At 40.1% G+C, this 63411-nt stretch overlaps 2 protein-coding genes and 1 non-coding gene across 6 annotated transcripts; 2 read left to right on the top strand and 1 right to left on the bottom strand.

Annotated features, from left to right (window-relative positions):
* Positions 1-14918: 14918 nt before the first annotated feature.
* On the bottom strand, positions 14919-15037 carry LOC131721263 (5S ribosomal RNA). Its single transcript, XR_009319917.1, has one exon. It is a non-coding gene; the product is annotated as a 5S ribosomal RNA (ribosomal RNA).
* Positions 15038-16085: 1048 nt separating this feature from the next.
* On the top strand, positions 16086-27512 carry LOC131721143 (zinc finger protein ZFP2-like). Of its 4 annotated transcripts, none has more exons than XM_059014355.1 (4): positions 16086-16202; positions 18636-18899; positions 20582-21083; positions 25542-27512. In XM_059014355.1, the coding sequence occupies exons 2-4, from the start codon at positions 18678-18680 to the stop codon at positions 26576-26578; spliced, it is 1761 nt and encodes a 586-aa protein (XP_058870338.1). In that variant the 5' UTR covers positions 16086-16202; positions 18636-18677; the 3' UTR covers positions 26579-27512. The 4 variants fall into 4 exon arrangements, with proteins under 4 accessions (XP_058870338.1, XP_058870339.1, XP_058870336.1 ...); XM_059014356.1 differs by lacking the exon at positions 16086-16202 and adding an exon at positions 16450-16570; XM_059014353.1 differs by lacking the exon at positions 16086-16202 and adding an exon at positions 16462-17592.
* Positions 27513-35156: 7644 nt separating this feature from the next.
* LOC131721147 (zinc finger protein with KRAB and SCAN domains 3-like) lies at positions 35157-52435 on the top strand. Its single transcript, XM_059014366.1, has 3 exons — positions 35157-35926; positions 49924-50244; positions 51204-52435. The coding sequence occupies exons 1-3, from the start codon at positions 35656-35658 to the stop codon at positions 51881-51883; spliced, it is 1272 nt and encodes a 423-aa protein (XP_058870349.1). The 5' UTR covers positions 35157-35655; the 3' UTR covers positions 51884-52435.
* Positions 52436-63411: the final 10976 nt, after the last annotated feature.

Here is a 63411-nt window from a genome sequence, read left to right as displayed (position 1 = left end):
GTCAGTACCTCTGTGTGTCTGTCAGTACCTGTGTGTGTGTGTGTGTGTGTCAGTACCTTTGTGTGTGTGTGTGTCAGTGCCTCTGTGTGTGTGTGTGTGTCAGTACCTGTGTGTGTGTGTGTGTGTCAGTACCTCTGTGTGTGTGTGTGTGTGTCAGTACCTGTGTGTGTGTGTGTGTCAGTACCTCTGTGTGTGTGTGTGTGTGTGTGTCAGTACCTGTGTGTGTGTGTGTGTGTGTGTCAGTACCTGTGAGTGTGTGTGTGTGTGTCAGTACCTGTGCGTGTCAGTACCTGTGTGTGTCTGTGTCAGTACCTGTGTGTGTGTGTGTCAGTACCTGTGTGTGTGTGTGTCAGTACCTGTGTGTGTGTGCATGTGTGACAGTACCTGTGTGTGTATCAGTGTGCGTGTCACTATCTGTGTGTGTGTGCGTGTCAGTACCTGTGTGTGTGTGTCACTATCTGTGTGTGTGTCTCAGTGTGTGTGTCTGTCTCAGTGTGTGTGTTTGTCAGTATATGTGTGTGCGTGTTTGTCAGTATCTGTGTGTGTGTGTGTGGGGGGGGGGGGTCAGTACCTCTGTGTGTGTGTGTGTGTGTGTGTGCGCGTGCGTGCGTCAGTACCTGTGTGTCTCTACGAGATATATTTTTTGTCTAAAGTCCCCTCCCGCGCTCCCCTCCCGCGCGTATTGTACGGACTAGTGTTAGATGTTTACAATCACATATTTTACATTAATAAAGTCCAGAAGGACGATATTGATGAAAAAACGCCCCCGCACGAGCATTGGTTTGCCCCGCGTTCTGCACTATTATCAGCGATGTGTGTGCAACAGAAGCTGCTGGTATATTACAAAAAACATCAATTAAATTGAGGCTAGGTAGTTGTTAACTTTAGTATGTTTTATTCTTTATTAATTAAATTATATTCATTGAAAAAGGCAAGAGATCCAGATTGTTGTTGTTATTATTATTGTTTTGGTTTAATATAATATAGCAGGATAATGTTCCTATTGAAGTAGACTACAATATATTTTTCATAAAGTTGTCGTTGTTCTTTGTTGAAATTAATGTTCCGCTTTCATATTTTGTTGTGTTCTACTCATTTAATCAAACCAAGTAGTGTTTGAAGTTGCTTGTATCGTTCATGACGTTTTTCAAATCAAGTAAGCTTATTTGTGTATAAAAAACGAGAATAGAGTTGCAGCCAGTGTCATCTTACTTAAAGACGCTCAAGCTGAAATCGTAAAGTAATTTAAAAGTCGGCTACAAACGTGGCAGCGGACTGTCTCTCTGTAACGCGCACGCAAGAACTTGCAGACTTGATGCAACTGTGTTGAGATTTTAAAAAGAAAGCGTTTTATGAGATTTTTAACTATAGGTACCGGCACTATGACTCAAGCTCAGACACAAATGAATCCCTACGCTGTAGTGACGTGGCATGTTGCTTTGAAACCACGCCCACTATAGTGCTTCAGTGGAGGTACAGCCTAGATAATACTTAGAATACCAGATACATATTTAGCATTAAAAAGCAATCCATGTGATTTCTTTACCAGTCGTTCATTATTTTGTGTATCAGCCTCCACACAAAGCCGAGCGCAGTGCGGTATACTGTAATGATGCTGCAGTCAGTCTGCCCGGACTGCACCTGAACCATCTTAAAAACACGAAGCCTCCAATAAGCTCATTTGTAAAAGTTAGTAAAGAATGGCGCTATATAATCTAAGGAAGCTGAATGTGAACTCCTAGCTGGAGCAACGAGAGAGGGAGAGAGGGGGCGGGGCAGAGAAGGAGGCGGAGACGCTGCTAGGCAACCGGCTCCTGAACATTCCACTCCGCTGAGCAGAGACCGTTAGGATTTAAAAATGCCAAAGTTCCGAGCGCCGTTAGTATGGGCTGCCAGAAATGAGGAGAAAATAAATACAGCTTTTTATAAATGTGTGCATTCAGATATCATTTAGAAATCTAGTTACAACATTTAACAGTTAGCTAAATATTTAAATACATCTTAAATCTCTTAACTAGCTTTAACATTTAGCTAAATATTTAAATGGCCGCTAAATCTGGAGTTTGTATGCAAATGAGCTCCGCCCGCTTTGTGCTTTCACACGGTTTGATTGGCTCTTCTAATGTTGAAATTTGCATATTTAAACATTAGAATAAGTGTGTGTGTCAATACTTGTGTGTATCAGTGTCTGTCTGTGTGTGTGTCTGTGTCTGTGTCAGTGTGTGTGTCAGTCTGCTAAGAAATAAATGATGATGATGATGATGATGAAGAGTGTGTGTATGTGTGTCTCCCTGTCTCTGTGTGTGTTTGTGTATCAGTGTCTGTCTGTCTCTGTGTGTGTGTCAGTGTGCGTGTGGGTCAGTGTGTGTGTGTGTGTCTGTGTGTGTGTCTCTGTGTCTGTCTGTTTGTGTGTGTGTGTGTGTGTCAGTGTGTGTGTTTGTCTCAGTGTGCATGTGTGTCTCTGTGTGTGTGTCTGCCTGTCTCTGTGTGTGTCTCAGTGTCTGCCTGTCTCTGTGTGTGTTTGTGTCTCAGTGTCTGTCTGTGTGTGTGTGTGTCTGTGTCTGCATGTGTGTGTGTGTGTGTGTCAGTGTGTGTGTGTGTGTGTATGTGTGACTGCCTGTCTCTGTGTGTGTCTCAGTGTCTGCCTGTGTGTGTGTGTGTGTGTCTGTGTGAGTGTGTGTCTGTGTGTGTGTGTGTTTCTCTCTCACAAATATTACTCTTCAGTAATTCATACATAGACACGCTGTGGTAACTTCAAGAAGCTAAAATGTAAGAGTGTTAATTAAACGAAGCGCCTGAAGCCGCTCGGAACTTTCGCTCCACTTTATCGCTCCACTTGAAATGCTCTTTGTATGACTTGAAGTGACTGAGAAACAAACATACTGAGACTGCGACAGACACACACACACACACTGAGATAGACACACTCACTGAGACACACACACTGAGACACACACACTCACACACACTCGCACACTGAGACACACACACACTGAGACGCACACTGAGACAAACACACACACACACACACTGAGACAAACAGATACTGACACACACACACACAGTTACTGACCCGCACACAGACAGATACTGACACACATACACAGATACTGACACATACAGTTAAATATTTAACTAAATGTTAAGTCTATTTAAGAGAGATTTAAGATGTATTTAAATATTTAGCTAACTGTAACTAGATTTCTAAATGATATCTGAATGCACACATTTATAAAAAGCTGTATTTATTTTCTCCTCATTTCTGGCAGCCCATACTAACGGCGCTCGGAACTTTGGCATTTTTAAATCCTAACGGTCTCTGCTCAGCGGAGTGGAATGTTCAGGAGCCGGTTGCCTAGCAGCGTCTCCGCCTCCTTCTCTGCCCCGCCCCCTCTCTCCCTCTCTCGTTGCTCCAGCTAGGAGTTCACATTCAGCTTCCTTAGATTATATAGCGCCATTCTTTACTAACTTTTACAAATGAGCTTATTGGAGGCTTCGTGTTTTTAAGATGGTTCAGGTGCAGTCCGGGCAGACTGACTGCAGCATCATTACAGTATACCGCACTGCGCTCGGCTTTGTGTGGAGGCTGATACACAAAATAATGAACGACTGTTAAAGAAATCACATGGATTGCTTTTTAATGGTAAATGTGTATCTGGTATTCTAAGTATTATCTACAGTTAATAACTCAGCTATATTCATATTCAGAATGTGATACAGTATTAAGACAGGGTCCAGTATTAGAAATAAATAAACACGCTTTAAGAGAAACAGCAGTGATGTTTATTGCCCATTCCCATCCATTCTCTAGATGTTTCTACATTGTGGTTGCAATCCACAGGGACAAGGGACTCAGCGATGTTAAATAAAAAACTAGAGCCCACAATTAACCAATATAGAAAGGAAGGGGGGAGAAATGTATTGCCTGCGTGCAGCACCTTCCACTTTCCTCTATTAAATTTCATTTGCCATGTGTCTGCCCAGTTGTGAATGCTGTCGAGATCATTTTGAATGACCTTTGCTGCTGCAACAGTGTTTGCCACTCCTCCTATTTTTGTGTCGTCTACAAATTTAACAAGTTTGCTTACTATACCAGAATCTAAATCATTAATGTAGATTAGGAATAGCAGAGGACCCAATACTGATCCCAATGTGCATTATAAATATGGGAGTGTCACAAAGACGGCCGGAGTGGGTGGCGTCAGACCAGAAGCAGGAAATAAACAGACAGAGATTTGGGGTTTGGTGAAGCTGGGCGAATGCTTTCACTCAGCATTTAATAAACCGAACAGAAAATAAAAGGTTTTAACACAAAAACACGGGACACGTCACTTCACGCCAAAAATAAAGAGACAAACAAAACGGACTATACAGTAAACAGACGGACAGACACACAAACAAACACGGTGAGTTTGAAATAAACAAGTATCGTGCTGGTCCTACCAGCACGTAATAGCAATTGATATTTAAACTTTTATTTCCCCTTCTCTCACCCGTTCTCCACTCTCAAACACCCAACCCTGACTGAATGAAACGTGCATCTATATATACTGTTGTGCTGGGATTCAATTACTCATTAATTATTTACTTAAATCCCAGCACGTGAATTAATTCTGTGCAATCCCGTGCTCACATATTACATTTAACCAGCACGTGAAGTGATTTGTGCTCTCCTCGTGCCTAAATACAAATCTACACTTTTTAAATCACACGTGAAACACAGACCCGTTTATATCCCGTGTACCAATCTATACACCAACATTAACACACGCACGCAACATACAACACATAATATACACACAGGGGCGGGGCACATTGCCACATATACCCCCCCCCCCCCTGTGCAAAGCACACATGGCCTCAATGGCCACCTCCCCCCTTAAAAGTCTCGGGCTGGGAAGGGAGGCTTCAGTGGGCCCATGGCTGGCCATGCTGTCAGCACCCCTGCCGATAGTGGCACGGCTGACAGCATGCTGGTCCACGCCTGCAGCAAAATTGCTGCGGGGAATGCTGGTCTCCTGACCTCTCCCCCGATCTCCGGCAGCGAAACTGCTGCAGTGGGAGCAGGTCTCCGGACCTCCCCCACGATCTCCGGCAGCGAAACTGCTGCTGGGGTTGGTGGTCTCCAGACCTCCTCCCCCTTCTTCGTGGCCGACAGCTCCCCTTTCTGGGGCTCCGGCCACCGTACTCCCTGTGGTGGAGGTACGGGAAGCAGAGGCAGCTCCTGCTCCTCTGCTCCTGGAAGTGGCGGAGGCAGAGGCAGCTCCTGCTCCTCTGCTCCTGGAAGTGGCAGAGGCAGCTCCTGCTCCTCTGCTCCTGGAAGTGGCAGAGGCAGCTCCTGCTCCTCTGCTCCTGGCGGTGGTGGTGGCAGAGGCAGAGGCAGCTCCTGCTGCTCTGCTCCTGCCGGTGAAGATGGTGGAGACAGAGGCAGCTCCTGCTGCTCTGCTCCTAGAGGAGGAAGCGGTGGAGGTGGTGGAGGCAGAGGCAGCTCCTGCTGCTCTGCTCTTTGCGGTGGAAGCAGAGGCCATGGGGCTGATGCTGGCCACTTAGAGGGAGGCTGTGGCGGTGCTGGCTCCCTCTGCTGTGGCGGGTGTGCGCCGTGCTCCCTTCAGCAGCATAAATAGAGGCTGCTGGGGACATCAGCATCCTGCCCTTCTCCCCCCAGAAAAATTCAGGGGGTTGAGCCTGTAATTCCTCCCCTTCTGGCTCTTGGGACGGCAGCGATGGCTCCTCCCCCTTTAGCTCTCGGGATGGCAGCAGCAGGTGAACCAACAGGCATGCTTCCTCTGCTGGTGTAGATGGGGACAACAGGCATTGTTCTTCTGCTGGTGGAGGTGGAACCAGCAGGTATTCTCCCTCTGCTGGCAGCATGGGTCCTAGGGCTGTGGAAGCCCCGACTTTCCTCTCTTCGGGCTGTGGACGCACCGACTCCTCCCTTTTGGGCTGTGGACACACCGACTCCTCCCGCTTGGGCTGTGGACGCTCAGGCTCCTCCCGCTTTTGCTGTGGACGCTCAGGCTCCTCCCACTTGGGCTGTGGAGGCAAAACCAGCAGGCATTCTTCCTCTGCTGGTGGCGACGGGGACAGCAGGCATTCTTCCTCTGCTGGTGGACCTGCTACCTGGGCTGCTGTTCCACTTATAACGGCCTCCAGGTAGCTGAGGACCAACCCCACACCTTCCTCCCAGGTGCTTAGGGTGTGTTCCCTTGAATACGCCTCCCATCGCTCTCTGTCCATCAACCACAGGAACCGGACGGCTACTGGTATAGACTGGGCCTCCAGCCCAGCATTTTCCAGGATCCAGTCCCGCACTTTGATGGCGTCTTCTGCCATTTTTTTTTTCTTCTTTTTTTTTTTAATCCAAAAATGCGGTTCCTGCTCTGGCCTGAGTCCTGGAGGCGCTGTAGATCCCACGCAGGACATCACGTTTGCTTGCTTTCGCTCAGCATTTAATAAACAGAACAGAAAATAAAAGGTTTGAACAGACAAACACGGGACACGGCACTTGCGCCAAAATAAATAGACAAACAAAACGTACTAAACACTTAACAAACGGTGCACGGAGAGACAAACAAACACGGTGAGTACAAACACTTATTATTATTATTATTATTATTTATTTCTTAGCAGACGCCCTTATCCAGGGCGACTTACAATCACAAGCAAATACAAATACATTCAAGTGTTACAATATAAGTCATACAGTAGTATGATAGTTCAGGATATGATTAAGTACAAAATACTACAGGTTAAACACTTGGTAGATTACAATATTCTGAGGTACAGGATTAAATGCAGTAAAATAGGGGGCAGATAAGAGCAAAATAAAGCATATTTAAATGAAGGGTGATAGTGTCCCAGGATACAAACAGAGGAGTTCGACAGGTGCTGTTTGAAGAGGTGAGTCTTAAGGAGGCGCCGGAATGTGGTCAGGGACTGGGCAGTCCTGACAACTGTAGGAAGGTCGTTCCACCACTGCGGAGCGAGGGTAGAGAAGGAGCGGGCTCTGGAGGCAGGGGAGCGTAGCGGAGGTAGAGCCAGTCTTCTAGTGCAGGCGGAGCGGAGAGGTCGAGTGGGGGTGTAGGGAGAGATGAGGGTCTGGAGGTAGCTGGGTGCAGTCTGATCAAGGCATCTGTAGGCTAGTACAAGAGTCTTGAACTGGATGCGAGCGGTGATCGGGAGCCAGTGGAGCGAGCGGAGTAGTGGAGTAGCGTGGGCGAAGCGAGGCAGAGAGAACACCAGGCGAGCAGCAGAGTTCTGGATGAGCTGGAGCGGACGGGTGGCGGACGCAGGGAGGCCAGCCAGGAGGGAGTTGCAGTAGTCTAGGCGGGAGAGTACCAGGGCCTGGACCAGGAGCTGGGTAGCATAGTTGGTGAGGAAGGGTCGGATTCTTCGGATGTTGCTCAGGAAGAATCTGCAAGTGCGTGCCAGAGTGGAGATGTGCTGGGAATAAGGGGGCTGATTATTATTTTACTTTACGTTCTCCTTCTCTCTCACCCGTTCTCCACTCTCGAACACCCAACCCCGAGTGAATGCTACGTGTCTCTATATATACTGTTGTGCTGGGATTCAATTATTAATTAATTATTCACTTGAATCCCAGCACGTGAATTAATTCTGTGCAACCCCGTGCTCACATATTACATTTAACCAGCACGTGAAGTGATTTGTGCTCTCCTCGTGCCTAAATACAAATCTACACTTTTTAAATACACGTGAAACACAGACCCGTTTATATCCCCGTGTACCAATGACTATACACCAACATTAACACACGCACGCAACATACAACACATGATATGCACACAGGGGCGGGGCACATTGCCACACTCATGTATTCATTTCTTTATTGATTGATTGATGTGTGTGAAAGGGCTCCATTGCCATGGCAATCCCAGCTCACTAAGAAACACATGGCTGTTTGTGACGAGAATGAAACAAGTCCCTCTTCTAATCCTTTCTGGACTGTGCTGCCTCCGGGCTGTTGAAAAGAATAATTAAAAACCCACACCCGACTGTCATTGCTGATACCGGGTGTTTTTCACTATCCATTGAAGTCTCGCAGTTTTATAATAAAATATTATAATAAAATATTTTATTATAATAAAACCGGTAAGCCGGTTTTATAATACAGTCACATGAATCCCCATTCATAAAAGCCTCGTGCAGAAGGTGACAATCTCCCAAGTTAATTCATTGATTAATTGTTGCTAATCGGGAGATGGTCATCTGTATAAAAGACTGCATCTTTCTGCGCTCATGGAGAGTGTCTAGAACTGGAGTGAGGAGGTAAATCAAAAACAATAATTTGAAAGAAACAATTGCTATACGTGTTGGCTCAAAACCAGCACAATACTTGCTTGTTGTCAGTTTATTTTGGCTAACACACCTTTTTGTTTGTGTAGTCTTGTGTTTGTTTAAATCTTTTATTTTCTATTGTTTAATAAAGCACTGAGCGCCGCTGCGCCTCAGCTTCACCCGCATTCATTGTTTTGGTTTCTGTTTCTGGTCTGACGTCACCCCTGCAAAGCCATCACTTTCACATGCATGCACTCCTTTTCCAGTAGGCTCCATAGTGTGGAACACACCCTGTTTTTCACAGAACAGGACAGGTATAGAAGCCTCTAATAACCTTGCAGTAAAGAGCATAATTTTATTACTCTCTCTTGTGGTCACAGAGTGTAGTGCAGTCTGTGCTGCTAAAGATTCTCTTACCATAAGAGGCTCAGCTGTCTGAATTTACTGTGAATATTTATAAAAGTAAAGAACATGAGAAATTCCTCTAAAAGATGTATTGAACTCAGTGTTTTAAATGACTGAATCAACCCTCCTTTTTTCTTTTATCTAGATTAAAGTTGGAAAATGCTTCCAGTACCTGCAGCAGAAAGACTGCGGGCATCTCATGCAAGGATGTGAGAAGAGAAAAGAGTAGGGATGAAACAGAGGAACAGAGAGCAGCAGAAAGCATGCAAGTGGAGTATAGGGAGGAAGAAAAGGGAAGCAGAAAAGAGCAAAGAAACAATGAGAAAGTATAGGAGAAATCTTTCAAAATGACATGAACCAGAACCACAACTTAATGAGAATCATTTGACAAACTCACCGTCAAAAGTTCTCTTTTCAGCTCAGTCACTAGGGAAGGCAGTAAGTGGAGTAAACCGGGCACTTCCAAAGAGCCCCAGGAAGAAAAGTGTCATGGGAAAGAAACTGGCAACTCAATCTGGTTTGGCTCTGGTAGATAAGCACGCTTCCACACAAAGAGCTGAAGTTGGTGAAACAGAATGTCAGGTTTGTGCATTCTATGAGATTGATTGTGTGTCTCGTCAGCTGCCTGGATGAAAAGACTGCATCACTATCAGAAGGGAGGATGCACAAGAAAAAGAATGCACAAAAAAGTGCTCCTGATGACGGTTCTTGAAGCTCACCGCCTCTTCAAGAATGAATATCCTGATGGAAAAATCAGAACATCAAAAAAAGTTTGCAGCATTGCGCCCTGTGCACGTTCAACCTGTCTGTCTGTCGTTACCATGACAACACAGAGATGCTACTAGATGGTTTGAAAAAGGTTTGTCAAAATATTCCCAATGGAAATCTCCTGGTCATTGGGTCACTTTGCAACTGGCAGAGGAAATGCTGCCTTGGCCAGTGTGACACATGCCAAGACCTTGCTAGTTCTATCAATCAGGTAATACAAGGCAATGATAATGAAGAATCAATTGTACACTACTACCAATAGATGGCTAACAATAAAAAGGAACTGCTTGAGTCAACATTACACGATGCCAAGGAGGAGCTCAAACCCAGCGGACCATTCTGCAGAGCCACAGTTTTATTGCCAAGGTGCAACTTCACTATAAAGCAGCAAGCTGAAATAATGTCAGCTCAGTGGATAACAGAAGGAGGGACTCTGTTTCCAGCAGTTCTCACAGCTCAGTCTGTTAGTGCTTCTTATGCTGTGCTCAGTGATGAACGGCAACATGACACATTTGCAGTTGTTTGCTACAATCGGGCTATTCTTGATGAAGCCTCAACTTCAGCCAACATCTCTAACTTGCACATCTTTTCTGATGGTGCTGCTAGCCAGTTTAAAAACAGATTCATCTTGTCCACCTTTACCATGCTGAGCAATGTACACTGTAGTCTGCATCGAGCTGTTTGGAGCTTTCTTGCCACAGCACACGGCAAAGGGCCAGTTGATGGGGTTGCAGGTAAAGTAAAGCGTGCAGTTTGGAGGCGCATTCTGCAAAAGCATGCTGTTGTCAACACAGCAGAAGAATTTGCTAAGGTGGCAAAAGAAGCATGCTCAAATGTGAGCATCATTTATATTACAAAGCATGTGGTAAAGAAGGCACAAGATGAATGGGCAAACAGGTGGGAACAGAACTGTCCAAAGAAAACCCCAAACACACACAGCATTCACTATGCTAGAACACTTAGCAACACTGAACTTGAGGTCAGCGCAGTAGGTCCATTTGTGGAAGAAATTCAGCCTGACTGGAAAGTGGTCAGTGTGTTTGGCATTGTGGATCAAGCAACAGCTATGACAAAGTATCCATTCAAAACCATTGAACTGGCAGTAAATGAGTACTGCATTGTTATGTATGAAGGCAAGTGTTCCCCTGGCATAGCTGAAGAAACCATACCGGCCCTGCCAGAGGAGCTCCTCAGTGTTTTGCATCCATGCAAAGAGGCTGGAAGTGGCCGACACAAAAGGATGTAACGTGGTACCTTGCTTCACATGCATTTCCCACCTCAGACATGGAAATCTGCATTCATTTTACTTGTTCAATCACACGCTTCAGTTCAGAAACATTACTAGCAAATTCACAGGACCTAAAACCTCAGGTCCCACTGAGATCTGAACTCAGGTCGCTGGATTCAGAGTTCAGAGTGCTAACCAGTACACCATGGAACCGATGGTGATGGGTCTATCACTGCCCCTACTCCAAGGTATCAAAGTCCCTACTGATGACCCTTCGAGCGCCCAGTCTTAACCATGTCTCATTGCACACAACCGTCAACATTTCAACATTTGGTACCGATAAACATCACATGTTGGAAGTCTGTCAGAATCTCAGAGCTGTAAAATGTCATACCTTATTAATTCTGTATTGATGGTACAAACATTTGATGGGAGCAGGTTTGTTGTCAAAAGCAGAGCACTGTTGGTATTTCGTTTTAATTTGGAAGCCTCATGTTTGTGCTTGTGCTGTGTCTGTGTAAATGTGTGCATACGAATGAACTGGAAACAATGTCATGATTTCTTGTTTGAAATGAGCTCGCCAAATAGAGGCAGCTTTATTTTCCACCATGCTGCATTTACGAGTGTACTTATTAACAAACATTTCTATGTTGTGGATAACTATTCAACACTAGCTGGTGTGCTCCTTGCTTTGTTTAACAAAAGCTCTATTTCATAACCCATGATTAGTACTCACTTTAACTTGAGAAAAGCCTTCAGCAGGCCTACGCATTTCTGGTGTAGTACCCTGTCTTATTACTGTGTTATTACATTATAAAAAGGAGGGCTGTTCTGCTGTAATATCCTGTCTTATTACTGTGTTATTACATTATAAAAAGGAGGGCTGTTCTGGCTTTCTCTTTTGGTCAGTGAAAATATTTGCAGTCTGTGTTGTGTTTCAGGTAGGATTGTGTCTGATGGTTTGTTTTACTTTGTTTAAAATGAAGTTGAAGCCTAAAGGAGTTTCATGTTGAGGATCTGTTTCTATCCCTCACTGCCAGGGGTGGAATCAAGGGGAAATGAATCCCAGGTGTGGAGATATTAGCGTCAGAGCCACTTTATTACTCTCTCTATCTCCCTCTTGTGGTCACAGAGTGTAGTGCAGTCTGTGCTGCTTGGCTGTGGAATTGCAACAGAAATCCCTTCCCATGCTGGTGGAATGACATGCTGTAACCTCTATGCTGACACACACTGATGTCAGTCTGCAGGAATATCTGGGGTATGGAACAGACAGCTTACAGCAACTCTCACAGAGGAGAGCAAGGGGAGAATCATTGTGTTTGAAATGCTGGATGCTAAAGGGACATTTTAACATTCTTTAATATTCACTGGCAGGGGTGGAAGTTGCAGATGTTGAGATATTAGAGTCAGTGTTTCCCAGCATGCATCACTGTGAGCAGCTCCTTCCTCCAGACACAGACCACACGGTAGTTTTTAGGTGACTGGGTGTGAGGAGCCTTGTGTTAACAATGGGAGAACTGGGCTGACTGGGGAGGTAACTGCTGCCTATTTCAATTGTCTTATTACTGTGCTATCACATTATGGACAGCAGTGGTGCTCTGGCTCCCTCTTGTGGTCAGTGTGAATGATGGCAGTGTGTGCAGCTTGGCAGGGCACTGATGCCTGTTTCCAGGCTATACAAACACAGAGAGGGATTCAATCAAACACTAAGTTCACAGTTTAATAGAAGAGTGGATTAATTCTATTTGTATCAGTGTTCTAAGCGCTGCACTTCTGTTTCAATAAGTGTCACAGACAGTTCTATGAGATCTGAGCTGTGAACACAGGTGGGACTTGATAGGGTTGGGTGACTCACAGTACAGTTAGATTATCCTTCCTGAAGTTTTATGTTTAGCCTCTCAGTGCTTTCCTGCTCTCTAGGAGGGGCATTAGAAATCTGCCTGTTCACAATGAACTGGCCCATAAGTGTTGAGACATGTGTGCCAGGGAGATGCTGCACACATAAGGAATGAAGGAGACCAGGTGGGTAACAAGGATGACAAGACAATGAAGAATAAACTGACTTTAATAACGCTGATGTGCTGATCCTGAATAAAAAATAAAAATTCATTCAGGGACTTCTGAGTTCCTCATTTAAAAATGTGTCTGAAATTGAGATAACATCATTTTTATTATTATAAGTTATAATCCAAGTTAGAAAAAGAAGACTAAAGCACCCAATCTTCCATCTATTTGAGGTGCACACCATGTTAATATATGGGGCATTCCATACCAACTCAACCAGTGCAGATTTTACTAGAAAAAATCACCTGGGGGGTTTCTGACATGCTGAGTGCAGAAACTATGGTTGTTATTTTTTTTTTTTAATTTCTCCTTCGACCTATGACCTTGGAAGGGTCAACAAAAAATGAGAAATTATGTTGTAATCAAACTGCCATGTTTCTTCAATTTTGCATTGCCTGGAGTTAGATCTAGAGAAACAAGTGACAGGGTTTGCTTCCAGTGGCACCAGCTTGGAGCTGAGGGGTTATCAATGCCCCGTTCACACTAGCACACCCGTACCGGTACGGGAGTGTTTACACTAGCAAATAACCGAGCCGAGCCGGAACCAAGCCGTGAAACTCCAGCCCTGCAACATATCTGAGTCTGGCTCGGGGCCGAAGCAGGCTGTGGGCGGGGATTTGTGTCATTCTGTTTGTTTTTTTTTTTGCTTCTTTTTACATTTATAAACAGTGGTATGTATTTCTTGTTGTTATGCTAATCTTTTAAAAGGTTTGATGTGAGTGCTTGTAACTGCTTTGACACGAGTCCTTGTAAAAGTAAAAAAACAAAATAGCTTAAACGTTTTTTTAGTCAAACGCGGACATCAGGTAATAACAAAGAAATGACGCTAGTTTCCAACAAAGCTGATAATACAAACGACTGTGTTTTCAAGTTTATTTTTTTAATAAAAAAAAGAAAATAAACCGTACCTTTTTTGCCTTAAGTCTGATGGCCATATTCATCTTCAAAAGACTCAGACTGCGACTCTCTTCCAGAAGCATTCTTCTTTTCTTTTTATATTCAATCCTTCGATGCATTTCAGCCGTGTTATTCAGCAGGTAAAACACAAAGATGCAAAAAAACACAACGAAACCATCCTGATCCGCCACAGCAACCGCCATTCTCACTGTCGTTTGTCGTCTTTGAAAACTTGCTGCTCAGCACGTTCATTATTCGTGACGTCATTCGCTCGGTTCTCCCCTCTCTCGTGTAAATGCGAGCCGAACGAGCGGAGACACACCAGGCCGGCTCGGCTCAGGTGTGCAGGTGTAAACGTAGCACAACTTGCTTATGGGACTTGGAGTTTTTTGTTATCATGACATATTTGATTGAATACTGCTCAGTTCTCCCAAGTGATCCAGGCTGATTCAAGTTCAGGATGCTCTCTAATTAAGTATGACCCCATTTTTGGGGGGTTTTGCCTCTGGGCTTCTCGCCCTGGATTGTAAGTCAAGGCGCCTGGGCCTAACTACTGTTCTTAGCTGTTGGCAGGACTTGAAGACGACATTGTAGTTTCTGGAAAAATTAGCAATAAACAAATTTCATTTTGACATTTTCTTTTACAAAGCATTTCAGCTATTGAATGACACCTCTCCATGCGTCTGACATTTTCATATTGTTTAATCCTGTCCAATACAAAGTGGACTATTCAAAGTAGTGTCCGATACATTCAACAAAACTTTTAAGGTTCCAAGTCAGGTCTACATCAACAATTATACAATTCTTAAGACAATTTGTTAATTCGTAATATTTTACCTCATGGTTTGACTTTTATCTTTCAAAATTTGAGTTAACAAAAACAAAGACCATTTCAATGTGTTAAAATATTTTTCCTTAATTGCAACCGTATAGTAAAACCACATACATTTCTTTATTACTATATAGGCTGATATACTGATAATACATTGAATCTCAATGTCTTTGAAATCACGTAATTCCACAACAATGTCTATTTATTAAACCGAAAAATAATGTATTTTTTAATGTTTTAACAAACTCGAACACACACACATGGGAAAAGGGCAGGATGGATTGAGTTCATATCATTTACTTATGTTAAAAGTTTCATGTTAAATGTTAAAATAAAATGTAAAAAATATTTCTAGTTGGAGCAAGTGTGAGAATATTATTCGAAATATGTGGGAAACAGCGCCCCCTTTCGAGCTGTAGGTAGAAAAGCTTACAGCACCTGGTATTCCCAGGCGGTCTCCCATCCAAGTACTAACCAGGCCCGACCTTGCTTAGCTTCCGAGATCAGACGAGATCGGGCGTTCTCAAGGTGGTATGGCCGTAAGCGGAAAGCTGTGGTGGTTTAGTATGTTTCATAGTAACTAATACCGGAATACTGCTACACGAGGAAAAAAAACAAAAACATTGCTTAAAATGAATGAATGAATACATAAATATCGACATAAATGTATTTATTCCCATACGTATTAATTTATTCATTCCAATATTTACATATTACTTTATTTATTTCGATAATTGCGGGTGGTCGGACAAACTTCATACAAGATTCTCGTCTGTATTGTTCTTTCAGTAGCCTAAATACCAAATTTAAACGACACCAAAACTGACCACGGGGTAAGAACAAATAAAAAAGAAAAACGCATGTGCAGGGCCATAAAACGACACACACACACACACGCACGCACGCAGGCACACACAGACAAACACACACACGCACACACGCACGCACGCACGCACACACGCACCCTCCAAAGCAAACTTTATACTGAAGTGAAAATAAACACGTAAAGAAACAGAAATGAGATCAAATTCAAATAAATCTGAATCATTCCTTGTGTCGTGACCCTGCCTTCTGACGACCCCCCACAAATCCACACACCGTTATTAAAACAGCCGATCTCAGTTGTATTGTGTAATGAATGATAAAGGGTTAGAGATGTCATTGGACTCCGCTGACGAGGGGCAGCAGTAGGTTTAGTGGTCATTTGTTTATGCTCGACAGATGATTCGGCCAGGAGGGACACAGACCTGCACTTGCTCAGGGCAGACATATTTTACACTCAATTCTGTATCGCCAACACTTCATTGGCATGAAAAACTTGACTAAACCATCTTTGGAAACACTAGTATTAAAATATTTTATATGTGAATCTTGCAAAATTAAAAAAAATATTAAATATCGGTAGTTCGATACAGCCTCTTTTCTTCTGTACAATATTTTATATAATTCTATGCATTTCAGTGGGTAGTTCTAACCGCAAGTCAGACACACCTGAATTCTTCCCGGTCTTTCCCCACCATATTTTTTGTCAAATAATCTGGCCAATCAAATGTTCCATTAAACATTTTAGACTCGCAAGTAACCAATCAGAAGTAAAGCATTCGTTCTGCCCCCAGAACAAGCTTGGTTTCCAAAAACTCAACTGAACCGGACGCATCATTTTAAAGCGCAAATATTGCGGCGGGTTTGAGTTTTGAAGATTAGTAGCGGGTGAGTTGTTAACCATTTCATAAAATCCTAGATTTATATTGGTCAGATATATAAGAACAAGCAATTAAAGTAGTTGTGTGCTTTCGTAGTATTACTAACCTGCAACTAAGCAAATGTAACAGTCTGGTGATTCAATGAATTGTAGCGCTTATGTAACCCCCATGTTTCCAAATATGGGTATCAGTGAGTCCGTTTCTTTAACACGACCCCCCCTTCTGTGCCCGCAGTAAACACGTGCACAGTCAGTTGCCTGCATGTTTATTTCCAATGTGCAACCGAGTGCCAGAGCTACCGTCCTAGGAATACATCTGAAATTTCTATATGCTGTATCTTCACTGTCCTGCATTGCTATTATATTTTATTAATAGGTAAGCGATTTCTCCTTACTTTGATTTTATTGATTAAAAATAGCAGGATTTGCTGTAATAAAGCTTTAAGTAAAACTTTATTTTTTTTAGCAGTGTGGAGTAGTGGTTAGGGCTCTGGACTCTTGACCGGAGGGTCGTGGGTTCAATCCCAGGTGGGGGACACTGCTGCTGTACCCTTGAGCAAGGTACTTTACCTAGATTGCTCCAGTAAAAACCCAACTGTATAAATGGGTAATTGTATGTAAAATAATGTGATATCTGTATAATGTGAAATAATGTATAATGTGATATGTTGTAACAATTGTAAGTCGCCCTGGATAAGGGCGTCTGCTAAGAAATAAATAATAATAATAATAATAAATAGTGTGGCCGCCATGTGGATGATTCTGTTCAATACAGCTTTGCAAATAAATACATATTTGAAGCGGCTATATTCTAATACTTATAAAAGAATAATATTTTTTTTTTATTTGAGTGATTTCTGTTATTTACAGAGGCAGTTGTATTTCCCATTTTACTCGGTAAATAGAAAAAAAAGAGAATATTGTTTATACATTCGTCCGCCATTTTGACTGAACTGCAGTTAAATATAGTTCAAAACTTGAACGGTTTATAATATGTGTTTAAGATGTTCCAAATATGTATTTGTCATTTATATAGTACATTTGTATTGTATGGTTACTAAAAAAAAAGAATTAAAAAAAAAGCACTTTAAATAAGTTTCCTTTTAATTAATGCACCACGTGTGTATTGTGTTTTACACAGTCAGTTGCCTGCATGTAAATTTCCAATGTGCAAACGAGTGCCAGAGCTACCGTCCCAGGAATACATCTGAAATTTCTATATGCTGTATCTTCACTGTCCTGCATTGCTATTATATTTTATTAATAGTTCGTGGAGACCGGAGATTACGAAGAGTGGAGGACTCGATCCATTGCATCTACCGAGACGGCTTGTATTGCAGCGGGACTGTACAGTTCAGCAGAAGGACTTGTTTTTTTATATATTTAAGGCCTCCGGAGGTACTTTAGTCGTTGTGCACAACTGATAGAAACATTTTGTTTTATTCTATATTTTTATTTCCAATGTTTTTTTTTTTTTTTTTACTGTGAACAATATTGTAACAACTTTAATTGCTACATATATATTACTTTTATAAACATTTTTTTCATAAAGTATATTTGTTGTTGCTGAGTGATTCTTTATAATAAAGTAACCTGGTATAAATATATTAAGGCAACTGTATAACGTAAAGTACGTTTTCTTAAGAAGGGTATACGCAGCATTAGAGAGAGATCTCCAGAATTCACATATTTTCCCTGAACTTAATTCTCAGTGTGACTCATTGTGATAGTCGGTTACACTTACTCGGTGGGAACATTTGTTACAGGGAGATGTTGGAGAGCGGGATTCTGGGAAGAGCTGAGTTCGTGGTTCCAGATGTGTGATTTTCAATAAAGTGTGTTCATTTAGAAGTAATACACAGTGTGAGTCTAACCGTTTGTGGAAACCCCCCAATCTATAACATTACTTGTACGAGAGCAGCCTGTTTCCTGTTTTGTGTGTGAATACATCATGTAGTCAAATGTTTCCGCATTTTCTGAAACATTATCACGTTAGTATAAACTACACGTTGACAATGTAATCCATGTTAAAAAAAAACAAAACTTTATACCGTAAAGACTTTTTTCATTATATATATATATATATATATATATATATATATATATATATATATAATGTGTATGTCAATGGTTAACACGATTTCTGCTTCAGGGTTAAACCGAAAACTCGCCGAATTTGCAGGAGTGTTTTTGAATAGACGCACGCGCAATCAGTAATTTAAATTAAACATCTTCATGTTTTGTGGCGATTTAAAAGGGAAATCCACCTTAAGAGTCAGATCAGAATAATTCTGGTATTTTTAAGTCCACCTTAAATTATGGTGTCTGAAATACAAATCCACTGCACTCGGGCGAGCGCTTTTACTGGGTGTGCCTGTCAGGAGCCCCCACTTAAACCTCTTTGACAGGACTTATAATCTTTCTTTTTTTATTTTTGGCAGCTACCGAGCAAAACCCCATTTGATACTGTGGACAGTGTAAAGATGGAATCAGTCCCGATTAAAGAGGAGCTCCCTAAACTGGAACTGGTCCCCATTAGACTGGAGTTCTCTGGACTGTCTTCCCTCCCCATTAAACAGGAGCTCTGTGAGATGCCATCTGACAGCATCAAGTCGGAGGTGTCTGGGATTAAAGCTGAGTGCAATGAATTGGAGATCTCCCAGACAGAAGAACCCCTTCCTGTGAATGAAGAGGTGCTGGAAATGGTGTGTATTATTAAACTGGAACCCCTCCAGAGACATATGTAGAACTATGTGTACTCTCTCGTGTTCTTATCATCACCCAAGATGATGGACCGAAATCTCACTTGAACTCAGCTGATTGTAGCTCTAGATCTATCTATAGATATATATCTGTAGTTTTGACCGTAAAATAACAGTTAAGTGATCTTTAACAAAGAACCCATGAATGGTGAAAATGTAGTCCCAGCAGTTATGAGATTTTTTTTTAAAGAATTATTTATGGGTTGGTTATGTGTGTCAGACTGACTATAAGATAGATCTGTCAAAAGTTCTATACCAATAAATCTCTAGGCAAACGTATTCGACTGCATTGCTGTGTATACAAGCTGTATAGGTGTTTTGTTCTAAGTGCTTTCAATGTATTTCACGCTACTAATGTGAAACCATTTTTCTTTTCATTTGTGATCAGCAGGGATGCCCTCACAACATGTCTCAAAACACAGGGGGGGTTGAGCCCCCTTTTAAAATGCTGACTTTGCCCGAGGGGGGCTGAGGTCTTACGGCCCCCACATACTCGACGCTGGTGGGCAGTTGCTATTCGTTCGTCACATGAATTTTTTTTTTTTTATAATTCACCATAATCCTAACAATCCTAACCGAAACTTCAAAGCACAGGCAACCTCCAAAACCCTTATTTTATTTTATCCCCACAGGATGAATGAAGTACATCCAGTACTTTCCCAGGCTTCTTGTAGAGTGTAGGTGTAGCGGTTGATCAAACACAACAGGGTGATGATGTGCACATTGCAGAAGTGTCACTGGTGCTTACTTTAAAACATTTACAACTCGTTCAGTTGGTGGGGTTCATAGATGTTCTTTGCATTTTTCACAAAATGTAAAAAATACAAATTCTCTGCCAAAATGTAAATTCTGCATTTTTCCACAGTATTCCACTATAAACAGATTTCTAGGATTAACACCTACTTTGAGCATTCGATCAAATCAATCCCTTTCTTAAATACGTTGATCTACGCAAAGTTTGACATGATTAAAGCCTCATTTAGTAATTTAACAATGACTTCTTTTATTCTATCGACCCTCATTTTTGTACACTGCAGTTTGTTTGTTTTGAACTTCAGCTTCCTGCTGCATATGGGTTGGAACCTATTTCAAAACACAAAAAAATGGGTTTTATAGGACTGTACCATTAACGTCCATTACAAATATAATAGGGTGTTACATACTGTTCTATGTAAAATGCAGTGTTTCTTGTGCTTCAGCACCGGTGTCCTGGGGAAAAAGTAGACCGGGGGGGGGGAAGTGGATTGTGGTCTAGAATTTAAAAGGGAGGTTCCATTGTTTCTAAGGTTTACGCATAGATCACTGTACTACTACTACAACTACTACTACATCTAGGGAATTAGTAGGGTGTTAAATACTGTTCGTTGTAAAATGCAGTGTCTGTTGTGGCATTGCAGTTTACACTGAGAAACATCTGCTTCAGAACCGGTACTGTGCCGCCATTGAACCACCTCGAGAGACGTGTGTCTCTGCATTTTACCAGCATTTCCTGAAAGTGATTCCGCATCAGTGCTGCCACAGACACAGTGATTTGCTTCAGTGTAGACATGCCTCAGCATCAGTGCTAATCAGGGTCTGTGATATGAAACCAGCCCTTAATCTTTTTTTCTTTTTTTTTCTGACAGCTACCAAGCAGAACCACGTTTGATGCCTTGGACAATGTGAAGATGGAATCTGTCCCGATTAAAGAGGAGCTCCCTAAACTTGAACTGGTCCCTATTAGACTGGAGTTCACTGGACTGGCTTCCCTCCCCATTAAACAGGAGCTCTGTGAGACGCCCTGTGACAGCATCAAGCCAGTGGTGTCTGGAATTAAAGCTGAGCGCAACGAACTGGAGATCTCCCAGACAGAAGAACCAGTTCCTATGAAAGAAGAGGTGCTGGAAATGGTGCGTATTAAACTGGAGCCCCTGAAAGAGGAGGTACTCTTGAAACCAGGGAAGGAAGAATCTGAAGATTTGAAAGCAGCCCCCACTGAGCTGGGTCCGGTACACCTGCGGGAGTGTAGCGTGGTGCTGGAGAGAATCTGTGTGAGAAAGCAAGGCTCTGGAGAGGAAGGCTCTCTCAACAGCATGCAAGGAGGTGGAAAGGAAGACGGGCAGTCACATTCAGAATGCAGTCTAGCAGGTGAGTGACTGACTAGCTGTGACATTGTCATTCTACACTGAGTGATGGCCACAATGTGACTGAGAGGCTGAGAACAGATAGCAGGGCTCCACATTAGCATCCAGGTTCATTTTGCATACTTGTCTACACTGCAGCAAATCACCGTGTCTGTGGCGGCACTGATGCGGAATCACTTTCAGTGTCAATGGGAAATGCTGGGAAATGCAGCGACACTCTCAAGGTGGTTCAGTGGAGGCACAGTGCCGGTGTGAAGCAGATTTTCCTCGCTGTGAACAGACACCACATTTTATATAGGACAGTATGTAACACCCTATAATGTGTGTAATAGATGTTATTGGTACAGTCCTAAAACTCCCCTTATTTTTTCGTGTTCTGAAATCTGGTCCTGCCCACATCTGCAGCTGCTGACAGGGGGCTGAAGTTCGAAACCAACTGTCTGACCAGCGTAGGCTACTATATTGTATATTTTATGTCACAGGTTGGGTAATAAATAGCTTAAATATTTAATTTCACCTCAGAATATAAATGATAAAAACACAAATACTGTTAAAAATACTATATGTTAAGAGCATTTCAGCTGTATATTATAAAACACAGTTTAATTTATTAGAATAAGTTAGTGATTTCTGGCTAAAATGGTTTATTCTTTAATTAAAATACTGTAGCCTACTGTTTTGTATCATTACATGGAACAAAAAGTTTGAAACAAACTATCAGTTTAACTTGTCTAAGCAACATACTGAAATGTGAGTTACCTGTTTTATGCAGATTTGAAGAACAGAATATGTTTTTAAAAAAACGAATCCCTATTTAATGTGTGCAGCATACAGTGTATTCTTTTGAAGTGTGACACACCGGCAGCATGTTTTAACACTGCATGATCTGCCTTCTATGTAAATGGAGGTATGCTGCCAAATTGCAGCTGAGCCTGTAATATCACTGTGTAAATGCCGTAGTGAAGGGTCCTTTTTGTACTTTTTTGCTTTTACTAATTAAAAAAGCGTGCCATGATCAGGACCCATCCTTCAATAAAAGGGCCGTTATGGCAGAACAAGTACACACATGAGGAAACACTTTGTCAGTCTGTGCATACAGTAAATTGGTCAGCAGAAATCAATATGTTTTGGATGTGATTATTGTGAAGAGTCTGAATCGGGATTCATTTCAAGACGTCATATACACAATTTGGGGGTGGGGTCCTCCTAGGCGGTCACCTTGCTTGCCTTGCCCTAAGGCCGGCTCTGAGAGACAGTGCTAATCTCTGTAGCCGGACATGTACAAAAGTATTTAACAGCAGTTAAATGGACATTAACACATACCGTGAAACTTCTATTAAACAGTCCGGCATTTATTTACAAAACTCACGAGCAGACCAGCGCCTATTGGAGACCGCCAATTACTTGAGACCCAGCGATTATTTAGATGAGGAAACTTTGGAAAATGAACAAGCAGAATTACAAATTTGTATTGTTAATGTACTGTAATATTGTAAGGGTTTAAAAAGATTAGCCAACCAGGCATGGTTTATATAAATGTGAACAGGCCACTTGAATCAAGCATGGAGGGTTTATTACAGTGAAAAGGATACAAAACAGCCAACTGGACTCTCGTGAACTGACGGTACAGTAAAAACAAGCTCTAGTTATACAAATAAGTAAATTAAAGATATAAACTACTAGCAGTTTTGTTTATACATATAGATAAATGTTGTCTATTAATAATAAAGATAAGTAATGAAATAATAATAGGCCTAATACTGGTAATAATAAGTTAAATCAAACCCAGATATAGCATGCAGGTAGGTTAGGCTTACAGCACAATAATAATAATAGTTTTTTTTTCTTAACGGCCCCTGGTCGTGATGTCACCTTTCAGTATATCCAAGTAAGCATTATCCATCCATCCATTTCATAACCGCTTCATCCTTTACAGGGTCACGGGGAGTAACCATTATGTATTGTGATAACAGCATCTTCCAGATATTATTTCAATTTCCATTTAAATCATGATCTTATGTACACTTTGTATTACTAAACGTTGTACTTCAGCCCTCATATAATGCGTTTTTATTTTACGCATTGCAATTGAAGGTAACCTGGCTTCAAAACGATACAATTAAATACTGGTCTTTTTTTATTCTTGATAAAATTACCCTTTTTATTTGTTATAAATGCAATAAATTCAATACAAAGCAACGCAATATACTGTTCAAAGCAAGAATGATTAAACTTAAACCAGAATGTATATGTTTGATGCCCTCAACACACATACTTCAAGTGGTGCTCCGCAGCCCTTGTGTGTGTTCGCGAAGTCTCCTCGCAATTACCCCAGACCACTCATGAACCCACAATGCTATTCATGAGCTACTTGACTATCGACGGTGTTTGGGAAACGCGTCAGATTTGACATGTTGCTCTACGATGTTCGAGTTGTTTTTGGGAAACGGCACCCTGGATCAATCAATTGCAGGTTCTCGCTTCCCCTCTATTAACAGCACTGTGGAGTTCTCTTGGTTTGTTGGCACTGCTTCCATGTGTCTGTAGTTTCACGTGGTCTTGTCCAATTTGCTGCCCAAGGCTCCTTTTGTAAAAAGTTTTTAATCATTAGCTTTTCCATAATCTCAGTCTACAAGCCATTAATTAGTTAATGGTTAAAGCAAAACTTGTTTTCTTATTACAATGTCAATGTGTCTTACATTTAAAATGTTCAGATTACTTTTAATTTTTGTAATATGAATTGCATTTATTCTCATGGATCTTTCTCAATGGTACTGGTAGATAAACATCGTAATGGACCTGCTCCTAAAGACCATCCACAGTAATTTATAAAATTTGGCTAATTGGGGCAAAACTTCAATGTAATTTACTGAACGTGTCCATAACTACCAGATTGAGTTAACAGCCCCCATCCTGGATAGCCAAGGTCTTTCAGTGTTTATCAAAAGTAAGAAATAAACAATTTAAATGATTCTTACATCAACAAAATGCTTTATGTGTTAATTAATTCTATGCAAAATCAATCACCAAATTCATGTTATTTTCTTCCTAATCACTATTCAAAGTATATTATTTAAAAAGTGGGCATTCAAATGAGTGCGTGTGTGTCAGTGTGTGTGTGTGTGTCTGTGTGTGTGCGTGCGTGCATGTGTGTGTGTGTGGTGAGAGCCTGTAGTCCCAGAATGCAGCTGGTCATCTCTTTCTCTCCATTCTCACACAGCTTGAGACCCCAAACACAGTTCCATTTATTGTAGGTTTGTTTGTCGTAACCAAACCATAACCAGTTATGACGGTATAATGAATTGAAAACAGTACTTCAATCAGTCTTATTGTAGGTTTGTTTGTCGAAACCAAATTGACCTGGTCTGCCTCAAACATCGATTTGGATGAGATACAGGTATTATGCACTGTAATTGAATCATATGCTAAAAACTTGAAGAAAATAAAATGTATAGTATGATATATAAACTTATAATAATTTGTCTTGTTTAGAATAAATAAAACTTGTAATTATACATTTTACTTGTTTTGCTAGTTATGTTTATTTGAATAAAACTTACGTGAAATCTCCACTGTTGGTCAAAATTCTCAGGAATCTACAGGAGGGTTCTATATGTATTTATTCTGCGGTCTATAGGGTTAATTTGACATCTATTGGGGAAAATGACTTTATTCCTAATCGGCAGGTTTGCCCCCCCTCCCCCCCGATACTACAGTTAATATTCAATCACTCATTCATTTGTTCTATTTTTATACAGCAGATTTGTGATGCAACATATTTCAATCAGTTTATATCCAATTACTCTTACACATTTGTTTCTAATCAGAAAATTTGTGCTGTACGTATAATCAATGAGTTTATTTCCAATTACTGCCGCTCATTTACAATCAACAAACAAGGTTATCATATACGCAATTACTCCTGTAACCTTGATGAGCTAATTGTGCATGCAACTGCTCTCAGGTGTCTCCTGCAACCCAGGCTAACAAATGACTCTCTGGGTTCTCTTGCAACCTAGGTGAGCCTTTCCCATTTGCATGTTCACTCTCAGGAGCTCTCAACAACATAGGCAAGCTTGACTGTATGCACAGTCCCTCTCAGGAAATCAGCAATAAACAACTTGACTCCCTGGTCTTCGCAAACAGCGTGGGATCAGGACCATTATACTCTGTATAGTATTTCAAACACCCAATCTCCATCCGACTACTTTGCACCATATCTCCATCTGCCCCTACAATCTCCCTATCCTAATCTAGCTGATCAGGCTAGGATTGACAGGCAGGTACCCATTGCAACCCTTTTTGACAAATGATAAGCAATAATCAATAACACCAGCAAAAACACAACACAAGAAAAAAAAACTTCTCTGTTTTTTATGAAACTACAAAATGAGGAAGGCACAATTGCTGCATTTCTTACATCAAACAGTCTCTGATTTTCTCTCCTGTTTGTCTTTTCCAGGTTCCAGTCCAGCAGTTAAAGCAAGGACGGGTGCCACCCAGTTAAGGAATTTAAAAATACTGAAAGGAGAGAAATTTAAAAATACCAGAGGAGAGAAACCGTATCACTGCTCTGACTGTAGTAAGAGTTTCACTCAGTCAGCAAATCTTGTAATACACCAGAGAGTTCACACAGGAGAGCGGCCGTATCGCTGCTCTAACTGTGGAAAGAGTTTCAAGTCATCAGGACACCGTACAACACACCAGCGAATTCACACAGGAGAGAAACCGCATTGCTGCTCTGACTGTGGAAAGAGTTTTAGTCAGTCAGGAGACCTTGTGATACACCAGCGAATTCACACGGGAAAGAAACCCTATCGCTGCTCTGACTGTGGAAAGTGTTTCAAATCATCAGGACACCGTACAACACACCAGCGAATTCACACAGGAGAGAAACCGCATTGCTGCTCTGACTGTGGGAAACGTTTCAGGAACTCAGGAAACCTTTCAAAACACCAGCGAATTCACACAGGAGATAAACCTTATCGCTGTTCTCACTGTGGGAAGAGTTTCAGACATTCAGGAAATTTTGAATCACATAAGCGAACTCACAAAGGAGAGAAACCATATCACTGTTCTGACTGTGGGAAGAGTTTCAGTCGGTCAGAACACCTATTAATACATCGGCGAATACACACTGGAGAGAAACCGTATCACTGTTCTGACTGTGGGAAGAGTTTCAGTCGGTCAGGACAACTTGTAACACACCAGCGAATTCACACAGGAGAGAAACCATATTACTGCTCTGACTGTGGGAAGTGTTTCAGGGATTCAGCAGACCTTGTAAAACACCAGAGAATTCACACAGGAGTAAAGCCATATCACTGCTCCGACTGTGGTAGTAGTTTCAGTCAGTCAGGACAACTTGGAAAACATCAGCGGGTTCACACAGGAGAGAAACCCTATCATTGCTCTGATTGTGGGAAGAGTTTCAGTCAGTCAAGATCCCTTGTTACACACCAGCAAATTCACACAGGAGAGAAAAAAATGAAAATGTAAATAATGTTCCTGCATAAAAATAACTTATCCATTTTGCTCAGCTTCCTGACATTTCAGCACCGCAGTGCGCTGCTGAATAATGTGGGTGCCCAAGCCGAGGAGACAGTCAGACATGCTCCCAGAAAATTCTTAAATTTTACAAATACTAATATCCATGTTTTAGAAATAGATTGCTTACAGTGAAGTGTTTTTTAAATATAATTTGTATTCATTTTCAAAATAATAAATAACATATATATATGTATGTGTGTGTGTAATATATATATATATATATATATATATATATATATATATATATATATATATATATATATGTAGGATTAAGTGGTTAATGATAATGGATGGATATATTAATGTATGCAATTATTTATAGAACATACAATCTACAATCAGTCTTACGATATTAGAGCCATGTTGATCATTTGTGTTGACAATTGATACACTTGATCACGAGCTAGCAGGTAGTGCTTACTTTCTTATTGTAATAGAAACGAGATCATTTCTGATTGGATCAGAATCTTGAGTGCTCGTGTTTTTATATATATATATATATATAGAGCTATTAAAAAATGATATGTCGAAACTGTACAGTAAAATGCGCAATGTAAATTTAGGACACTGTAAATGCTCTTATTGGAAGTCCAGGAAAGCTGAATTGAGCTTCATCTATTGCTATGAGCTACTGCTGTATCATAGAGCAGTTCTCCTGGTAAACCCTTTGAAGGAGAAAACAAACTGCTATTGTTAATTATTTAGCATAGAATGGCACAAGGCAGCTGTAATAGAGTAAATGTGAGTGTGCTTTAAGATTGTGTGTTGCTACTAGCCCTTTCCAGTGCAAATTCAAAGTGTAAAACCAAATAACACAACAAGCAGGGCACAAGCTAAGCGATGAGCTGTATTTGATTAGGGAAATAAAAGCTGTTTACTTTGACTATCTGTGTCAGTCTGGATTCTTATAGAAATCAAATGTAAGACAACAAATATACTAGAAGTGTCAGGGGTGGAAGCTGCAGATGTTGAGATATTAGAGTCAGTGTTTCCCTGCATGCATCACTGTGAGCAGCTCCTTCCTCCAGACACAGACCACACGGTAGTTTTTAGGTGACTGGGTGTGAGGAGCCTTGTGTTAACAATGGGTGAACTGGGCTGACTGGGGAGGTAACTGCTACCTATTTCAATTGTCTTATTACTGTGCTATCACATTATGGACAGCAGTGGTGCTCTGGCTCCCTCTTGTGGTCACTGTGAATGATGGCAGTGTGTGTAGCTTGGCAGGGTTCTGATGCCTGTTTCCAGGCTATACAAACACAGAGAGGGATTCAATCAAACACTAAGTTCACAGTTTAATAGAAGAGTGGATTAGTTCTATTTGTATATGTGTTCTAAGCGCTGCACTTCTGTTTCAATAAGTGTCACAGACATGAGATCTAAGCTGTGAACAAAGGTGGGACTTGATAGGGTTGGGTGACTCACAGTGCAGTTAGATTATCCTTCCTGAAGTTTGATGTTTAGCCTCTCAGTGCTTTCCTGCTCTTTAGGAGGGACATTAGAAATCTGCCTGTTCAGAATGAACTGGCCCATAAGTGTTGAGACATCATTGTGACATCACTGTGAGCAGCTCCTTCCTCCAGACACAGACCACACTGTAGTGTTTAGATGACTGGGTGTGAGGAGCCTTGGGTGAACAATGGGAGGACTGGACTGACTGGGGAGGTAAATGCTGCCTAGTTCAATTGCCTTATTATAGTTTTATTACATGGACAGCAGTGGTGCTCTGCCTCCCTCTTGTGGTCAGTATTAATATCTGCAGTGTGTCTCTTGAAGATCAAATGAATGGAAGCTATAGTGCTGCTGACAGTAGTAATCTCCTGCATCTTCAGCCTGGACTCCACTGATGGTCAGCATGAAGTTTGTTCTTGAGCTGCTGTCAGTGGATGGAGCTGGAGCTCCAGAGACTCGGCTATTCAGTGAAGAGAAGAGGAGTTTAGGAGCTCCTCCGGGTTTCTGCAGATACCAGGCTAGACTGCTGGTAAAACCAGAGCTACTGGATCTGCAGTTCAGAGTGACACTCCCTCCTATAGAGACAGACTCCACTGTGGGACTCTGAGTCAGGACAATCTGACCGCTGGATTCTGAAAATAAAAACACAGAACATCAACCCACCGAGTCAACAGCCTCGTCCATTAACTGCATTGCACTGTGTGCTGAGGAAGCGCTGATATTAATAATAATTCATAATAATGAGGATTTCTTATCATGAGCAAAGAGTGCCAGTGTGCAGAGGAGGAGCCCCAGTGAAGACATGTTCTCTGTGTGTCTCAGTGACTGTGAAAGGGCTGAACTGTCAGCTTTAAAAACCCTGAGCAATGGAGCAGTGCAGTTATTCTAGCTGTTGTGTAGAGCAGTGAGGCAGGCACAGGTATGCAAAGCACCTTCCTTTATACAAATCCTGTCCCAGGCAGTTAGATGAGATCTGAGCCGTGAGCATCAGTGGGGCTTCATAGGGTTGGGCCACTTTTACTGTTTGCTTCTATTTTTACCCCTGTCAAAGCTGTGAATGATGGCAGTGTGTGCAGCTTGGCAGGGCACTGATGCCTGTTTCCAGGCTATACAAACACAGAGAGGGATTGTCACAGGATGACCCGAGTGGAAGAGCTGTCGGGCAGCAATGTAGAGAGACTCGGAGACAGACGGCAGGTGAAAGTGCTACGGCACTTATTTATTAGACAAACACAACAAAATAAACAGTTTAAACAAAAACAGATCTCGCACACACTCTTAACAAAGAAAACCACTACACACAGGATCAGAGGTCTACCCTCTCCAGAATCCCAACACCAACCAAACCTGTGCTCTCAGCGCTCCCTTACATACACCTGTGCAACAATTTACACCCACTTAATCAATTAAACCCTCCACCACATTCTCACATGTATTTAAAGTGCCAGTGAATTAACCCTTTAATTACCCACCACCACTACAAAACACACATATACACACACACACACTATAAACATAGGGCAGTACCCTCATTCTGTCACATTCCTCCCCCCTTATGTGCGTTGCACATACAGGCCCTCAACGGGCCACCTCCCCCCCACCATTCCACAAGATTTGGGAGGGAGGGACGGTGGGAGGAAATGTTGGGGACCAGCCAACCCCTGTCAAACACCAGACGGGCAGGGCCAGTCCTCCCACCTTGTGCACCCTGCCGCCTGGAGTCCGCTGGCCCCAACACTCCCCAGCACTCCTTCACCACCATGAGGCTTTTGTAAGGGGGCGCCCGTTTAACCCCTGTGACTACCCCTGGGCTTCTATAAGGGGGCTCCCGTTTAACCCCCGGCCTACCCCATAAACCCAGTGTCCTTATTGTCCCTTCTCGGGTCCCTCCTGGATACCCGTCAGCTGGCACAGGCAGGTTGGCCGCCCCTAGCGGCATGGGCACTAGCTTGGGTGCCTCCGCTGGCACTGGAACTGCTGGCGCTGGACCCTCCGGAACCACTGGCACTGGACCCTCCGGAACCACTGGCACTGGGCCCTCCGGAACCACTGGCACTGGCGCTGGACCCTCCGGAACCACTGGCACTGGACCCTCCGGAACCACTGGCACTGGACCCTCCGGAACCACTGGCACTGGCGCTGGACCCTCCAGAACCACTGGCACTGGCGCTGGACCCTCCGGAACCACTGGCACTGGACCCTCCGGAACCACTGGCACTGGCGCTGGACCCTCCGGAACCACTGGCACTGGCGCTGGACCCTCCGGAACCACTGGTGCTGGACCCTCCGGAACCACTGGCACTGGCGCTGGACCCTCCGGAACCACTGGCACTGGCGCTGGACCCTCCGGAACCACTGGTGCTGGACCCTCCGGAACCACTGGCACTGGCGCTGGACCCTCCGGCACGGCAGGCAGCACAGCAACTTCAAGTGGAGCAGCAGACAGCACAGCAACTTCAAGTGGAGCAGCAGACAGCACAGCAACTTCAGGTGGAGCAGCAGACAGCACAGCAACTTCAGGTGGAGCAGCAGACAGCACAGCAACTTCAAGTGGAGCAGCAGACAGCACAGCAACTTCAGGTGGAGCAGCAGACAGCACAGCAACTTCAGGTGGAGCAGCAGACAGCACAGCAACTTCAAGTGGAGCAGCAGACAGCACAGCAACTTCAAGTGGAGAGGCAGACAGCACAGCAACTTCAAGTGGAGCAGCAGACAGCACAGCAACTTCAGGTGGAGCAGCAGACAGCACAGCAACTTCAAGTGGAGCAGCAGACAGCACAGCAACTTCAAGTGGAACAGCAGACAGCACAGCAACTTCAAGTGGAGCAGCAGACAGCACAGCAACTTCAGGTGGAGCAGCAGACAGCACAGCAACTTCAGGTGGAGCAGCAGACAGCACAGCAACTTCAAGTGGAGAGGCAGACAGCACAGCAACTTCAGGTGGAGCAGCAGACAGCACAGCAACTTCAAGTGGAGCAGCAGACAGCACAGCAACTTCAGGTGGAGCAGCAGACAGCACAGCAACTTCAGGTGGAGCAGCAGACAGCACAGCAACTTCAAGTGGAGCAGCAGACAGCACAGCAACTTCAAGTGGAGCAGCAGACAGCACAGCAACTTCAGGTGGAGCAGCAGACAGCACAGCAACTTCAGGTGGAGCAGCAGACAGCACAGCAACTTCAAGTGGAGCAGCAGACAGCACAGCAACTTCAGGTGGAGCAGCAGACAGCACAGCAACTTCAAGTGGAGCAGCAGACAGCAACACTGGTGATGTTGGCCATTTCTCCTGGGACAGCACTTTCTCTCTTCGTCGTGCCCCCCTCAGCAACATGAGCAATGGTTGCTGGGGAGTCCCAACATCACACCCCTGCTCCCCCCAAAAAATTTCTGGGGGGTGTGGCTTCAGCTCCTCCCATACCTTCTCTTCCAGCAATGGTCCTTGGGCTTGCAACAACTCCACCCCCTCTGGCTCTTGGGCTGGCAACGGCTCCACCCCCTCTATCTCTTGGGATGGTAATGGCTCCGCCCCTTCTGACTCACTTGCTGGTGATAGCTCCGCCTCTTCTGGCTTATGTGCTGGCACTGGCTCCGCCTCTTCTGGCTTACATGCTGGCAACAGCTCCACCTCTTCTGGCTCATGTGTAGGCAACGGCACTGCCCCCTCCGACTCTCGAAATGGGCAGCGAGGCGTTTTTGTGGTCGCCCTCTCCACAATCTAGGCACCACCATTTCTGTTTCTGCTCCTCCTGCTCTCTAACTGAACGGCGGCAGCTCCTGTCTTGCTTGTGGGGTGTCTTGCTCTGACGTGCCTGGGCAGCCACTACCTCCTCCCAGCGTGGGAAAATGAAGGGCACCCTAACCCCAGCTCACCTGCCGCACAACACCACTCCTCCCCCTCAGATTCTTCCTCTTCCTCGTGGGGGCATCGCGTGCTGCAGTATATATATATATATATATATATAGACATATGGCACAATATACGGCAAACCAATAAACACACCCAGGTAATGTCCTTCTGGGCAGTCTCGCTGGAGCATTTGTCATGTCATTAGTCATTGCTGATGTCATGTATGACGTCATATCTGATGTGATGCATGGGCATGATATGGGTGAGTAAGGTTGCGTGCCTTAATGTCTCATTTCCTGACTCTGCAACATTAACATTATTTTAACAAAGTCTTTGTTAATGAATTTCCATAGTTTTTTTTTTTTTTACCCGAATCCTCTGCTGTATAAATTTCAAATGGAAAGAAATACATTGTAGTGCAACCCATGAAGTGGAGACACACAAAAAAGCAACCAGACCCCTGTGCACAGAGTTCAAAATGTGACAATGATGTGTTAGTCCAGATTACTGTAGGATATTGTGTTTGTTCAAGGAAAGGCTAGCTTCAGAGGAAGGCTGTAATAATAACACATGGCTGTCACTGTTTCCTAAATATAGGGCTGGTGGTATCTCATTGGTAAAGCAATGTTAACACAGTGCACTTTGCTCTTTTTGTTGTGGATGTCAATGTTATTTAACAGTTCAGTGCTAGAGCAGCACACCCACGTGAAGCCCGCGTCCACTCCCTGCAGGAAGCCTTCTTATTGAGGAACCCTTACTTAGATTTGATCGATTGATTGATTGATTGATTGATTAGCAGACGCCCTGACCCAGGGAGACTTACATATCAAGAATTACAGTACAATTAAGAGCAAGATACAAAATAAAATGACTTCAGTCCTAATAAGAGCAAATACAAAACACAGTACGATTTGATATCGGGGCAGTTCAAGAGCAGATAACAGTGTTGATAGCTACATCAGGGTTAGATATGAATGCAGGTGAAATACAAAATACTACAGATTGGGTTAAGTGCAGGATTAAATACAGTAAAATAGGGAGCAGACAAGTGCATTAAAGGCAGAGTGCTATATTGTCTAGAAGGGAAGAGTTGAGTTTTACAGGTCCTGTCTGAAGAGGTGAGTCTTGAGGAGGCAGTCAGGGACTGGGCAGTCCTGACATCCGTAGGAAGGTCATTCCTCCACTGCGGGGCGAGGGTGGAATCTGCAGTATCACTAGTGTATATACTAATATTAGTTACTATGAAAGACACTCAACCAGAGTTTAAACCAATAGTTATTTAAACCAAGACCAGTGTATAAAGTGTTATTGTGAGACAAATATAAAAGGAATGCACCGAGATTGAACTCAGCTCGCTGGATTCAGAGTGCTAGCCATTACACCATGGAACCACCCATACAGGTCCCACATTGCAGGGACTCTCATCAGTGTTTCGTCAAAACACCAAACAAAACTAACTGCACTACACTCTGTGACCACAAGAGGGAGAGAGAGAGTAATAAAATGATGCTCTTTAATCCAGAGCAGTGGTTCTTAACCTGGGGTCCTCAGAGACAGTCCAGGGGGTCCACAGGAAAAAAACTGGAAAATTTTCACTCAACATTAGCAATGTGCAAAATCAAAATGTTTGCTTCTTGAATGGATTTGATTTCACAAAGTTTATGATGGATCTGTTAACCTGCAGCTCTGATTTTAATATTTTACAATTAATAATTATTTATTAATTATTTATACAAAGCTACATAATCACAGATGTGGCTAAGATGAATTGTTTGAGAGAAGGGAGAAGAGAGAGAAATAGCTGTGTTTGTACAAACTCAACACAAAGAAAACTATACGCTATTTTTTTTTTTTTTTGCTTCCAAGATAAACTTTTTTTCAGTTTTTCTTCCGAATGGCAAAGAAACTGCATCAGCTGAAAAAGAGTTTAAACTTAAGAGCACTCTAAAACTAATAAAAAATAAATAAACTTTCCTTTCGTGTTTCAGAATCGCGCAGAGCTCTGCTGGAGCTTCAACGCGTTTGTTTCTCAGTAAATCATCTCATTGAAAAGCTCGACTTGTCTATAGCTGCTGTAAAAATAGCAATGTTGTTTATGGAATAGCCTGTGGAAAATGTGATGAAATCAAATATGTTGGAGAGACTGGAACTACTTTATATAAAAGAATTCAGAACCACCTTTCATTAATTAGAAATAAAAAAATGAATGAACCAATAGTACAGCACTTCACCAGTCAGGGACATGACATGAATGATGTAAAGTTTGTAGTATTAGAACAGCTCAAATTAGACAATGCGACATATAGAAGAATAAAAGAAAGTAAATGGATAAATAGACTGAACACGATTATGCCAGCGGGACTCAACAGAAAAGAATGAACTAATTAACTTCAATAAATATATAACATTTAAATAAATAAACAAAATTTATGTCACAATATATAGAACACCATTACATCTAATAAGAATAAATCATGAATTTGAATGTAAACAATAACAAGTAGTTGTCATGCCGACAAAAACCTATAAATACCTCCAATGTTTTGATTCAAACACAGGCTCCCTTGAGAAAGATATGTACAACATATCGAAACGTTGGGCAGCTGGCTCTTTGAGCTAATATATATATATATATATATATATATATATATATATATATATATATATATATATATATATATATTGTGTGTGCAGTGACGTGTCGTGTAACGCATATGATCCCGTGGTTGTACGGAGGCCGGTACTGAACCAGTACACAAGTTAATCGGTGCTGTCAAAAGCATGCTTTTGGAAATGTTAACTCGCTGCGCTGTCCGCTGCTTTCTGATGATGTAAAATCCTCTGCAGCTTTCAAACCCCACGCGCGCAGCAGCAGCGGCGGCTTTGGAATTGAGCGCGCGCATGAGAACGCAGAGACGTTCGAAACTGGCGCCATTTCGGATCTCGCGCAGTGTCCGCATCGTATAGAACACCGCGCTGACAGAGCCAACATGGCGAACTCTGCGATCCAGTTTCAGAACCGCCTCGACAGGGAGGCCAGCCAATCAGGCTCACATGCTGGGGATAGAGTGTTTCTACAGCCAATCAGGCTCACATGCTGGGGATAGAGTGTTTCTACAGCCAATCAGGCTCACATGCTGGGGATAGAGTGTTTCTACAGCCAATAATACGCGATGGGTCCAACCAGACCCGCCTTCTGCTGGTGACGCTTTCATTTCAGTTCAGGAAATAGAGAGGTTTGTTTTGTTCATGTGTGGAGAGGAGGCTGCAGTCAGTGATGATTTTACAACACGCTGTCTCCTGCTGTTTAAAGGATTTAGGCTGGGATGAAATGTTTTCTAATAATTAGTGATTTTTGTGTTTGTTTATCACCTTCACGGAGTTCCGTGAAAAGGAAAGCATCCCTTTTCTGTGTTGAATTTCACACACAGAGCGGAGCGCGTCAGTCGCAGCTACAGACAAGTCGAGCTTTTCAATGAGATGATTTACTGAGAAACAAACGCGTTGAAGCTCCAGCAGAGCTCTGCGCGATTCTGAAACACGAAAGGAAAGTTACTCCTTGCAAAGCATGTTGTTTGTGTTCTTTCTTTATCACACCAGAAGTGATGAATATATTTGAATGGGAAGGCTACGATAAAAACACATATATCTTACTAAATACAAACCGAAGGCGGTGTTTCTGAATGCAAAGAGGTTTCCGCTAGAGCAGTCTCAAACTAAACCAGTGAAGATGGACGTCAGTGTCTCCGTGTCGTTGTTTCAAGACGAGCTCGCCTCCACCGTCGAGCTCGCAGTGAAAGCGGCTGCAGACAGCGTCGTGTGCGCGATTACTGAAGCTGTGAGCAGCAAATTCACTGAATTACAAGAGGACATGTCTGGAGTGAAGAGAGAGAATGAAAGTCTGAAGCTGAGATTGGAAATATCAGAGAGCGAGCTGAAAGCCGTGCGAGGGTGTATAAACGCTGCACATGCAGACATTAAACAGCCTTTCATATTTCAAGGTAAGATGGGTTTTATTGTGTGGTATTGCTCGGTCAATCCAACACCTCAAACCACCTTCTACTGGAAAGATCTTGGTTCGAATCTCTCTTCAGACACGTTTTAACGTGTTTGATTATTATAAGCGCTGTTAATAACACAGCTCTGTCCTAATATTGGTTATAAGGAGTCTACTGGAGGCATTGTGTTATTTTATAGATTATAAGAACGGAGTGCATCTAACCTAGTCTAATTCATATTTAAATAGGTATTCTAGAAACTAAGAAACTACTATATTGGTAAGTCTTAACCAGTCTGTAATTAGAGAGACTCAAATGGTGTTCTTCTGGTAAAGTGATGTCTTGTTTAGAGTCCCACTGAGAGTCACACTCACAGACCATATTGCAGAGCTTTAGAATAATGATTTGGGACCTCATATCAACACACAGCAGCGCATCGTGTTTTCGTGTTTGACTGCACCTCTGTTTTTAGATCAGTGGTTTCATTGTCTTCAGCTCCAGTGCTGTGTTTGTCTTTGGTACAGTCGCGGCTCATTCGCTTGCTTTAGTCCTGTTTCCTTATTGTTCCTCACACACATTTACAGCGTTCTTTCCAAACCTTACTGGGTGAATACAGGGGGTGGCAGCAGCACCCTGCCTTCATGTATTATTAAGAATGGATAGTGGTGCAGTATATATTATACTATAACAATGTGTATTAAGAATGGATAGTGGTGCAGTATATATTATACTATAACAGTGTGTATTATTAAGAATGGATAGTGGTGCAGTATATATTATACTATAACAGCGTGTATTATTAAGAATGGATAGTGGTGCAGTATATATTATACTATAACAGTGTGTATTAAGAATGGATAGTGGTGCAGTATATATTATACTATAACAGTGTGTATTAAGAATGGATAGTGGTGCATTATATATTATACTATAACAGTGTGTATTATTAAGAATGGATAGTGGTGCAGTATATATTATCCTATAACAGTGTGTATTATTAAGAATGGATAGTGGTGCAGTATATATTATACTATAACAGTGTGTATTAAGAATGGATAGTGGTGCAGTATATATTATACTATAACAGTGTGTATTAAGAATGGATAGTGGTGCAGTATATATTATACTATAACAGTGTGTATTAAGAATGGATAGTGGTGCAGTATATATTATACTATAACAGTGTGTATTATTAAGAATGGATAGTGGTGCAGTATATATTATACTATAACAGTGTGTATTATTAAGAATGGATAGTGGTGCAGTATATATTATACTATAACAGTGTGTATTAAGAATGGATAGTGGTGCAGTATATATTATACTATAACAGTGTGTATTATTAAGAATGGATAGTGGTGCAGTATATATTATACTATAACAGTGTGTATTATTAAGAATGGATAGTGGTGCAGTATATATTATACTATAACAGTGTGTATTATTAAGAATGGATAGTGGTGCAGTATATATTATACTATAACAGTGTGTATTATTAAGAATGGATAGTGGTGCAGTATATATTATACTATAACAGCGTGTATTATTAAGAATGGATAGTGGTGCAGTATATATTATACTATAACAGTGTGTATTAAGAATGGATAGTGGTGCATTATATATTATACTATAACAGTGTGTATTATTAAGAATGGATAGTGGTGCAGTATATATTATCCTATAACAGTGTGTATTATTAAGAATGGATAGTGGTGCAGTATATATTATACTATAACAGTGTGTATTATTAAGAATGGATAGTGGTGCAGTATATATTATACTATAACAGTGTGTATTATTAAGAATGGATAGTGGTGCAGTATATATTATACTATAACAGTGTGTATTATTAAGAATGGATAGTGGTGCAGTATATATTATACTATAACAGCGTGTATTATTAAGAATGGATAGTGGTGCAGTATATATTATACTATAACAGTGTGTATTAAGAATGGATAGTGGTGCAGTATATATTATACTATAACAGTGTGTATTATTAAGAATGGATAGTGGTGCAGTATATATTATACTATAACAGTGTGTATTATTAAGAATGGATAGTGGTGCAGTATATATTATACTATAACAATGTGTATTAAGAATGGATAGTGGTGCAGTATATATTATACTATAACAGTGTGTATTATTAAGAATGGATAGTGCTGCAGTATATATTATACTATAACAGTGTGTATTATTAAGAATGGATAGCGGTGCAGTATATATTATACTATAACAGTGTGTATTATTAAGAATGGATAGTGGTGCAGTATATATTATACTATAACAGTGTATTATTAAGAATGGATAGCGGTGCAGTATATATTATACTATAACAGTGTGTATTATTAAGAATGGATAGTGGTGCAGTATATATTATACTATAACAGTGTGTATTATTAAGAATGGATAGTGGTACAGTATATTATACTATAACAGTGTGTATTATTAAGAATGGATAGTGGTGCAGTATATATTATACTATAACAGTGTGTATTAAGAATGGATAGTGCTGCAGTATATATTATACTATAACAGTGTGTATTAAGAATGGATAGTGGTGCAGTATATATTATACTATAACAGTGTGTATTATTAAGAATGGATAGTGGTGCAGTATATATTATACTATAACAGTGTGTATTAAGAATGGATAGTGGTGCAGTATATATTATACTATAACAGTGTGTATTATTAAGAATGGATAGTGGTGCAGTATATATTATACTATAACAGTGTGTATTATTAAGAATGGATAGTGGTGCAGTATATATTATACTATAACAGCGTGTATTATTAAGAATGGATAGCGGTGCAGTATATATTATACTATAACAGCGTGTATTATTAAGAATGGATAGCGGTGCAGTATATATTATACTATAGCAGTGTGTATTAAGAATGGATAGTGGTGCAGTATATATTATACTATAACAGTGTGTATTAAGAATGGATAGTGGTACAGTATATATTATACTATAACAGTGTGTATTATTAAGAATGGATAGCGGTGCAGTATATATTATACTATAGCAGTGTGTATTAAGAATGGATAGTGGTGCAGTATATATTATACTATAACAGTGTGTATTAAGAATGGATAGTGGTGCAGTATATATTATACTATAACAGTGTGTATTAAGAATGGATAGTGGTGCAGTATATATTATACTATAACAGTGTGTATTATTAAGAATGGATAGTGGTGCAGTATATATTATACTATAACAGTGTGTATTATTAAGAATGGATAGTGGTGCAGTATATATTATACTATAACAGTGTGTATTATTAAGAATGGATAGTGGTGCAGTATATATTATACTATAACAGTGTGTATTATTAAGAATGGATAGTGGTGCAGTATATATTATACTATAACAGTGTGTATTATTAAGAATGGATAGTGGTGCAGTATATATTATACTATAACAGTGTGTATTATTAAGAATGGATAGTGGTACAGTATATATTATACTATAACAGTGTGTATTATTAAGAATGGATAGTGGTGCAGTATATATTATACTATAACAGTGTGTATTATTAAGAATGGATAGTGGTGCAGTATATATTATACTATAACAGTGTGTATTATTAAGAATGGATAGTGGTGCAGTATATATTATACTATAACAGTGTGTATTATTAAGAATGGATAGTGGTGCAGTATATATTATACTATAACAGTGTGTATTAAGAATGGATAGTGGTGCAGTATATATTATACTATAACAGTGTGTATTATTAAGAATGGATAGTGGTGCAGTATATATTATACTATAACAGTGTGTATTATTAAGAATGGATAGTGGTGCAGTATATATTATACTATAACAGTGTGTATTATTAAGAATGGATAGTGGTGCAGTATATATTATACTATAACAGTGTGTATTATTAAGAATGGATAGTGGTGCAGTATATATTATACTATAACAGTGTGTATTATTAAGAATGGATAGTGGTGCAGTATATATTATACTATAACAGTGTGTATTAAGAATGGATAGTGGTGCAGTATATATTATACTATAACAGTGTGTATTAAGAATGGATAGTGGTGCAGTATATATTATACTATAACAGTGTGTATTATTAAGAATGGATAGTGGTGCAGTATATATTATACTATAACAGTGTGTATTATTAAGAATGGATAGTGGTGCAGTATATATTATACTATAACAGTGTGTATTATTAAGAATGGATAGTGGTGCAGTATATATTATACTATAACAGTGTGTATTATTAAGAATGGATAGTGGTGCAGTATATATTATACTATAACAGTGTGTATTATTAAGAATGGATAGTGGTGCAGTATATATTATACTATAACAGTGTGTATTAAGAATGGATAGTGGTGCAGTATATATTATACTATAACAGTGTGTATTATTAAGAATGGATAGTGGTGCAGTATATATTATACTATAACAGTGTGTATTAAGAATGGATAGTGGTGCAGTATATATTATACTATAACAGTGTGTATTATTAAGAATGGATAGTGGTACAGTATATATTATACTATAACAGTGTGTATTATTAAGAATGGATAGTGGTGCAGTATATATTATACTATAACAGTGTGTATTATTAAGAATGGATAGTGGTACAGTATATATTATACTATAACAGTGTGTATTATTAAGAATGGATAGTGGTACAGTATATATTATACTATAACAGTGTGTATTATTAAGAATGGATAGTGGTGCAGTATATATTATACTATAACAGTGTGTATTAAGAATGGATAGTGGTGCAGTATATATTATACTATAACAGCGTGTATTATTAAGAATGGATAGTGCTGCAGTATATATTATACTATAACAGTGTGTATTATTAAGAATGGATAGTGGTGCAGTATATATTATACTATAACAGTGTGTATTAAGAATGGATAGTGGTGCAGTATATATTATACTATAACAGTGTGTATTAAGAATGGATAGTGGTGCAGTATATATTATACTATAACAGTGTGTATTAAGAATGGATAGTGCTGCAGTATATATTATACTATAACAGTGTGTATTAAGAATGGATAGTGGTGCAGTATATATTATACTATAACTGTGTGTATTATTAAGAATGGATAGTGGTGCAGTATATATTATACTATAACAGTGTGTATTATTAAGAATGGATAGTGGTGCAGTATATATTATACTATAACAGTGTGTATTATTAAGAATGGATAGTGGTGCAGTATATATTATACTATAACAGTGTGTATTATTAAGAATGGATAGTGGTGCAGTATATATTATACTATAACAGTGTGTATTAAGAATGGATAGTGGTGCAGTATATATTATACTATAACAGTGTGTATTATTAAGAATGGATAGTGGTGCAGTATATATTATACTATAACAGTGTGTATTATTAAGAATGGATAGTGGTGCAGTATATATTACACTATAACAGTGTGTATTATTAAGAATGGATAGTGGTGCAGTATATATTATACTATAACAGTGTGTATTATTAAGAATGGATAGTGGTGCAGTATATATTATACTATAACAGTGTGTATTATTAAGAATGGATAGTGGCGCAGTATATATTATACTATAACAGTGTGTATTAAGAATGGATAGTGGTGCAGTATATATTATACTATAACTGTGTGTATTATTAAGAATGGATAGTGGCGCAGTATATATTATACTATAACAGTGTGTATTATTAAGAATGGATAGTGGTGCAGTATATATTATACTATAACAGTGTGTATTATTAAGAATGGATAGTGGTGCAGTATATATTATACTATAACAGTGTGTATTATTAAGAATGGATAGTGGTGCAGTATATATTATACTATAACAGTGTGTATTATTAAGAATGGATAGTGGTGCAGTATATATTATACTATAACAGTGTGTATTAAGAATGGATAGTGGTGCAGTATATATTATACTATAACAGTGTGTATTAAGAATGGATAGTGGTGCAGTATATATTATACTATAACAGTGTGTATTATTAAGAATGGATAGTGGTGCAGTATATATTATACTATAACAGTGTGTATTATTAAGAATGGATAGTGCTGCAGTATATATTATACTATAACAGTGTGTATTAAGAATGGATAGTGCTGCAGTATATATTATACTATAACAGTGTGTATTAAGAATGGATAGTGGTGCAGTATATATTATACTATAACAGTGTGTATTATTAAGAATGGATAGTGGTGCAGTATATATTATACTATAACAGTGTGTATTAAGAATGGATAGTGGTGCAGTATATATTATACTATAACAGTGTGTATTAAGAATGGATAGTGGTGCAGTATATATTATACTATAACAGTGTGTATTATTAAGAATGGATAGTGGTGCAGTATATATTATACTATAACAGTGTGTATTAAGAATGGATAGTGGTGCAGTATATATTATACTATAACAGTGTGTATTATTAAGAATGGATAGTGGTGCAGTATATATTATACTATAACAGTGTGTATTATTAAGAATGGATAGTGGTGCAGTATATATTATACTATAACAGTGTGTATTATTAAGAATGGATAGTGGTGCAGTATATATTATACTATAACAGTGTGTATTATTAAGAATGGATAGTGGTGCAGTATATATTATACTATAACAGTGTGTATTATTAAGAATGGATAGTGGTGCAGTATATATTATACTATAACAGTGTGTATTATTAAGAATGGATAGTGGTGCAGTATATATTATACTATAACAGTGTGTATTATTAAGAATGGATAGTGGTGCAGTATATATTATACTATAACAGTGTGTATTATTAAGAATGGATAGTGGTGCAGTATATATTATACTATAACAGTGTGTATTATTAAGAATGGATAGCGGTGCAGTATATATTATACTATAACAGTGTGTATTATTAAGAATGGATAGTGGTGCAGTATATATTATACTATAACAGTGTGTATTATTAAGAATGGATAGTGGTGCAGTATATATTATACTATAACAGTGTGTATTATTAAGAATGGATAGTGGTGCAGTATATATTATACTATAACAGTGTGTATTAAGAATGGATAGTGGTGCAGTATATATTATACTATAACAGTGTGTATTATTAAGAATGGATAGTGGTGCAGTATATATTATACTATAACAGTGTGTATTATTAAGAATGGATAGTGCTGCAGTATATATTATACTATAACAGTGTGTATTAAGAATGGATAGTGGTGCAGTATATATTATACTATAACAGTGTGTATTATTAAGAATGGATAGTGGTACAGTATATATTATACTATAACAGTGTGTATTATTAAGAATGGATAGTGGTGCAGTATATATTATACTATAACAGTGTGTATTATTAAGAATGGATAGTGGTGCAGTATATATTATACTATAACAGTGTGTATTATTAAGAATGGATAGTGGTGCAGTATATATTATACTATAACAGTGTGTATTAAGAATGGATAGCGGTGCAGTATATATTATACTATAACAGTGTGTATTATTAAGAATGGATAGTGGTGCAGTATATATTATACTATAACAGTGTGTATTATTAAGAATGGATAGTGGTGCAGTATATATTATACTATAACAGTGTGTATTATTAAGAATGGATAGTGGTGCAGTATATATTATACTATAACAGTGTGTATTATTAAGAATGGATAGTGGTGCAGTATATATTATACTATAACAGTGTGTATTAAGAATGGATAGCGGTGCAGTATATATTATACTATAACAGTGTGTATTATTAAGAATGGATAGTGGTGCAGTATATATTATACTATAACAGTGTGTATTAAGAATGGATAGTGGTACAGTATATATTATACTATAACAGTGTGTATTATTAAGAATGGATAGTGGTGCAGTATATATTATACTATAACAGTGTGTATTATTAAGAATGGATAGTGGTGCAGTATATATTATACTATAACAGTGTGTATTATTAAGAATGGATAGTGGTGCAGTATATATTATACTATAACAGTGTGTATTATTAAGAATGGATAGTGGTACAGTATATATTATACTATAACAGTGTGTATTAAGAATGGATAGTGGTGCAGTATATATTATACTATAACAGTGTGTATTAAGAATGGATAGTGGTGCAGTATATATTATACTATAACAGTGTGTATTATTAAGAATGGATAGTGGTGCAGTATATATTATACTATAACAGTGTGTATTATTAAGAATGGATAGTGGTGCAGTATATATTATACTATAACAGTGTGTATTAAGAATGGATAGTGGTGCAGTATATATTATACTATAACAGTGTGTATTAAGAATGGATAGTGGTACAGTATATATTATACTATAACAGTGTGTATTAAGAATGGATAGTGGTGCAGTATATATTATACTATAACAGTGTGTATTATTAAGAATGGATAGTGGTGCAGTATATATTATACTATAACAGTGTGTATTATTAAGAATGGATAGTGGTGCAGTATATATTATACTATAACAGTGTGTATTATTAAGAATGGATAGTGGTGCAGTATATATTATACTATAACAGTGTGTATTATTAAGAATGGATAGTGGTGCAGTATATATTATACTATAACAGTGTGTATTAAGAATGGATAGTGGTGCAGTATATATTATACTATAACAGTGTGTATTATTAAGAATGGATAGTGGTGCAGTATATATTATACTATAACAGTGTGTATTATTAAGAATGGATAGTGGTGCAGTATATATTATACTATAACAGTGTGTATTATTAAGAATGGATAGTGGTGCAGTATATATTATACTATAACAGTGTGTATTAAGAATGGATAGCGGTGTAGTATATATTATACTATAACAGTGTGTATTATTAAGAATGGATAGCGGTGCAGTATATATTATACTATAACAGTGTGTATTATTAAGAATGGATAGTGGTGCAGTATATATTATACTATAACAGTGTGTATTAAGAATGGATAGTGCTGCAGTATATATTATACTATAACAGTGTGTATTATTAAGAATGGATAGTGGTGCAGTATATATTATCCTATAACAGTGTGTATTATTAAGAATGGATAGTGGTGCAGTATATATTATACTATAACAGTGTGTATTAAGAATGGATAGTGGTGCAGTATATATTATACTATAACAGTGTGTATTATTAAGAATGGATAGTGGTGCAGTATATATTATACTATAACAGTGTGTATTATTAAGAATGGATAGTGGTGCAGTATATATTATACTATAACAGTGTGTATTAAGAATGGATAGCGGTGCAGTATATATTATACTATAACAGTGTGTATTATTAAGAATGGATAGTGGTGCAGTATATATTATACTATAACAGTGTGTATTATTAAGAATGGATAGTGGTGCAGTATATATTATACTATAACAGTGTGTATTAAGAATGGATAGTGGTGCAGTATATATTATACTATAACAGTGTGTATTAAGAATGGATAGTGGTGCAGTATATATTATACTATAACAGTGTGTATTATTAAGAATGGATAGTGGTGCAGTATATATTATACTATAACAGTGTGTATTATTAAGAATGGATAGTGGTGCAGTATATATTATACTATAACAGTGTGTATTATTAAGAATGGATAGTGGTGCAGTATATATTATACTATAACAGTGTGTATTATTAAGAATGGATAGCGGTGCAGTATATATTATACTATAACAGTGTGTATTATTAAGAATGGATAGTGGTGCAGTATATATTATACTATAACAGTGTGTATTATTAAGAATGGATAGTGGTGCAGTATATATTATACTATAACAGCGTGTATTATTAAGAATGGATAGTGGTGCAGTATATATTATACTATAACAGTGTGTATTATTAAGAATGGATAGTGGTGCAGTATATATTATACTATAACAGTGTGTATTATTAAGAATGGATAGTGGTGCAGTATATATTATACTATAACAGTGTGTATTAAGAATGGATAGTGGTACAGTATATATTATACTATAACAGTGTGTATTATTAAGAATGGATAGTGGTGCAGTATATATTATACTATAACAGTGTGTATTATTAAGAATGGATAGTGGTGCAGTATATATTATACTATAACAGTGTGTATTAAGAATGGATAGTGGTGCAGTATATATTATACTATAACAGTGTGTATTAAGAGTGGATAGTGGTGCAGTATATATTATACTATAACACTGTGTATTAAGAATGGATAGTGGTGCAGTATATATTATACTATAACAGCGTGTATTATTAAGAATGGATAGTGGTGCAGTATATATTATACTATAACAGCGTGTATTATTAAGAATGGATAGTGGTGCAGTATATATTATACTATAACAGTGTGTATTATTAAGAATGGATAGTGGTACAGTATATATTATACTATAACAGTGTGTATTATTAAGAATGGATAGTGGTGCAGTATATATTATACTATAACAGTGTGTATTATTAAGGATGGATAGTGGTGCAGTATATATTATACTATAACAGCGTGTATTATTAAGAATGGATAGTGGTGCAGTATATATTATACTATAACAGTGTGTATTAAGAATGGATAGTGGTGCAGTATATATTATACTATAACAGTGTGTATTAAGAATGGATAGTGGTGCAGTATATATTATACTATAACTGTGTGTATTATTAAGAATGGATAGTGGTGCAGTATATATTATACTATAACAGTGTGTATTATTAAGAATGGATAGTGGTACAGTATATATTATACTATAACAGCGTGTATTATTAAGAATGGATAGTGGTGCAGTATATATTATACTATAACAGTGTGTATTAAGAATGGATAGTGGTGCAGTATATATTATACTATAACAGTGTGTATTATTAAGAATGGATAGTGGTACAGTATATATTATACTATAACAGTGTGTATTATTAAGAATGGATAGTGGTGCAGTATATATTATACTATAACAGTGTGTATTATTAAGAATGGATAGCGGTGCAGTATATATTATACTATAACAGTGTGTATTATTAAGAATGGATAGTGGTGCAGTATATATTATACTATAACTGTGTGTATTATTAAGAATGGATAGTGGTGCAGTATATATTATACTATAACAGTGTGTATTAAGAATGGATAGTGGTGCAGTATATATTATACTATAACAGTGTGTATTATTAAGAATGGATAGTGGCGCAGTATATATTATACTATAACAGTGTGTATTATTAAGAATGGATAGTGGTGCAGTATATATTATACTATAACAGTGTGTATTATTAAGAATGGATAGTGGTGCAGTATATATTATACTATAACAGTGTGTATTATTAAGAATGGATAGCGGTGCAGTATATATTATACTATAACAGTGTGTATTAAGAATGGATAGTGGTGCAGTATATATTATACTATAACAGTGTGTATTATTAAGAATGGATAGCGGTGCAGTATATATTATACTATAACAGTGTGTATTATTAAGAATGGATAGTGGTGCAGTATATATTATACTATAACAGTGTGTATTAAGAATGGATAGTGGTGCAGTATATATTATACTATAACAGTGTGTATTAAGAATGGATAGTGGTGCAGTATATATTATACTATAACAGTGTGTATTATTAAGAATGGATAGTGGTGCAGTATATATTATACTATAACAGTGTGTATTAAGAATGGATAGTGGTGCAGTATATATTATACTATAACGGTGTGTATTATTAAGAATGGATAGTGGTGCAGTATATATTATACTATAACAGTGTGTATTAAGAATGGATAGTGGTGCAGTATATATTATACTATAACAGTGTGTATTATTAAGAATGGATAGTGGTGCAGTATATATTATACTATAACAGTGTGTATTAAGAATGGATAGTGGTACAGTATATATTATACTATAACAGTGTGTATTATTAAGAATGGATAGTGGTGCAGTATATATTATACTATAACAGTGTGTATTATTAAGAATGGATAGTGGTGCAGTATATATTATACTATAACAGTGTGTATTATTAAGAATGGATAGTGGTGCAGTATATATTATACTATAACAGTGTGTATTATTAAGAATGGATAGTGGTGCAGTATATATTATACTATAACAGTGTATTATTAAGAATGGATAGCGGTGCAGTATATATTATACTATAACAGTGTGTATTAAGAATGGATAGTGGTGCAGTATATATTATACTATAACAGTGTGTATTAAGAATGGATAGTGGTGCAGTATATATTATACTATAACAGTGTGTATTATTAAGAATGGATAGTGGTGCAGTATATATTATACTATAACACTGTGTATTATTAAGAATGGATAGTGGTGCAGTATATATTATACTATAACAGTGTGTATTATTAAGAATGGATAGTGGTGCAGTATATATTATACTATAACAGCGTGTATTAAGAATGGATAGTGGTGCAGTATATATTATACTATAACAGTGTGTATTATTAAGAATGGATAGTGGTGCAGTATATATTATACTATAACAGTGTGTATTATTAAGAATGGATAGTGGTGCAGTATATATTATACTATAACAGTGTGTATTATTAAGAATGGATAGTGGTGCAGTATATATTATACTATAACAGTGTCTATTCTATTATTAAAATCTATCATTTGCTCAGAATAGCGTGAAGCTGCAGTTTGTTTGTTAGAAAAATTCTAACCATAAAATAAATAAATAAAGTACATTGTTCAGCTCATGGTAAACAGAATTAGGAAGCGATCGCTCATATTGTTTAAAATCCAGACACTTACTAATACAGAGTATAACAGAATTAGGAAGTGATCGCTCATATTGTTTAAAACCCAGGCACTTACTAATACAGGTTACTATTTAAGAGCAGAGGATGCATGCACTAGGGAGAGCCACACCATTTCAAATGTATTGTAATACTAGAAGGGATGTGATTGGATGTATATATACAGTTCACATGACGTTGCACAAGTAAGCTTCCAATGTTGTTACTAATGATTATTACACAGGTGGAGTTTGTACAAAAAAACATATTGCTACACTTTGAAGAGTCAGAATTGTGTAAATCACTTGTTTCCATGAAGCTGCTTTGAGAATCAGCAGCTCTCCTGCTGCAGCCCCTTGTCTGCTCGTTGTATTTGACACATTGAAACTTGTATTCTGTGATGACAGTTTCCATCCCAGCCATTATCACAATACAGTATGAGTTCACAGAAAGACATTCCTCAGACACTTTGCTGAGACTTACCTCTGTTGTCCTCAGCTGTTGTGCGGTTTCCTGCTGTGAGGGACAATGTGTTTTAATTTGTGAGTTAAAAAAGGGTAAAGTAACACTATTAATTAAAAATAAATCAATAAAATAAGAGAAATAGCTCCTCTTAGACCCGCTGGCTTCATCTAGACAATGTGGGGAAGCTATTATTATTATTATTATTATTATTATTATTATTATTTATTTCTTAGCAGACGCCCTTATCCAGGGCGACTTACAATTATTACAAGATATCACATTATTTTTACATACAATTACCCTTTTATACAGTTGGGTTTTTACTGGAGCAATTTAGGTAAAGTACCTTGCTCAAGGGTACAGCAGCAGTGTCCCATACCCAATGTCCCATAGGGATTGAACCCACAACCCTCCGGTCAAGAGTCCAGAGCCCTAACCACTACGCCACACTGCTGCCCAACAAGATGCTCGGATATATTGTGAAAAGTGTTGAATTTAAATCAAGGGAAGTAATGTTAAAACTTTACAATGCATTAGCAAGACCACATCTAGAATATTCTGTTCAGTTCTGGTCACCGCGTTACAAAAAGGATACTGCTGCTCTAGAAAGAGTGCAAAGAAGAGCAACCAGAATTATCCCGGGTTTAAAAGGCGTATGCAGACAGACTAAAATAATTGAATCTATTCAGTCATTCTGACAAGGGGCTGGCTTTGTAGAGGAGCCTAGCTAGTAAGTAAGAGTTGTAATTTTATACAATTTTGTTTCCCACAGATCCCATAGAGAGCCACTCTATCCCCGAATCTGAAGCACAGGAAGGGCCAAAGATAGAAGCAGTTTACACACAAGAGGAGTCCTTTGAGCAGGAGTGGTGTGCAAGTCTAATACAGGTTACAGAGCTGCCATGTGTTAAAGATGAAGACGTCCCTGAACAGGAGTGTGTTCCTATTAAAGAGGAATTCATAGAACAGGAATGTGTCTCCATCCCAGAGGAACTTCCTACTGAAAATAATGTCTGTACACTTGAGGAGAACAACAAGCTGGGATCCAACCTGTGTGATGATTCTCCATCTGGATGTGATCTGGGATTTGGAGGTAATCATACAAAACAAGCAGCATTGAGCTGCCTATTGATCCAGAACCTGGTACTGAACACCAGAAGTGTGCTTGAGATTAATATATTAACCAAGGGGAACTGCCCATCCACTATGTCAACAAGGACATCACTGTGCTTGCTCCTGAGGCACCTGCTAGATGTGCAGCCACTGCCACGCCTCTTTAGAATGCTGTGAGATCAGCGCTGTCCAATAACGCTAGATGTGCAGCCACTGCCACGCCTCTTTAGAATGCTGTGAGATCAGCGCTGTCCAATCACGTTAGATGTGCAGCCGCTGCCACGCCTCTTTAGAATGCTGTGAGATCAGCGCTGTCCAATCACGCTCCTGGAGTCCATTCCACTCCTCATTGAACAGGTTCACTTCTATAAAGTGCTGCTCCTGTGCCTGGATGGAGCTTTAATTGGTTCAATTAAACAACTCAGAACAGGGTTGGAACAAAGAGCAGGAGTGGAAGGGCCAGCTTTGGACACCCCTGTGTTAGATCTGTGCCTTTCCCCATTTCTGATAGACTGTTTGCAGTTGTGCTGCTCCCACAGCTTTACGGAGCTGCAGGGATCACATGTCCCATCACTGGGTGATGTCAGATCCAGTCGGGTTGCTTAGCGTCACCAGAAGAAACATTTCAGTAGAGCATTTCTGTGGAGAGTATGCAGCAGCATCGCCACAATGAGAGTGAACCCCGTATTGTATGACTCATCAGTCTTATTTTATTTCTTACACTTTATTCAAATACAATATCATTTTTAAACACTCATCTCACTACAACTATCCCAGGGACTGTAATGTTTGCTCTCAGCGGTTCATTTCACTCTTGTGCGTCTCACAGTAAGCATTGCTGTGTTATTATTGTCATGTTTATGACATGAAGCCCTGCAGAACAGTACATGTGGAAGAATGCTGTACAATAACCTTTGTCTCTCTTCTCTCTTTCTTTAGCTTCTAAAGTAGATGAAGGAGAACACGACTCCACTCTATCACCCCAGTGCAAAAACTCTTCTAGTGCCGAACCACAGTGCAAGAAGCACAGAGAAACGACACCCCAAGAAGAGTATGTGAAGACATTGAGAACTCACTCAGTTAAAATCCCTTCTTTACAAGACAGACACCCACTTACTGTGGAGAGTACAGAGACGCCACATTCTGCATGTTTTAACAATTCTGAAACCCAGGGCAACTTGAAGACCTTGCCTCATTCTATTAAAGATGGGAGGAGTTCCTGTCAATTAGACGTTCCTGAAACTCACAAGGGAAACGCCACAGGAGGGACTACGTTTTCCTGGGCTGATTGTGGGAAGAGTTTCAATCATATATCACTGCTTAAAAGACACCAGCGCATTCACACAGGAGAGAAACCTTCCCACATACAGTCCAGTGATAAGAGTTTCACACACTTAGGAAATCTTAATTCACACCAGCACATTAACATAGGAGAGAAACCTCATCACTGTGATGTTTGTGGGAAGAGATTCAGCCATTTAAGAGACCTTAAAAGACACCATACAATTCACACAGGAGAGAAACCTTATCACTGTCCTGTTTGTGGGAAGGGATTCAGCCAGTTAGGAGACCTTAAGACACCATCAAATTCACACAGGAGAGAAACCTCATCACTGTGATGTTTGTGGGAAGGGATTCAGCCATTTAAGAGACCTTAAAAGACACCATACAATTCACACAGGTGAGAAACCTTATCACTGTGCTGTTTGTGGGAAGAGATTCAGCCAGTTAGGAGACCTTAAAAGACACCATCAAATTCACACAGGAGAGAAACCTTATCACTGTGCTGTTTGTGGGAAGAGATTTAGCCTGATTGGAAACCTTAAAAGACACCATAAAATTCACACAGGTGTGTAAGCCTATCCCTGCACTTAGTGTGTGAAGAAGTGAAGTCAGTTGCAGGCTCTTACTGGACTCGAGAACATTCTCAGAATTGCAGACGCTTGGGGACACCTAAACAACAGGAGGACATTTGACTAAATACAGAAATATTTACTGAAAACAAAAGAATAAACCTGCTTGATAAACAGGGTCCCCCCTAATCACAATGTGTTCAGATCAAAAGCTCACAGACTCAAATATGAACGAGTACGTCTTGTATTCATCGTCTTGTTGAGCATTCGGATTGTGTTACCTCACATTAGTAATATATTAAATAGATTGTTATTATGAATGCACGTTTCTCTTTCCTTTCTCATGCGTTGCTCATCGTCTTGCAGTGGGTTCTGTGGAAGCTTCCCCAATACCACGGTGAATCTGCGGCACCTCAAGACACAGCACAGTGTACTGCAGTTATCATGCCGGCAGCTTGCAGTGTAAAGCAGTACTGTTTCCAGCAGGGGGCACCAGAGAGCTTTTAGGAATGTAATGGGCTGCATACCATTGCTTCTTAACGAGATGATTTCTGCTCAGGATGCGTTTAATATTGCCCTCTCTCTCGGGTGCTCTATTAACAAACGTAGGTTCTGTGTTTTTAATATCAATTTGTTGATTGACAACGAGACTACTAAACCAAATAAAATCTATATTAAAAATGCTTTGCTGTCTGTATTAAATGTTGTTTTAAATGATGTTCAGTGTCTTGTAAATCAAGGATTTCATTTTAAAACTCCAGAACAGGCATTTTCAATACTTGGAAATGGGACTTTTAGCAACAATGCCTCCATCTTTTGTTTGAAGTAGATTATGATTAGCTGCTCCGCAGCTTAGTATGCAGCTCTGTACTGAATCCACAAGTTCATTGCAATTGACCCAGATGGTTGTCATTGCTGGCTTCATTAGGAGCACTAGGCACTGGGAAATGTAGTTCTGATGCCATTTTAAATCCCAGAACTACATTCTCTTTAACAGATTTCCATAAGTGCTGTGCGCTACACCACTATCTGTGGAAGAGGCTGAAAGCAGAGCCACGCAATGCTGTTACAAAGCAATGCCAGCAGCATTCATCTGGAGAGCCTGCACAACCTCTGCCCCAGATTTACAGCCTAATAAAGTCAAGGATACCAGATCTGATGACAGCAGTGGAAGATGCTATTGATAGTGATGGTGTTGGAGTGGAGACACAAGAGGCTGTCCCTGGAACATCAGGTATCATTCACTACAAAATGAGTATTCAGATCAATTCAAAATGAGCATTCAAATCAATTCAAAAACGAGTATTTAAATCAAATCTGATACTTCTTCCTAAACTACAGAATTTGAAAATCTTATTCTGAAAAGAAATAGTTTTTAAAAGATATCTTCAACTTTCAGCTTTTATTTTTTTTCTTTTAAGATGTGGGTCGCACCCCCTGCGCAGCTGTGTGATCTGATGCAGTATTTATAAATGCATCTAGACAATTCCTGCCGTACCTTTCTCTCCACATAAACCTGTCCCAGTATGATGGTATCGGCTCCTTTTCTGTGCCCTGTATTGTTTTAAATGGTTTCTTAACACAGGCCCTGTAGCTGTCTAGCCATAAACTGCAAAGTCAGTTTGATAAGTGACCGGGTATTTCATAATGCAAACAGGGTCTCAGGTTGGGTCTGCATCAGTTTCCCAACAGCAGTAAAATAGTTTGTGTAACAATAAAGATGTGTTGTAAGTGTGATTTTTATTGGAGCTTCCTTTATTAAGTGTTGTGTACGTTCTCAAGCCGGACCCTCTCATCAGTTTTACTCTCAAAGTGGTCTTATGATTGATTAAAATACACCAGTTTAAATGAAGCTCTCAGGTTTCAGGAGCTGTGAACTTGTTTTTCACCACAAAAAATGTCCATAATGTCAAAGTGAAAAATAAAATCTACAAATTGTCTAAATTAATTACAAATACAAAACAGAAAATAATTGATTGCATAAGTATTCACCCCCTTGGTAGAGGCACCTTTGGCAGCAATTACAGCCATGAGTCTATTTGGATAAGTCTCTACCAGCTTTGCACATCTGGACACTGCAATTTTTGCCCATTCTTCTTTGCAAAATTGCTCAAGCTCTGTCAAATTGGATGGGGACCTTTGGTGAACAGCAATTTTCAACTCTTTCCACATATTCTCAATTGGATTGAGGTCCGGGCTTTGACTGAGCCACTCCAGGACATTGACCTTTTTGTTTTTAAGCCACTGCAGTGTGGCTTTGGCTGTATGTTTGGGGTCATTGTCCTGCTGGAAGATGAATCTTCTCCCAAGTCCCAGGTCTCTTGCAGACTTCAGCAGGTTTTCCTCCAGGATTTCTCTGTACTTTGCTGCATCCATTTTGCCCTCTATCTTCACAAGCTTTCCAGGCCCTGACACAGAGAAGCATCCCCATAGCATGATGCTGGCACCACCATGCTTCACGGTAGGGATGGTGTTCTCAGGATGATATTTGGTGTTAGGCTTGCACCAAACATAGCGCTTAGCGTTGAGGCCAAAAAGCTCTATTTTGGTCTCATCAGACCATAGAATCTTCTTCCACTTGGTCTCTGAGTCTCCCACATGCCTTCTGGCAAACTCTAGCTGAGATTTGATGTGAGTTTTTTTCAACAATGGCTTTCTTTTTGCCACTCTCCCATAAAGGCCAGTTTTGTGAAGCACCTGGGCTATTGTTGCCATATGCACAGTGTCTCCCAGCTCAGCCGCGGAAGACTGTAACTCATTTAGAGTTGCCATAGGCCTCTTGGTGGCCTCCCTGACTAGTGCCCTTCTCGCCCGGATACTCAGTTTTTGAAGACGGCCTGTTCTAGACAGATTCACAGTTGTGCCATACTCTCTCCATTTCTAAATAATGGACTTTACTGTGCTCCGGGGGATATTCAATGTCTTGGAAATGTTCTTATATCCTACCCCTGATTGGTGCTTTTGAAGAACCTTATTCCGGATTTGCTTTGAATGTTCCTTTGTCTTCATGATGTAGTTTTTGTTAGGAAATGTACTAACCAACAGTGGGACCCCCCAGAGACAGGTGTATTTAACCTGAAATCATGTGAAACACCTTAATTGCACACAGGTGGACTCCATTCAACTACTACTTATTATTATTATTATTATTATTAGTTTATTTAGCAGACGCCTTTATCCAAGGCGACTTACAAAGACTAGGGTGTGTGAACTATGCATCAGCTGCAGAGTCACTTACAACTACGTCTCACCTGAAAGACGGAGCACAAGGAGGTGAAGTGACTTGCTCAGGGTCACACAATGAGTCAGTGGCTGAGGTGGGACTTGAACCAGGGACCTCCTGTTTATAAGCCCTTTTCTTTAACCACTGGACCACACAGCCTCCTTATGTGTCTTCTAAAAGACAATTGGTTGCACCAGAGCTTATTTAGATGTGTCATAGCATAGGGGGTGAATACTTATGCAATCAATTATTTTCTGTTTTATATTTGTAATTAATTTGTAGATTTTATTTTTCACTTTGACATTGACAAAAACTCCTAATTAAATCCATTTTGATTTCATGTTGTAACACAATAAAATGTGGAAAAGTCCAAGGGGGGTGAATACTTTTGAGAGCCCCTGTATCTAGTTACATGGTTGGCCAACGAAACCTGTGAGTTTATGGAATCTTTGTAGACAATCAGTCTGCAAAGACAACTTTTCAGAGTCTGCTTTTGTAAAGTGTAAAATAAAAAATACCAGAATCCTTTGTTCTGAAAATACTTGAAAGAGTTCCTACTTGATCACTATCTCTGTGTGACCTCAAATAAACAAACTGCAAATTCAAGAACTTTCCAGTCACTTCTGTAGAATCTCCATTTGTACTTTTTTTGTAAATCTGTAAGTCAGTGAGCACATGCTTTTACTTTTAAATGAATAAATTATAATGGAACAACCATGCTGGTTAAACTATTATGCTTATTATTAAAAGTTAAAGAATAAATCATGTGTAACATTAAGAGATTTAAATGTAAACTGAATATATATTTACAATACAGTATTTTGATATAAGACTCCCATTGTATAGCAGTAGGAGCCATTTAGGGTTTTGTGACCTGCAGACTTTTATTTTCCAGCTTCTTCAGTACAGTTTCTACGAGGGCCTGCTGTTAGTAAAACCTGAAATGGACCAAACTGCTATCCATTATGAGTCTTACTTCCATCCCTGCATATGCAATTAACAATAAAAGTAATAGCTAATTCAATAGCAGTAAAGGTAACAGTCACTATAGCAATAGAATTCAAAATGATAGATGTATCAACAGCAGCAATGTTAGCAATGGCTATAGCAATATAAGTAATACAGCTACATCAACAGCAGCAAGAATGAACAAAATAATAAGAGTTTAAAACAATACAAATATCCAGAATCCCTCTTCTCAGTGTCCTGAAGCAGTCTGGACTCAAGCAGGCTGTAACAGCTCTAGAGGGAGGGGTGTCAGCTGGACACAGCAGTGCTATAAATAACAGTGCAGAGTGAATATACAAAATCATATCGTGATTAAATAATAGTGCAGAGTGAATATACAAAATCATATCGTGATTAAATAATAGTGCAGAGTGAATATACAAAATCATATCGTGATTAAATAACAGTGCAGAGTGAATATACAAAATCATATCGTGATTAAATAATAGTGCAGAGTGAATATACAAAATCATATCGTGATTAAATAATAGTGCAGAGTGAATATACAAAATCATATCGTGATTAAATAATAGTGCAGAGTGAATATACAAAATCATTTCATGATTAAATAATAGTGCAGAGTGAATATACAAAATCATATCGTGATTAAATAATAGTGCAGAGTGAATATACAAAATCATATCGTGATTAAATAATAGTGCAGAGTGAATATACAAAATCATATCGTGATTAAATAATAGTGCAGAGTGAATATACAAAATCATATCATGATTAAATAATAGTGCAGAGTGAATATACAAAATCATTTCATGATTAAATAATAGTGCAGAGTGAATATACAAAATCATATCGTGATTAAATAATAGTGCAGAGTGAATATACAAAATCATATCGTGATTAAATAATAGTGCAGAGTGAATATACAAAATCATATCGTGATTAAATAATAGTGCAGAGTGAATATACAAAATCATACCGTGATTAAAGTAAAATAAGCAATAATACACGTGAACAAAAATAATACAAATAAATCAATAATAAGGTGCTGAAGCACACCTGCAACACTTGCAGTACTATTTTTGATATGTTGTCCAAACAACTAGATTTACAGTAGTGTTTTTATGTTGTCCAAAAAACAGCCTACAGTAGTGTTTTGATATTTCCAATCAACAATTACATCACAGTACAATTTTTATGTTGTCCAAGCAACAACTATATTTACAGTCCTATTTTGCATATGCTGTCCAAACAACAACTATATTTACAGAACTATTTTGTATATGTTGTCCAAACAATAACTATATTTACAGAACTATTTTGTATATGTTGTCTAAACAACTGTATTTACAGTACTATTTTGTATATGTTGTCCAAACAATTTTATTTTCCCTTTTCTCTCTGCCATCTCTGCTTTTCGATGCCTGGAGTTCAGACCAGGTCATTTCCTGTGTCATCCCCTGATCTTTGTAAAGGTTAAACACCCAGGCAGGACAATAGATGTATTTTTCTGTTTGGTCCCTGTTTTAATGCCAATCTGCAGAACCTACGCAGTTGGCCAGACGGCTGAGGTTCTGTCTGCTTCCTCTTTTTCTGCTCTAATCTTTGCTTTGTGGCATCTCAACACTTTTGTAGAGCAGTAAAAGTACCTGATGGTCCCTTCTTTGGTTTTCTTGAACTGCTGTTGCTTCTGATGTCATCTGTTCATAATTTCTTGCATGGTTTTTTCAATTGACTCTGGTGTTAAGGCAGTGGATGGAGCAGTAGGTGTTAACAGCAGTGCAGGTGGGTTGACAGCTGCAGGTGACACGGTTACCACTGGGACCTGTACAGTGGCACTGCCTTCAGTTAAATGATGCCACAGCAGTGGAGTCTCCTGGAGCTTTTCAGGACTGGTGTTGAGGGATGAGCTGGTGTTTTTCATCTTTGCCAGGTGTTTCACATACCTAGATATGTGCTGCTTGGTTGTTGGATGAAGCACACTGTGTGGATCCATGCAGGATCTGTTCACCATGGTGGAATAATCATGGTCAACCAGTCTTAATGGTGTTGTGTGGATTTTCTTTCCCGTAGACACCTGGGGAAGGGGTGGTGGAGATGGACTTGCTGGTAGAGGAAAAAACAGAAAAGTGTAAGTTAATCTGTTAATCTGTCTCTTGTATAAATAAGATATCATTGTGCTGTTTGCTTAGCCTGAACTGTTGAGCTTTGCTTTGTGGTCCTCGTGTGAGATGACATGTCTTGTACATTAAGAAACTCTCTTCACTCTGGTTATTAACTGATTATAAATCAAACAAATACAAAAGCAAGCCATCATATATTTGTTTTGTTCTTGCGCTTGCCTCTTAGGCACTCCTTTGTATCTGCACAGGTTGCATTTGCTTTAATTGTAACTATATTGTATTTGCTCGTACTTGTAACTATATTTACATTTTGAACTTGCACTTAAACTACACTGTCTGTAATGCTTAACGATATGCTTAACTTGCACATTACTCATTGTAATACTTTGCAACGGTAACTCAACCTGGATAAGCAAACAAATAATAATATCAAATCAGTTATAACCGCATGCAATCCACATTAACGGTATTTAGAAAGTATATTAGTTTTATATAATATACAGTTAGAATAGCTCCTTTTTGACATTTACTCACTCTTATAATAAACAATAACAACAACAACCGCATTCTTACCTGTCACTCCGAGCTACGCGAGAAAGTTGTGATGTTTATAGCAGAATGATGTTTAATAATATAAAATCAATTAGCAATACATATTAACTGTATATAGAATCTATAACAAAAACATTGTCAATGTCAAAAAAACAGTTAGAAAAACGCAACAGCCATTTAAAGGGGTGATATCAAACACAAAAGTCCAAGTTAGGAGAAGCAATTAGGCCAATCTTGTCAAGCATCAAGCAAATAGGCACAATTGGAAAGGTTGAAATGCTCTTTGTATGACTTGAAGTGACTGAGACACACTCAGACTGTGTGTGTTGTAGTGTGTCTGTGTGTCTCAGTGTGTGTGTGTGTGTGTGTATGTCTCAGTGTGTGTGTGTGTGTGTGTATGTCTCAGTGTGAGTGTGTGTGTGTGTGTATGTGTGTGTGTGTGTGTGTGTGTGTGTGTGTGTGGGTGTGTGTGTGTGTGTGTATGTGGGTTGGCCCTGCACATGAAAAGGGGGCAGGGCAAAACCCTGCTATTTAAATATGTTGCCTTTTATTGTTTCATTTAAAATGTATTGTTTATTATTTTAAGAAAATGTGTGTTTATCTTAGCACGGGGTACCCCTGGCCCTGTGTATTTTGTATGTATATTTATAGGATGGCAAAGCTGTATGTTTGTTATTGTTTAGCAGCATGGATGGGAAGCCCCAACCACACAAAAACCTTGTGCAGAAGGTGACCATCTCCCGAGTTAATTAATTGATTGTTTCTAATAGGGAGATGGTCATCTGTATAAAAGCCTGCAGCTTTCAGTGAGTGAGAGAGTGAGAGAGTGAGAGAGTGGCAAAGCAAAACGAAAGTAAAAATACTGTTACGAGTGCTGGAAGCTCCAGCACCATATTTGTTTAGTTAAGATTTCTTTGTGTTGGTGACTTGTTTTTGTTTATTATTTATACTCTGTGAACATTGTTTTTGTTACAACCTTTTTTTGTTTTTGTGTTTAAATAAACATTAAAAAGCCATACATCTTATTAATAATAATAATAATAATAATAATAATAATAATAATAATAATAATAATAATAATGATACAGCTCTCCAGCTTCATATTGATTCTTTGTTGCTCAGGATTTGGTGTATAAGAAGTTATGGATGTATTAATATGGAAGTATGTTAACAGATAATGCTTCTGTCCCTGTACTTGTTAGAGGAGTAGTTTAGTCCCTGAGGGACGCATTTTGATTCTGGCAGCACTGTCCTAAATTACCATTAAATTGTTGTTTTGTGCTTTTTAAAAGTCTAAAAGGATGATTACAATAAGAAAGAAAGAAAGAAAGAAAGAAAGAAAGAAAGAAAGAAAGAAAGAACACTGTTGTCCAGCACAGAGAGCCCCGAGTGACTCTCACACCTGAAAGAACACTGTGTCTATGTGGCAAAGTGCCCCCCCTGTGTATGTTATATGTTACGTGTTGTGTGTAAATGTTGGTGTATAAGCATTGGTACACAGGATATAAGCGGGTCTGTGTTTCACGTGTGTGTAAATTGTATATTTGTATTTAGGCACGGGGATGGCACATCACATCACGTGCAAGTAAAAAGTAATAATATGTGAGCACGGGGAATTGCACTTTAATTAATTCACGTGCAGTTGTACCGAGATTCCAATTGAATGATTGACTAGCAATCGAATCTCGGTACAACTGCATAAAAGCTGCATGTTTTCACTCACTGGGGGTTGGTGTTCGGTGAGTGGAGAACGGGAGAGAGACCTTTTATTTTCTGTTCTGTCTGTTTATTCATTAAATGCTGAGCGCGGTCACGCGCTCAGCTTAACCAAAACTCCAAGTCTCTGTGTGTTACTTCCTGGCTCTGGTCTGACACCACCCACTCCGGCCGTCTTTGTGACACGTGGTGTCCTGCGTGGGATCGACAGCGCCTCCAGGACTCAGGCCAGAGCAGGAACCGCATTTTCTTGGATTACAAAAAAAAAAAAAAAAAAATGGAAGGCTGGAACTGGAGAGATGGCTGCAGTGAGCTGGAGGATCTCCTCGGGGGCCTGGAGGACCAAGGCTGGTGCCTTGCTTGTGGAGTATACGGGCACACAGTGGTTGTCTGCCCTTTCCAAGAGGAGGAGAAACCAGCTCAAGGGAGGAAGGTAGGGAGAAGGAAGAGAACGGAGAAAGGAAAGCTGCAACAGCAACCACAACACCAGCCGGAGGAACAGCAGCCTGGGTGTTACTGCTGCGCTGAGCCTGGGCATTCCAGCACCAACTGCCCCTGGTACCCCCGCGGACAGCTACCCCAACTGTGCCCCATCTGCGGTGGTGAGCACTACGTGGCCCGCTGCCCTGTCCATCCGGAGAGAGAGGAGCAGGGGTCGCCTCAGTCTCCACCACCAGCAGGGGGAGGCAGACTGCTGCTCCCACCGCCCCAACCACAACTGCAACAGCGGCCAGAGGAGCCAGAGAACCTGTTCCCCTGGTGCACCTGGTGCGGAAAGGTGGATCACCGCTGGAGGGACTGCTCCGAGGTGCCACCGAGCTGGTGCGGGCGGTGTGAGGAACGGGGACATGACTGGTCGGGATGCCCCTATGCCAGCTCGCCAGTACCTGAGTGGGAGGAGCCCGAGCGTCCTACGTCTGAGTGGGAGGAGCCCGAGCGTCCTACGCCTGAGTGGGAGGAGCCCGAACATCCTACGCCTGAGTGGGAGGAGCCCGAACGTCCTACGCCTGAGTGGGAGGAGCCCGAACGTCCTACGCCTGAGTGGGAGGAGCCCGAACGTCCTACGCCTGAGTGGGAGGAGCCCGAACGTCCTACGCCTGAGTGGGAGGAGCCCGAACGTCCACAGCCCAAGAGGGAGGAGTCGGTGCGTCCACAGCCCAAAAGGGAGGAGTCGGTGCGTCCACAGCCAAAAAGGGAGGAGTCGGTGCGTCCACAGCCCAAGAGGGAGGAGTCGGTGCGTCCACGGCCCAAGAAGAGGAAGGTAGAGCGTCCACAGTCTCCACCAGCAGAGGGTGAATGCCTGCTGGGTCCCTGTCCACCAGCAGAGGGTGAATGCCTGCTGGGTCCCTGTCCACCAGCAGAGGGTGAATGCCTGCTGGTCTCCCCTTCCGAGGCAGAGCCGCACCAGTCCCCTGCAAGACAGGGAGGGCCGCACCAGTCCCCTGAAACAAGGGGAGACTACACGCCGCTCCCACCTCCGCCGCCAGGAGACTACACGCCGCTCCCACCTCCGCCGCCAGGAGACTACACGCCGCTCCCACCTCCACTGGCAGGAGCAGAGCAGCAGGAGCTGCCTCTGCCTCTGCCAACCCCACCAGCAGAGGAGGAATGCCTGCTGGTATCACTTCCCCCACCAGCAGAGGATGAATGCCTGCTGGTAACACTTCCCCAACCAGCAGAGGATGAATGCCTGCTAGTATTACTTCCCCCACCGTCACGAGGAGAGGAGCAGGAGCTACCTCTCCCTTCACCAGAAAAACCAGGACTAGATGCTGGCGGTCCTCAGCAGCCCTTGCATAGGCTGCTGAGGGAAGCATGGGGAAGAACCGCCCGGCCGCAGAGGACGAGAAGAGGGCCAACACCCGCACCCCAGCTTGTCCTGACTCCCTGCCTCGCTTCGCCCAAGGATGCCCGCCTCGCTTCGCCCAAGGATGCCCGCCTCGCTTCGCCCAAGGATGCCCGCCTCGCTTCGCCCAAGGATGCCCGCCTCACTTCGCCCAAGGATGCCCGCCTCGCTTCGCCCAAGGATGCCCGCCTCACTTCGCCCAAGGATGCTCGCCACGCTTCGCCCAAGGATGTCTGTCTGGCATCGCCTGGGGTTGCCAGCCGCTCCGCATCGCCTGGGGTTGCCAGCCGCTCCGCATCGCCTGGGGTTTCCAGCCGCTCCGCATCGCCTGGGGCTGCCTGCTCCGCATCGCCTGGGGTTTCCAGCCACTCCGCATCGCCTGGGGCTGCCTTTTGCTCCACACAGGGTGCAGGGTGCGAGGGAGAAGTGGAGCTCCCGCTGCCGCCTCTATGGCCAGGGGCTCCCCTCCCAAGTTCGCCTCCCGAGGGTCCGCTGCTGCTGCCGTCGCCTCCCGAGGGTCCGCTGCTGCTGCCGTCGCCTCCCGAGGGTCCGCTGCTGCTGCCGTCACCTCCCGAGGGGCCGCTGCTGCTGCCGTCTCCTCCCGAGGGGCCGCTGCCGTCGCCTGGGGTCGCCAGGGATCCTGCTTCGCCTGGGGTCGTCGAGGGTCCTGCGTCGCCTGGGGTCGCCGGGGCCTCTGCTTTGCCTCGGGTCGCTACACTGTGGCCGGAGCTCCATGAAGGGGAGCTGCCGGCCATAAAGAAAGGGGGGGAGGTCAGGAGACCAGCTCCCCCGCAGCAGTTTCGCTGCTGGAAATTGGGTGGCCGGAGCCCCACGGAGGGGAACTGCCGGCCATGAAGAAGGGGGGGGA

This window comes from Acipenser ruthenus, chromosome 48 (genome assembly GCF_902713425.1).
Source record: "Acipenser ruthenus chromosome 48, fAciRut3.2 maternal haplotype, whole genome shotgun sequence".
NCBI lineage: Eukaryota > Metazoa > Chordata > Actinopteri > Acipenseriformes > Acipenseridae > Acipenser > Acipenser ruthenus.
Note: the sequence above shows the minus strand (reverse complement) of the source record. Positions and strands in the feature narration are given on the sequence as shown.

Excerpts from the sequence above, each read along its gene's own strand:
- LOC131721147 (XM_059014366.1), top strand. The coding sequence starts at position 35,656 with ATGGACGTCAGTGTCTCCGTGTCGTTGTTTCAAGACGAGCTCGCCTCC. Across the intron at positions 35,927-49,923 it reads ACAGCCTTTCATATTTCAAG|ATCCCATAGAGAGCCACTCT; the intron begins GTAAGATGGGTT and ends TGTTTCCCACAG. Across the intron at positions 50,245-51,203 it reads ATGTGATCTGGGATTTGGAG|CTTCTAAAGTAGATGAAGGA; the intron begins GTAATCATACAA and ends CTCTTTCTTTAG.
- LOC131721143 (XM_059014353.1), top strand. The coding sequence starts at position 17,305 with ATGCACCACGTGTGTATTGTGTTTTACACAGTCAGTTGCCTGCATGTA. Across the intron at positions 17,593-18,635 it reads TATATTTAAGGCCTCCGGAG|CTACCGAGCAAAACCCCATT; the intron begins GTACTTTAGTCG and ends TATTTTTGGCAG. Across the intron at positions 18,900-20,581 it reads ATGAAGAGGTGCTGGAAATG|CTACCAAGCAGAACCACGTT; the intron begins GTGTGTATTATT and ends TTTTTCTGACAG.